Raw genomic sequence first — 72,089 nt, forward strand, 5'->3', positions numbered from 1 at the left:
GCGTTTTGCCCGCATTCGCACCGAACGTGCGCGGCGTTGATGACTGTTGCCGGTGCCTCTGGGGCGCCTACCGTCGTGCCTCTAACCTAGGCTGCTTCGCATTATCGCGCGCGGAGCCGCAGGTGTTGCCATTCGTTGCGCAATCCGGAGAGGAGAGGAGCGTCGGAGAGGAGAGTAGGAATGCCGAGAGGAGAGGAGATGAGACAAGGAGAGGAGAGGGGGAGCAGGATGCGCATGCGCAGTAGGGATGTGGACGCAGCACGGCGGATGGATGGATGGAGGGAGGGAGTGACATATCCCCGACCATAAGCTGCTTCGCATCTTAAAGCGCTTTGTACACCTGACAAAGGCTTCTGCACCTGTGCTTCGCAACAAATACACATGTCTTACACGAAAAACATTTTCACGCATCATAGAGCAACATGAGCGATAACGAAGTGACATTTGGCACTTACAATAGCAGCTAACGACAGGAACTTTTCATACAGTATTAAAGAAAAAGCGAATAAAAAATCAACTATGCACTCGCGCTTACGTATGACGTATGACAAAAATATTGATTTCCAACTAAGTTCTGCGCAGTATTGTTGAGTGCCAATATATTATTCATTTTTGCAATAAAATTTATTTAAATTGTTGTTTTAAAAGCTTGCGGCCTAACGCCAAAATCTAAGCTATACTTGAATTCATTAACGAATCGCATTGCCTGTTATTGCTTCATTGGTTTTCCATAATTTGTCCTCATTCTTAGTAATCGTGTAAATTTTTTCTGCTGGGATAACGCTATTTTCCTTCCGTTTGTACAGCTTATTTTTATGTAGTTTACAATAGCGTATTTGCCTAGCCTTCATCACTTAGTATTTATAAAGGAGCGCTGATATGCGCAAACGGTCGACACTACCATGGCAGTTTTCGTAACAACGAAGTATGTTGTTTTGTAGCATAATGAGCTTGTAATTTTTTTTCTTGTCCTCCCCTATTCTAATACTCCATAATAGAGTCTCGAATAAAAGAGCGAATTGTACAAATTTTTCTTTAGCCACTGAGGAATACGGGGATCAATCCTGTATAGGCATCCGTCTGTTTGCCCAAGTTTTTGAACTAAATGATTAATGTGGACGTTCCCCGCTAAGTGTTTGCTGAACCATAAGCCAAGAAATTTCGCATGTTTTTCTCGCTTTTAATGTTCCTGTCAAGGGTTTTCTTTATGTTATGTTTTGCATGCTTATTTAGTGGGCGAAGTAAGATATGCGTTGCTTTCGTGGCATATAAATATAGCCTGTTTTGGTTGAGCCAGTTTGACAATTATGTCATATACTCATTTAAATTTTTATGTGTGTTTCTAAGTGCTGAGATGTAACGAATACGACCGTGTCGTCTGCATGCATAATAAGCTGTGGGAAGGCTGGTATACAGACAATATTGTTACAACGCTGGGAACAAGGTGGAAGAAGAAGGGCACGAGCTGGTGTCGGAAGACAACAACTAGGGACTTGCCTGCGCTGCCTGTCTCTGGGAAATCAGCTGTAAATAAATTTCACTGTTACTTTAATCCTTGTATCACAATTTGTGTCACATTCACGTAAAGCAGGAAGTGTATAAGACTGAATAAGGAACATTGTGGAACTCCTTAGGTCAACTGAAACTGACTTGATGTAAATCTTTTCATTTGTATTAGTTGATACCGGTTGCGCAAGTTATTTTATAAGAGCTCAACGGAAGCCCCGCCTATGCCGCACCGTGAGTTTCTGTAATAATATGTCATCGTCTATGAAATCAAAAGCTTTTTATTGCGAGAGCAGTTATATGGGCACTCCAGCCGAATTTTTGCCGTCGCCGTCGCCGTGATGTCCGTATAATGTACAAGCGCGATATCACAGTTGACGCGCGCCACATACTGTATGTGCCAGTGCAAACACGCGAGGGGAGCCGACGATGGGCCCTCCATCTGGCGCTCGCGAGAGCGGAAAGCGGTCCAAACGTCCCGTCTTCCGTCCCGCGAAAGGCCGTGGGAGGACGGGAAGGAGGGGCGGCGCGTTGTGCCCCGGCAACAACTGCGTATTTCGCGACCGGACGCAAGGACAACTGACAATCGCGGCTCAGTCTCGCGCGAAAAGGAAAAATTGGGAAGCCCGCGCGAGAGCGGGGGGCCAAATTTCACTCCGCAAACAGTTGCGTACATTGCGCGGCCGCGCGTGGTCGCGTGCGCCGCATCTTGAAAGCTATTTGCAGATGGCGAATACCTGTGTGCGTGCTAGGTTCTCGCCGCTCAGAGGTGCGATCCTGTAAACTGCTCGCTTCGCGATCGTTCGGTTTGGCTACTACGGCACAAACGTGGGTAATCCGCAAAATGTGTGAGATCGAGAGGGAGAGCACAGACAATAGACGAGCAAGCGCAGCCCCTGAAGCTGGCGTCGTCAATTTGGGCTTCGGTTGGGGACGAATCCGCAAGTGCAGAATGTTTGTGATGCTCTAATTATTACACGTAATATGAAAAAAAAAGTTCTCACTATTGCAACATATAATCGGCGCTGAAAATGTCATGATGTGTGCGATACCACTACGTGGTATCGCACACATCAGAAGCGCAGTTTAGCAGTTCAGTTGGCGATCGTAGCTTTGCTATGTCTCTCATCCACCGTAATGTCCTCCTACAAGAACGCGAGACAAGGCCCGCACGTTTCAACACACGAGCGCGAATTGTCGGTTGTCTTCATGGAGACATACCCATCCCTCGTGAGGGCATCATGTGTGCTGAGCCCAGAGATGAAGTTGGAGCGCAAGCGGCAGTTGTGGAACGAACTCGCCACCCTGTTGAACGCGGAGGGCCCGGCCAGAAAGACTGCCGAGCAATGGCAGCTATTTTGGCGGAAAGAGATCTCGCTCTCCGATCGAGATGCCGCCGCAGTTTCGGCAAGCCAAAGGTGAGTACGTGGAGTGGTTCTGATGCTCGCGATGTTTACAATGCTGTTCGCAATTGTCGCAGCACGGGTGGAGGCGGCCTTCCCGGCCTTCGTGGCCACATCCTACAACTGGTTGGCACATCCATGTTGACGGGCGTACGTGAGCCCTTTTTTTTTTTCAGGCGTTCGACGAGGTAAGCCATTCACAAACGCAGCAAAAACGGGGGGACGCGCCCGCATTTTTCTGTCAATCGCTTCACGCATCGCGTAGGCATGTACGATGGAATTTCTCGACAGCGATTGGCGATCGGTTTCCGGGGAAGGGAGGCAATCGCAATCGACAAATGTTATCCGGATCGGCCTCCATTGTGATCGAAAGTGCCTGTGTGACACTGGCATAACAGCTATAGTTTTTCTCCCTTTATGTGCAGGTGTATTCTGCTGGCACGCACAAGACGATTTACTACTAGAATTTCTATATTTGTTTTGTGCTGTCATAACACTGCGTTAGTTGCATATTGAGAGGATAACGTTAGGCGAACTTTTCAAAACTGTTTCTTCGTGTCTCCCGCCGTGGAGGTGACCGTGTCGACCGTGTCTCTGGGCACCACAGCCGGAAAGAGCAACCGTTCATGTAAAAGCAAGCTTTTATTGTTCCCGGTTGCCTCTCCTTTTGTGGAAACTGTTTTATTTATAAGGACCGCAGACTTCTACTTTAACCATTGAGTGAATGTGCTCTTTTCAACGAATATAGGAGCACTGCGGCAGCCAGGGGGCCCTCCAGAGCGACTGGCCCACAGCCTTCCAGCTGCACAAACCACAGCTTTAAAATGCTGTTGCATGACTTATTAGAATAAACCCTTGACCGCACACTTTCTAGCATAAGCTAAACAAATGATTTGAACATGCTGCGATTGCGCCACACCGATTTGATCGCATGTGATGATTGTGATAGTTCTCCCGATTCTCATAAAAAATCATTTGGGGAAACATTTCTCCCAAGGCCGCATGGTAAATTGTGTGGTTTTGTAAAACAAACCTACAATGCTGCAGACCCTTTGCATTCATAAATAATTGCAAAGGCTGTAGCTAACTCACATTTAAAATTTTGCCTTCATATCATCCATAGTTTCCTTTATATTATAAAGAGGAAACTGAAGAAAACATGAAGAAAGAAAAGGAGGGTTCATTGATGATTTGCAACACTTTTAATTAGGGCAGAGACAGAAAAGCTTCGCCACACAATACACTCATGAGTGTGCCCATTTCAACCGAAATTTAAGTTCGTACCTTGTTATAGGAGCCCGGGAAACATTACGCATATTGGCCATATGACAGCTTGCAGTGCTTGAATAACTATTTCTCTACATGGTCCACAACATGCTTCTTAGTCGCGACGAAATAGAAACAGTGGGCCTAGAATTTTCTTGTACGTTACTTGTGTTCGTCGCTTCCTCATTCACAATCCCAAACTCATTGCTATGATATTCGCGAACTGCCCAGCCATGTTATAGCCTAAATCTACACATTGTATAGATATTTGTTTGCGGAACTACATGAAAAACTACAACAAAAATTTGTGCCACGGTAAAGCCAGTTGAGAGTGCAGAAAAATACAACAATGCACAACGTGTTTCTCCTTTTCTGCATCTCTTTAAACTAACACTGACAGTGTTATTTTAAATAGATATTAGTTGATGTTAGTTGACAGCCCCTAAAGTAATTCGTTATAGTACTGGTCACTTCATCGTAAAACTCGCTCACTGCACAATTCACACTAGAACTGGAACAGAATTATTCCTTCATTATGCAGGTCACGTTGTTGTCGAAGTACTTGACTGTACAAAGTCCATTATCAATAGGTGCTTGTCCGATTATACGGGAATGGATGCTGATGTAATTATTGTTTTCAAGCTTGTTCGTAGCGTTCCCCACGGTGTAGACCGGCTGGCTGCAGCAACCGAGCGGGTGGTGGTTGCTGTTTAGCGGCAGGCAGAGCAAGTGGCCGAGGCACTGTGGCCGGTGGGCCCGCTTTCCCAACCGCTGGCCATGCTTATGCAGGAAGTGGTAGCTGGAAAACGGCAGCAGTAGATTTTATTTAACGCTCGTACGTTTTCTTACATGTTTATTTATTTTTCGACATGTAAATTTGTAGGTTTATTAGGTTAAATGTGCTTATTTCTTATACAATCATTTTTGCTGATCTCATTTTGTCTATTTGTGTTTTCTTACTTATCTCTAAATTTTGAGATGTTGCTCCAAGTTGCTATAAATAAAAAAAAACAGTTACCTTATTTCAATTGTGTGACATAAGATTACATGTTGTTGTAACCTTATAATGTGTTCTTAATGCAAGTTTCAATAATATGTTTAAGGTATTTGAGGAAAATGAGTCAGATGTCATTCATGCGAGTTTGTGCTGTTTCTCTACTTGTTGCGGATTAGGTCTCACTTTTTTTTTCGAATGGTTCCACATCTAGCGTGTACTTCAAGTCACTAGATGGGTGCTTTCCAAGTGTGCTCGACCGAACGTCACTCTTGAATGCAAATCAATATTTGGTGCCCGAAGGGGCTTCATCAACTAGCAGTTGATGTCTCGTGCACGACAAAAAAAAAACATTGTCTTAGTCATATTGTATTCAAATATGTGATGTTAGTTCTCCTAGAAGTACAGAGTGCTAGTCAGGTTTGTGTGATGTTTTTTGATTGCATGCTTACTACTTCCGTAATGAGACGGCCATAAGTAATGAGACGGCTTATATCGGAGAACTTGATTACCTTTGTTTATGCTTGTGCCGAATGACGAACCTACTGTTGCTGTCTGAGCCGGCGATGTAGCACACGCAGTTGAGTTGTACGCTAGGTTTCACTTCCAATGATATGGCCTAAAACATGCATTATTGACATTCATTTTTGTCTGTTTCTGGACTGCGTCGGGTTAGCTTTTGGGAAACGAATAATTGGAACGGCAATCGATTTCGGGGCCTATCGTTACGGTCGCTCCGGGAAAAGCGATGGTCTCGGCGCATTTATGCAGAGCCAGTATGACTTAGTTATTTAATAACCACCCTGATGAAATCTGCAACATAGTGGCGCACATTACTAATCAAAATAAACAAATTTGCGCAGGATGTCCAAGCTATCATAACACCAAGCTTTAGAAGAAAGACGGATCATGGCACGCCAATAAGGCTTAGTGCGTGTTGCTCGTAGTGTGCTTGAAAAACCTCCAGTAGTTTGTTATTTATTCCCTGGCACCAAATTATTTAGCTCATTATCCAATTTTTAATTGTAATTTTGTTGGACAAGATATCAACTGCGTCAATTGTAGATAATCGCAATATATGTAAAAACTACACGTCTCCAGCGAAGTACACGTCGTGTATCTTCTTTCCAGGGAAGTAAGAAAGTCCAGCGAAATGTGAAATGTATCACGTGACTACGCAGCTGCGCGCACGAGATAGCAGCACCATCAGACAGTCTTTGTGCGATAGCAGACTGCTCATCTGTTACTGGGTTGAGCGGCGACGGTAACAGCACGCGTGATCTTTCCACCATGCATTACCAGGTCCCTGCACTTAATACACAGTAACATCAAAGAAACGAGCTGCCTTGAGTGGGGATCTTGCGATGAACCACAGAGTTTCATAGAATTACAAGAACAAGAGGCAGCTGTGGTGTTAGTTGCTGCGGGAGTTGCAAGTAGGCTGGTTCGGCCAGCAAGGATCACGTATACTAGAAGGGGGTAGTGTGTTCAGGAGTGGCGCGCCCCATGCTTGTACGTTTGGTGACAGCATACCTGAGCAACTCAAGCAAGCTGACGATTTCTCCCCAGCCCGTTTCAAAGGGCATGTCAATATATCATCATCGTGATAATCTTATGGCGCAGCCATTGGTGAAAAAATAATGCAGAAACTCCAGTGGGGTTGTCTAAGTAACCCTAATTTCAGTTGGCCCATCCCAAAGTATAAGTTGGCCCGGCCCCAAATTTCAAGTTTGGCCACACCCAAACTTATTTTTGCCCACCCTCAAATTTGAAGTTTGCCATACTCAAACTTCAAGTTGGCACACACCCGAATTTATATTTGCCCACGCCCAAATTTCAATATGGCCATACCCAAATTACAAGTTGGCCCACCCACAGAATGAAAGTTGGTCAACCCTCTGTCGTATTTTGCGGAATACACTTTGTTGACGGAAGCTCGTCAGGAAGTCACACGAGAAACCTTTTGTAACAAAGGCAACATTCAACTATATTCACAGCATCAATACAAAAACGTCTTCTTTTCACTGTTCCTTGGTCCGCTCTAGCCGTCAATCCGAGCCGCCGTCGCTCCGTTCGAGTTGGGGAGAGGGTTTCCTCTTCGCTTGCAGTTTTCTTTCTTCGGACCCCTTTTCGTTCCCGGGGTGGTTCTCGCGCCTCTTGCCGAAGACGGTCGCCGCTTCTTTTCTTTTCTGTATTTTTCTGTACCCTCATATTTATGTTTGACCAGCCCCACATTTCATGTTATTCCAACCCCCCCCCCATTTACATTAGGTTACCGTCAATGTCAAGTTGGCCCACACCCAAGCTTAAGTTGGTGCACCCCCAAATTTCAATTGGCACACCCCTACTATAAGCTTCTGCAGGCATTTTCTATAGAGCCCTATGTATCCCTACGGGTATTCTCTGTGATAATTTTTATGTTTAAATTGTTCATTATCGCTTATAAAGCTACCAGGCATGTACAGTTACACCATTGTAACGATTAATTGTCCTAACTTTGCAAATTACGAATTTTTGTGGCGCTACAAGGCATTACACATTTTGCCTGGCGGGGCTAGCGTACTCGCCAAAGAATGCTTACACATTAATAATTTCACAGCCAGTTTATGCGTCAAACATTCGATAGCCGCGGCAAAGCCAACAGGTTTAAAGACGGTCAATTTTATCAGCTGCGGCGTTAGACTGGTATAACCGCTGCATGGTTTCAATCGTAAGTGATGTGCCGCGTGTGGCCGCGTAATGACGTGATGCTGAAAAAAAAGTGTGCTAGCTAGCGCGAAATTCATCGCTAGAACCGAGCACAGTCTGCTTGGAGACTACCCCCCAAAGCGGATTAACCTTGCAGCCTATAGGCGTGTGCGCCGGTGAGTAAAAATGCAGCGCTTTGCATTTTCAACTTGGAATTTCCTCGCGCGCGAGGTGGAATAAAACAGACAGATTGCTGTAGTCATTTCTTAAAACTGGAAAATAATAATTATAATGTTATTGCTGTTCAAGGGCAATTCAAACGAGCCTCTTGGTATTTTCGCCACATTGCTAATGGAGTACAGCATAAATAATCAATAATTTGGCTGTTTATGCATAAATGATACGCAGCGATAAATTCACTGCACATTAGTGGCAAAAGTACTTCCGATGATACAGTTAGGGTAACTGCATTTGAGATATTACAAGGGATCTGTGTTTCTCACTAGTAACTGGCAGAAACAATTGTCATCTAGAAACAATTGACAATCGAGGCTTGACCAAGCACAGCCCACACAAGGACACCATTGAAAGAAATGCACAAGCAAAACAGTGTTGTGTGTCTGTGCTTTTCTATTATGGAGCGTTTTGTGCACTGTTCTTAGTCAGACATGGATCACAAGCTCATCCATACTTCCACCATAGTAATTGAGGCTGCTTTTTCTTTCAACTTCAGCCTCCAAGACGCTTCTCATATTTCTTCACTCCCTTTAGATTCTGTTGTCTCTAGAAGTACAAGTCAACAGTGAACGTGTCACCACTGGAAGGATCATAATCAAGTCGTCACTGTCATCAAGACCCTGAATCGTCGCAAGGTTTGTTTCTGAACACTTCACCTAAAACATCGACTTGTTCATTTTTTGGGGCTAACCCTTGTTTTACCACTTTTTGCTTGCATGTTTGTCATGGCTTCACCATTTCTCTTTTCAGGAAAGCCGACAAAAGATAGATAAATGGTCTGCAGGCTGTCCACGCTGAGCCATAAGACACTCAATGGTTACCATGCATAATGACAACAAGTCCTCTTGAACTATGTGCCTCCCCATCAAATGTTTGGAAGTTTACCAGATTAGAGGGATGTGAGCCCTATCACGAAAGCAGCAGTCTACAGTTTTGTGTCATACCGAGCGGGTGTGCTAAAACTTGACATACAAGCTTACTTGCTTTTAACGCCGTTTCACGACAAACGGAGAATTAACATGTTGAGTGCCAACTTGTTTTATTTCTAGTCATTATAGCCATGACGGCCAGAACAGAAACAATGTATTGTGGTCCTAATTGCCAATGCACCAACTCTGTCATCTGCTCTTTGCGAATAGGCTTGGTGGGCATTACCACCAAGTCTCACATGCTCCCTCACAAAGATAATTTGTTACATGAAAATGAGAACAAATTTAAAACGATCAAAATGCTCAGTACAATTTGGAGGAAATGATACTTCCTGTTAACTGAATCTCTGCCGGTCACTGTTATATGGTTCATGCACATTTAGCATAAAATCAATAACTAGGCGAGCGCTGCAGCAAAACATGAGAAATAGCTAGAAAAGGCAAGCTCACACAACCGGCCTACTCCACACTTAACAAACATGTTAACACTCAAAACCAACCAAGCAATGGTGGCACTAGGTCATACACGTCAACATTGTACAGCGCAAGGAAAACCTCAGGCCTATTTGAGGCAAAATAAACGTACATACATAAAGTGGTGGCGTGGAGCAGAGGTAGAACACTCGGCTTCTAATCTGAAGGTCGTAAGTTCGAATCCGCCTCCAGTCCACTACATTTTCAGTCATGGAGTGGCGCCTGACACCAGCAAAAAATAATATATATATATATATATATATATATATATATATATGGAAATCAGAAGCACAACTTCGCGGTTATCTAGGGTTTATTATTTTCCCAACAGTTTCGGTCGGTGGACCGACCTTTTTCAAGGGTCCACCGACCGAAACTGTTTCGGTCGGTCCACCGACCGAAACTGTTGGGAAAATAATAAACCCTAGATAACCGCGAAGTTGTGCTTCTGATTTCCCTAAATACGCTTGGCCCATTGAAAAATCCAGTTACTACTATATATATATATATATATATACTACCGAGGGCTAGTGGGGCTCTACAGGTCCAAGTGCAACCAAATTAGGAAGGCCCACTAAGCTTCAACAAAATCACTCCCTCACCAGAACAGGCATTGGCTTTCCTTGTGCAGTATTCGGCCACTATCTCCCTCATGACTCCTACACATGGCCCTCAGTCCCCAGCGGCTGCGGCGCACCTGACCAAGGCGGCGGTCAGACCTGCGACGTGGCAGAGGGTACTAGAATCTCTGAGTCCGGACAGGCCGCCACTGGAAAGTGAACCTGGCAGCGTTCAACACGAGCACCCTCTCGAGTGAGGCTAGCTTAGCAGGGCTATTTAAGGAATTATCAGGCATTGCGTGGGATATTATTGGCCTTATAGAGGTGAGAAGAACGGGTGAGGCTGGTGACGAGGCCGAGTGAGAGAGGAGGAGAATAGCTTGAGGGGGGAGAAGAGAGGGGGCTACGTATCAGGGGTGGCAGAAGAATCGTCTTTCGACGTCATTTGCAGCGAAGTAAGCAGATATGCGGCCCATGTTTTTCTTTCGGTTCAAATGGCAGATGGGAAACATGAGCGCCAGTGTGATCCCTCAAATATCTTGAAATACACTCGCAGAATAAGTCCAGATTTACATTCAGCGATCCACAGTGGACAAGCAAGCGAAGCCTCGGAATGGGAACGTGTCTTGGTCTCAGCTGTCACAAATATGTTTGCTTGTTGAAACGTTGGCTCCAGGCTGAGGCTTCCCTTGCTCGCCTTTGTTACTCAATTGAACTGTTATATCTCCTTGTGACCTCTTTGCTCGGTTTGAATGCATAAACCGAGCTATTTTTTTCAACATGGCATCATAAATTGCATTTTCTAACGATCTGTGAGCATTAACTGCGATTGCTTATGTGTTTATTTACTGCCTTTGTTCATTCACATATTATGTGCAGAAATTCTATAGGAACTGTTGTCTCTATAACGTTCCTTGCTTTTCTATGAATGCTCCGACTTTTGTCACATCCTTTATTGTCGCACTTGATGGCTAAATGTGCCGCAGAAATATCAAGAGCAGACAATATATGCTGAAAAATTTAGCACGCCGTTTTTTTTCTCCTGTACTAGCTGTGTGCCTCTCGCCAATGTGTTATGAAAGGAATGGACGTAGCAGCTCGAGCTTACCTTGCTGACACTACGTCCTTGGCGAACACTTTTTGTTTCTTTTTTGATGTAGCTAGAATCGTCGAACGCAGACAATATACTATAGTATGAAATAACGTCAAACGGTACTGTACGCAACTTCAGTACGAGGGTAGCCCAGCATATGTATAGTTGTCTGAAGCTTCGTTCCCGCTGCATTAGCAGCACACCGAACACGATGAAAAAACTTTGCTCGATTTCAGCCTTGATTCGCATTAAATAGATGGCTATCTGTTTTTATGTGTGTTGTAAGCTCAGTGACAGACAGCATCAAGTTCACCTGACTTCTGCGAAATTTGTAGACATGTATTGCTTCAGTGGCAGAAAGGATGCTCCGCATCCATCGTCAAGGCCATTAGTGATGGTGTTTGCTAACATACCCAGGTTTAATCCTAGTAAATAAATATAAATACCCAAGAAAGCGGATGGGAAAAGGGTGCCGCGAAAGCTCATTGGTAAGAGCATCGCACGCGTAAGGCGAAGACGGGGATTCGTGCCAGTTGTTTTAGGGGCGAAGCACCTTAGGGCCAAGACTTGTCGCTCATTGTCCGTTGTCCGTAGCTCTGGTTTGCATGGAGACCGCTAGGGGTGCTGCGGTGAACAGGGGCTATAGAAGCGCTGTATATAGTGGACAGATGTACAGTCCCCCGACCCATATATATATATATATCTATATATATATATATGGGTCGGGAACAAAGGCCCTTGTGCACCGCAGCGCCCCTAGCGGTCTCCATGCAAACCAGAGCTACGGTATATGTGCATATATATATATATATATATATATACACCGCAGCGCCCCTAGCGGTCTCCATGCAAACCAGAGCTACGGTATATGTGCATATATATATATATATATATTCTGTGTCTGTGTCTGTGTCTGTGTCTGCGTCTGTGTCCTTCCACACGTAACAATATATATAGAGAGAGATATATATATATATACAGGGTGTTTCAGCGAACACTTTCAAAGTTTATTTAATGTTGCCTGTGGCGGATAGCCCAATTCTAATTAATGAGCTGGTCTACTCGAAGAGGCGGACATTACTTGCACAAAAAAATTTAAATGCATAATCGACTAATCAACAAAACTTCACTAATTAAGTTTTTAACTAATTGCCTGATGGCCCATATTTCAATTTACAAATTGTAGCCGTGGAGTTCGCAAGACGGATCCACTTGGAATTAATTATCAGGATGACACCCGTTTCGAAATATTAATTCCCCAACTTTGCGGAGAACTGCATTGGCGTTCCAGTTAATTTTGTGCTTCAATGCATCAAGCGACGTTTTGTTATGAAACTAACTGGAACGCCAATGCATTTCTCCGCAAAGTTCGGGAATTATTATCTCGAAACTGGTGTCATCCCGAGAATTCGTTCCAAGTGGATCTGCCTTGCGAACTCCACGGCTACAATTTGTAGATTGCAATATGGACCATCAGTTAATTAGTTAAAAACTTAATTAGTGAATTTTTGTTGATTAGTCGATTGTGCATTTTTTTTGTGCAAGTAGTGTCCGCCTCTTCGAGTAGACCAGCTCATTAACTAGAATTGTGCTATCTGCCACAGGCAACCTTTAGGAATTTTTGCAAGTGTTCGCTGAAACAGCCTATATATATATATATATATATATATATATATATATATATATATATGTGTGTGTGTGTGTGTGTGAGTGTGTGTGTATGTGTGTCGGTAACGAACGCCTATGTGCACCGCAGCGCCCCTAGCGGTCACATCTACATTATATATCTATATATATACTCTCTCGTCCGTAGTTAGGGGCGCTGCGGTGCACAAGGGCGCTCGTTCCCGACGCGCGCTCTCTTTCTCTCTCGTCCGTAGCTCTGGTTTACCCGAATGATCCCCCGGTGCTTCGCCCACTCATCATCATTCACTTCGTGGATATGCGGTGATTTTTTTGATCCACTTTATTTACAATTAGTTATCATTTCTTTAATTCAGTTAATAAGTACAGGAAATTTCCCCTAGGCTGTCCTTTTTGTCATTGTCTGTTGGCTTCTTATTATGTTGACAGTTATCGTGAGACGAGTTCTGTAATCTTTTCGACTGCACCATATTCGGGATCGCCATGAGCGTGGCTAGAAACATGCATACCCACTAAGGAAATTGTGGATAAATCGAGAAAAAAAGACATTATCCTTAGAAATTAAAATAAGCCTGTTGTATCGTACCTAATGCCTTTATAGCGAGCAAGAGACGCCGATTAAGCCATCCGATGTCACCCCTATCATCTCTGCTGTGCTCTGAAAAAATTGTGGCGCTCCAGCCGATAGAGATAGAAGACATTCCCAGCAGTGCAGAGATGTAGTGTCGCTCACAGCACGTGGAATATTTGTCTTTTCTTATTTTTTCAAACATTAAGGTGATGTTAACTGTGAAAAAATATAAATAAAGAACCGTTAAAGAGGGATGTGCTCGCTAAAATTGTACAAAGTTGTATTCAAATCATTCCTAATGAAACAGCTGCTTTTTTGTCTTTTTTTCTTTTGTCCCACTCCGTCGAAACCAAAAATACCGTTTCTTCACATGCAGACATCAAACTGGTCTGCACCTTCGGCATGACTGGAGTGCTGGAGAGTCAGATTCCCCCCGACAAAATGTGCGACTTCATCTTCTACACGCACATGTACTACGACACCAAGAGGAAGGCGATCATCTTTGAGTACGGAGACACCGCCGGCTCACAGTTTACGAACGCTGCAAAGTCTTACACGTCTACGACATTCGGCGCTTCATTGGCCGTTAGGTAAGTTAGGCTACAGTGAACCAAAGGAAAGAAAGGCGTGAGCCGGTTTTGTTGTGATAGCAACGAGACGGACACTCCCGGCCTGATTGCGGTATCATATATACCGGGTGTTTCACTTACCGTGGACAAAACATTTGGAATTGAGCGGTACAGCTATCAAATATTGTATTACTTTCACCGCAGCCTGCACCACACGTCAGTCCGCACCGGAGACGGAGCGCATGTGCGAATGTAGCAGCCATACATTGCAAAATAATTCATCATCATCATCATCAGCCTATATTTTATGTCCAGTGCAGGACAAAGGCCTCTCCCTGCGATCTCCAATTACCCCTGTCTTGCGCTAGCGTATTCTAACTTGCGCCTGCAAATTTGCTAACTTTATCATCCCATCAGGTTTTCTGCCGACCTCGACTGCGCTTCCCTTCTCTTGGTATCCATTCTGTAACCCTAATGGTCCACCGGTTATCCATCCTACGCATTACATGGCCTAACCAGCTCCATTTCATCCGCTTAATGTCAACTAGAATATCGGCTATCCCCGTTTAGTCTCTCATCGTCAGCGCTGTCTTCCTGTCTCTTAACGTTAGTGATAAGATTTTTCGTTCCATCGCTCTTTTGTGCGGTCCTTAACTTGTTCTCGAGCTTCTTTGTTAACCTCCAAGTTTCTGCCCCATATGTTAGCACTGGTAAAATGCAATGATGGTACACTTTTCTTTTCAACGACAGTGGTAAGCTCCCAGTCAGGATTTGGCAATGCCTCCCGTATGAACTCCAACCCAATTTTATTCTTCTGTAAATTTCTTTCTCGTGATCAGGGTTCCCTGTGAGTAATTGACCTAGATAAACGTACTCCTTTACAGACTCTAGAGGCTGACTGGCGATCCTGAATTCATGCTCCCTTGCCAGGCTATTGAGCATTATCTTTGTCTTCTGCATATTCATCTTCAACCCAATTCTTACACTTTCTCGATTAAGGTCCTCAATAATTTGCTGTAATTCGTCTCCATTGTTGCTGAACAGGACAATGCCATCTGCAACCAAAGGTTGCTGAGATATTCACTGTTGATGCTCACTCCTAAGCCTTCCCAGTCTAAGAGCTTGAATACTTCTTCTAAGCATGCAGTGAATAGCATTAGAGAGAGAGCAGTTACTTAGGTGGCATTTCCTAGGTGGCGAGCATTTGCGAAGACGTTGTTGTTTTCGCCAACGTGACGTAGCGTACTGGTGCTACGTAGGACTGCATACGTGCCTTCTCACTCAGTGAAAACCAAAGCAGACATGCCAGACCCAAAGGGAATGGGCAATATCGCTTCTATCGAATGGAGAAATTATGCGCCTAGATTCGTGTACTTATTGAAGTAATGATATTTATTATCATTTGTCGTTTCATTACAACTTCTCTGGAGAACAGTGTCGGTACCGGCACAACTGTAGGGATATACTATGTACGGCTATATAGGGTGGTCTTTTTGCTGCACAAAAATTTTAAAAATTGCCTGTGGCAGGCAACACAATTCCAACTCTTGATATAAATTACTCAATGAGGCGGTCATTACTTCCAGAAAAAATCAAAATGCTTAAGTGAATATTTGAAATATAGTTACGGTAATTGCCTTTTTAATTAATTACTTTAACGCACATATTTTAATCTGCGAATTATGGCCGCTGAGTTCGCAAGGCGTATGCACATGGAACGAATTATCTGTACTGCGCTAGTTTTGAGACATTACTTTTTAAAGCGTTCGACGGTATGCATTGGAGTTTCAGTTACCTAGTTAAAGAAAACACTGTTTTATGCACAAAAGAAGCGACAACAACAATGCACAATTGCAGTGCTGAGAATTTGTTCCAAGCGTATACGACTTCGGCCTCACTAGCTACAATTCGTAGAATAAAATATGGGCGGTTAACTACTTAAAACGTTAATTACCGTATTTATGTAAAAACTTCAATTGGACATTCTGATTTCTTGCGTAATTAAGGCCACTTCATCGAGTAATTTAGATCGATGGTTAGCATTGTGCTCTCAGCCGCATGCAAGTTTTAAAATTTTATTCAGCAAAAAAATAGAACAACCTGTGTAAGCTAATACACATGAGCGGCCCTGTGTTGATGTATTCGGCAACACTCGGCCTGCAACGTCCAAGAGGATTCACTAAGAAATCTTCGCTTTAAGATGCGCATAACGGAGGTTTTCGTGCTATATGTGGCCTGTTAATTTTTTTTCTTTTTTCACACAGTACATCACGTCCTATGTGATAGTCCTAGGATTTTTCTTTTTGATTTTGCGCAGCCTCAGACCCGCTTATCCACCTGCTGAGAAAGATAACATCAAGAAGGCCATGGAAAATCTCATGAATGATAAAATTATGCACTTCGGCACACTGAACGTGGATGTTCGCGACTACAACGCCGCTAAGTCGGGTGGCCTGCAGTACCTCAAGGCGAGTACTTCGCAGCAGCTGCTTTAGGAGTCATAGAAATTAGATTCTGACAATTTGCGTTTTGACAATTCTGACAATAAACGTGCACTCATTTCAAACGCGTTCAAACAATTTGCGCGGTTTCTGTGCATCGAAAGGCGTTGTTAGGTGGATGCACGTGCAAGGCATGTATTACTCTCAATGTCAAAGAGAATTCCAATTGCTTCTGGGCCCGCCTTACCCAGTCAATAGACGACAGCCGACGTAGTGCACTCCTTATTCTTGAAGCATGTAAAGTGGTATTTACAGAGTCGCATGCTTATAATTAAGACATTCTTTAGGCAATATATTGCAACTTAACAAAATAAATGTACTGCTTTAGAAGGATATGAACCTGTCCTTATTGCTATTTAATACATAACTTGTACACCTCTAGAAAACGAATACAGCGGAATCAGACATGCAGAACAACACGTTTGTGTACTCTATTCATGCTAGTATTCATGATTGTCTTTATTCGTGTTCATGTAACATCGACAGGTTCATGTATTGTTTGACTGGTTGACTGTAACATCCCAAAATGTAATACAGGCATTATGAGCGAAGATGTAGTCTAAGGCCGCGAACGTTTTAACAGCGGAGATTTTAAGCCGGAGGCTGGCCCCTCATAGCGTAGACCAGAAACTGCGCCTGGCGATGACGTCACCGCGCGTTGCATAGCAACCACTTGGTACAGCTGGGCCTCGCTTCGCCGCCACTCGGCACCGCCGCGCCGAGCTGCTACGACGGCGCACCTGTTATGTCTAGCCATGACGTCACTTCACGTCGTCTAGCAACCACATGTGCCTCGCTTTGCCAGGCCGCGTCGTCACTTCGCCAAGATTTGATACCGCCTAGTTACACGCTTTGCCCCGCCGCGTTGACAGTTGGATGATCGTGTGGAGGCGGAGCTTAGTCGTGACGTCAGTATAAAGCTCGGAGCCGCCGCGACGGCAGCAGAACTCTCGTCGACTCTGTGCCGAGTTCATGTAACCTTGACAATGGGACGACCAAAGACGACCAACGAACTAAAACTCCGCAAGATCTTGCCTTGCTTTTCATATGTTTCATGCTCCGTCAAACATTGTGGAGATGAGGGTGTTCTCCCCAGATAATAGAGCTTCAGAGTGTTCGGCACTTCGGTGCGACCACCAGGGCAGACCAGCCAGAATCTGCTTCAGTGCCGCCAACCACGATTGTGTTATCCCTCAATCGAGACCCTGGAAAGTTCAACGGGGCCGATGAGATCGACTTTAAGGAGTGGCTCAGGCAATATGAACGGGTGAGCGATCACAATGACAGGGACCTGAAAGTCATGCTGGTCAATGCAGCCGTTTATCTTAGTAGAACGATGAAGTTGTGGTATGATAATCATGATTCCGTACTTGGAAGCTGGGATACCATTAAGCAAACACTCCGTCACCTGTTCGGCAAGGCCTTCAGTCGAAAAATTGTTGCGAAAAAAACAACTGTCAACCCCAACCCAAACGTCCACGGAGTCGTACCTGTCGTACCTATGGTTGTGCTGGCACTGTGGCGTAACGCTGACAGCGACATGCCAGAGTCGGACAAGGTTGGGCACGTCCTGAAGGGGATAGCGGACGACGCATTCAATCTCCTCATGTGCAGAAATTGTGCTACGGTTGATGTAATGATCGAGGAATACCAGCGCTTCGAGCAGGATAACAGTCGTCGTATTGAACGGCTCGGTTTACCAACAATGCAGCGACGTCTTCATGTCAAGAGCGCCCGCTACCTCACCTTTCACGGCCTTCGGCGGAACTGACGAGGACTGTCCGTCACGAAATTGAAGTGATGGTTCCAGCTAGCCTCTCTGCCAAACTCGACACCGGCGACTCGCTAAAACACTCCACTGTTTCACTCGTCCACGCCATCGTACAAAATCAACTCGCTAATCTCAGGGTTCACGCTACTTGCGCCATGGTCAGTCCTACGTCCACTTATGAGGCTCTGATGTCGTTCCCTCGCTATCAACTGTTTGCTCCACGGTCTCGGAAGCTAGCTGAATCGAGATCCGATGATGATCGGCCTAGGCGCTCTAATTGCTGCCATGTCAGTCGCGTTCGTCGCTGCTGTTATATACCGCTGGCCGTTCCCGGAACGTGCTCTAACTTTTGTTCATGCTCACCGCTTTGAGCGCAGTCCTTTTGAGCCACTATCTGCGACACCCATACAACCCTGCCGCGGCCACCACATGGTTCAGCCGCTCATCGTCACCGATAGGTCACCAGTTGTGTTCGCCACCCTCCCACTGTCCGTCCTCCCGTTCCCCGCCACCTTGCCCTGCGATGAAAGGCCGCGAGATCGAAGATTGCGCGAGGAGAAATGTGGAGGAGGAGGGTGCAGCGGAATCAGGAGGCGGAAAGCGGAGAAAGAGGATATGGCGAAAATGTGAAAAGAAAAGCATAGTGCCACTCACGATCGGCTATGGCGACGAAGGGCACAAGATGGCGCCAGAGAAGCTCGCATATTTAGTGTGCCTCGATGGGCTCACTCGCCTCCACTCCGTTTGCGGGGGCGCGCGCATCGCGGCGCTATACTACGCGTCGTCTGTTCACCAAAGCGCTGCATGTGCGGAGGTCTGTCTGCGGCGGCTGCTCTGGATGGCGCCCACACGTCAGCCACGGGTTGCGTCTCGCGATATCCGTACTATCCAGGCAGTCGCGACACACTTCGCTCCGTTGGGAACGTGCCCCACACGACAGATTATCCGTGCCAGCCAATATATTGCGAAATAAAAACAAGTACAGTGCTCAGCTTAAATTTCGCATTACGGAGTATCGTGTTTGTCGGTGAACTTTTATTCTACTTTAGAATACTTTCCGACGTCATAATTTTGAATATCGCTTACTTTATTCATTGTTTATCAGTTTCGAGAGTGCACCAATGTTTATGCTATTTCTGGAGTTAAACACTTGGATGCTTTGTGGTTTCATTCTTAGGCTCTATGTTCATTGGAAGAGCTTATCTACTGGTTGCTTTGGTGCCTTACCTCCTACTCCAAATGCTGCTTATTAGGTTACCCTCGTTACGGTTTCATTGATTACCTGAATGTTAACTTTATATTTCTGTTCTAAAGCTGCATAATTGTTTTCGAGAAGCAGCCTGAATTCGCCGTATTTTACCCTTACGTAGTCTAAGTTCGCCAGTTTCTTCTTGACAGTCACTTTCGCTCTTTCTCTCTTCAATTTGAGAGCAATCATAGTCCTCAAAAACCTATGATCACCACCTTTTACAATACCCAACACCTCTACATTCTGAACTATAGGATCAGCAGATAGTAAGTTCTAATAAAATCAAGGCAGCAGTTGACTTCACTGAACCAATAGAACAGGCTGGTTTCAGGAAGAAATATTCTACAATGGATCACGTCCATGTCATCAATCAGGTAATTGAGAACCTGCAGAATACAATAAACCTCGCTATATGGCTTTCATAGATTACGAGGACGGATTTGATTCAGTATATGTACCATAAGTCATGAAGGCATTGCGTAATCAAGGAGTACATAAGGCATACCTTAATATCTCAGGAAATATCTACAAAGATTCCACAGCTATATTATTTCTCCGCAAGAAAAGTAGAAAATAACCTATCAACTGAGGGGTCAGGCAAGGAGACACAATCTCCATATTATTATTATTATTCACTGCATTCTTCAAAGTATTCATGCCTTTAGACTGGCCAGGCTTAGGAGTGAATGTCAAAGGTGAATATCTCAACAACCTTAGGTTTGCAGATGACATTGTCCTATTCAGCAACACTGGGGACGAGTTACAACAAATGATGGAGGGCCTAAACCGACAAAGTGTAAAAGTGGGGTTGAAGACAAAGCTAATGCTCAATAGCCTGGCAAGGAAACAAGAATTCAGGATCCGCAGTCAACCTCTAGAGACTGTAAAGGAGTACGTTTATCTAGGCAACTACTCACAGGGCACCCTGATCATGCGAAGGAAATTTACAGAAGAATAAAATTGGGTTGAAAACTTGGCATAGGACAAGGCAAAATGTATGTACTGAAAGATAAGCATAGTAATATCATCAGCAATTACGATGACATAGTAAAAGCAGCGCAAGAATTCTATACTGACCTGTATCGTGACCCAGAGCAGCCAAGCTACTTTCATTCGAAGTAGTGATGAACAGGATAACGAGGCTCCTTCTATACCTAGCAATAAAGTTAGAAGGGCCTTGAAAAACATGACAAGGGGGAAATCTCCTGGAGAAGATGGAATAACAGTCGATTGAATTAAATATGGTGGAGATATCATGCTTGAAAAGCTTGCGGCCCTTTATACGCAATGCCTCACGACTGCAAGTGTACCAGAAAGCTGGAAGAACGGCAACATTATACTCATCCACAAGAAGGGAGACTTTAAAGAATTGAAGAAATATAAACCCATTAGCTTGCTTTAAGTATTGTATAAAATATTCACCAAGATAATTTTCAATAGAATCAGGGCAACACTTGACTTCAGCCAACCAAGAGAAACAGGCTGAGTTCAGGAAGGGATATTCTGCCATGGATCATATCCATGTCATCAATCAGGTAATAGAGAAATCTGCGGAGTACAATCAACCTTTATTTATGGCTTTCATAGATTATGAAAAAGCGTTTGATTCAGTAGAGATACCAGCAGTTCTAGAGGCATTGCGTAATCAAGGACTACACGAGGCATATTTGAATATCTTGGCAAATATCTACAAGGATTACACAGCAACCTTGGTTCTCCACAGGAAAAGTATAACATTACCTATCCAGAAAGGGGTCATGCAAGGAGACACAATCTCTTCAATGCTAGTCACTGCATGCTTAGTAGAAGTATTCATGCTCATAGGCTGGGAAGGCTTAGGAGTGAGGATCGACGGCGATTATCTCAGCGGCCTTCAGTTTCCAGATGACATTGTCCTATTCAGTAACAATGGGGACGAATTACAGAGAATGATAGAGGGCCTTAAGCGAGAAAGTGTAAGAGTGGGGTTGAAGATTATTATGCAGAAGACAAAGATAATTTTCAATAGCCTGGCAACGGAAAAAGAATTCAGGATCGCTGTCAGCCTCTAGAGTCTGTAAAGGAGTACGTTTATCTAGGTCAATTATTCACAGGGCACCCTGATCAAGATAAGGAAATTTACAGAAGAATAAAATTGGGTTGGAGTGCACACGACTGGCAACACCAAATCCTGACTGGGAGCTTACCACTGTCACTGAAAGGAAAAGTGTACAATCATTGCATCCTACCGGTGCTAACATATGGGGCAGAAACTTGAAGGTTAACAAAGGAGCTCGAGAACAAGTTAAGGACCGCAGGATAGGCGATGGAACGAAAAATGTTCGGCTTAACCTTAAGAGACAGGAAGAGAGCGGTGTGTATCAGAGAGCTAACTGGGATAGCCGATATTCTAGTTGACATTAAGAGGGGAAAATGGAGCTGGGCAGGCCATGTAATTCGTAGGATGGATAACCGGTGGACCATTAGGGTTACTGGATTGATACCAAGAGAAGGGAAGCGGAGTAGAGGACGGCAGAAAACTAGGTGGAGTGATGAAGTTAGGAAATTTGCAGGCGCAAATTGGAATGAGCTAGGGCGAGATAGGGGTAATTGAGATCACTTCCTTCGGCCTTCCTTCAGGCCTTCGTCCTGCAGTAGACATAAAATTTAGCTGGTGTTGATAATGATATATCCTGGATAAATATCTTACGAAATCGCGTCCAAATTGAATCCGAAAAGATTTGAAAGCACTGTTCTTTTTTTCTACGATGGACCGCACCAGGACACGGGCTAGGGCAGGGACACGCACACGTGAGGTTATAGCACGCTCATGTCAAGCAGAGCGAACTTTGCAGGTTGTGGGAGAAGTGCTCCAAGGAAAAACGTCGGATCACCATTGCGCCTTGGGAATCTTCAACGCCAGTGATGGAGCCTCCCTGGTGTCCATCGCCAAGTCGGCTGCTTCGTAAGTAGTGGCACTAGCTGTGAATTCCATGTGTTTATTTCAATGTGAGCGTGTCTGGATGCGTGTTTCAAATACAAGGGAGAGGTTCACAGCTAGACAGAGAGTTGAAATTGTTCAGCAGGGGTCGAACAAAATATATCTGGGGTTCGAGACAACGTTTCGACCAGTGGATGTGACTTAGACAATGGCGGATACATATCTCGATTGACCACTGTTCACCATTCATCTGCATATGGACAGAAGCGAGGGATAGAGGAGGGGAGGGGTAAGTACACTCGTAGTCTGGATATAGCCCAGCGTTCAATCATTACAGTCGTGCGGCAACCTGTTTATGAAACATCCTTAGAAACATCAGAAATTCCACAAGACTGGCGGCATGCAAAATTATTGCCATACAAAAGTCTGGCTCTAAACTAGCAATTAACTACTATCGACCCGTCTTATTGATAGGTACGCCTTGTAAATTATTCGAACATGCCATCTTTAAAGCTATTATAACTCACCTAGAAACTAACAATCTCTTTTTCAGCCAACAACATCGCTTTCGATGAGGTCTCGCAAGCACAACACAACTTGCGGAGATAACCCATGATTTCTTTGATGCAATTAACAAAGGGGCTCAGATTGACCCAGTATTCCTTGAATTGTCGAAAGCTTGCGAAAACACCCGCGTACTTTGATTTAGGTGCACGTTAAGAACCCCCAGGTGGTCCAAATCTCCGGAGTCCCCCACTACGGTGTGCCTGATAATCGGATAGTGGTTTTGGCGCGTAAAACGCCATAATCTAATTTAAATTTTTTAACTTAGTTCCGCATCATGACTAAATTGCAAAACTTCCGGCCTTCGGAATCGACGGCAAAATTATATCATGGATCTCCTCCCTCTTGCAACACCGAAAACAGCGCGTTGTCATAAACAACAGTGTTTCAGAATATTTAGACGTCTACTCAAGTGTACCGCAAGACTCGGTTTTAGCACCCATCTAATTCCTTCTTTACATCAATGATATACAATTTTGCATTCAATAACCCATAAAAATGCCTCTTTTTGCCAACGACTGTGTAGTGTACACAACTGTAAACAATCCGGAGAATCAAACCACTCTTAAAAATTCTCTAACAAACATGCAAGCGTGGAGCTTGAAAGGCGGCTGGAGGTGTAGAAGAGAACCGCCGCGTTCGCGCCCTCTCCGTTTGCGCTACGACGCCGCAGTGCTCGCTGTGCATGTTCGCGGCGCCCATGCGCTTCCTCGTTAGCGGGGTTCACGAAGTGAAACGTCCCTAACATTTATAGCGATGGCAATCACTAGGACACCATAAGCACATTTCTGCCGTCGCCGTCGCCGTGAGGTTCCGCCGTGAGGTTGCGTAGTCCAAAAGCGATAAAATCGTCGCCACGTGGTGTATGCTGCATACGCGAGTGAATGCGTCCGAGGGTGAGCCGGCGATTGCGGCTCATCTTGCGAATGCGAGAGAGCGAAGCGGGAAGGATGCGCGCCGTCTTTCGTCGCACGCAACGCTCCGGGGGAGGATGGAGAGGGGGGGGGGGGAGGTGAGGGAGTTCTACTCCTGGCAGTCCCGGCGGCCGCGCGCGCCCACCTTGGCCCGCTTTATCTTGAAAGCCATCTGCGACGGGTGACAGAGTCCGCCTTGCGTTGCGTTTTCGGGTAGGACGCTGCCTCCCGAAGTCACAGAGACTGCGCGTTGAGATAGCCGAATTTCGCGCACAGCTAAAGGAGGAACGAAGCCGAAACAAGCCACCAGCGCAAGAAAGTTCGCCCGAACCCCGAACACCGCCACTGCCGCCGCAGCGCGCATCCACTGCCTCGGTAGTGCAGGCGACCGTCGAGGAAATGAACACCGAGGCGCCGCCCGAGCCGAATCCGATAGCCCGACCGATGGATGCGCGAGTAACCGCCTGCGAGAAAAGGTATTCAGGAAAACCGCAAAGCCATCTAAGAGCTACATATGCAAATGGAGAAGGGCTTCGACGAGATGCGACAGATGATAACGTAAGTGCACGAGGTTTTCACCCCTCTGTTAAACGATCAACGCCACAAGAAGCCACGAGTCTATCCACACAGAGAGGCAGCCCTCCAGAAAATGCTACAAGAGGAGCGAAATCGCCAGAAAACCGAATGATCATAATGGAGGCATCACCGTTTGACAGTGGGAGTGTTGTGGCTTCACTCGCAAGAGGGAGACGCTGCTGCAGTACATTGCCAAACAAGACACACCACCGGATGTAATAGCCTTACAGAAAACAGGAAAATCACCGAGAATCACCGGGTATCACACTCATGCGACAGCAGAAGCACGTATGGCCACACTCACGAGTAAACACCTCACTGCAATAGACCACACTTATGCAGACATGGGAATTGATCACGTTTTCACGGAAATAGTGCCGCAGCGCAGAGGAAACAGAAGTGTTTTTAATATATACAGTTCGCCGAAGGAAACGCTGGGATACCTAGACAACTTGGTGCAGCAAGCGAGGCAGCTAGCTAGAGAAAACGGCCTCCTCATATTAGGCGACGTCAACGCGGCGCATGAGGCGTGGGGGTACGTAAGACATTCCAAAAAACACATCATCTCCCCCTACGGGCAACCATGGTGGGATACGAAAGCATCGCAGGGGGTGCGCATCGAGTTTCCGTTTCGTTTCACTTGGCAACACAACCCAATGAAAGTTAGAGTGAGAGAATGTATTGAGAAGAGAGGAGACGTTTGTACGGGGTTGTTGCGTCTGTATTTAGAGATCGTACGTGAATCCTAGCGTCGGTGCGCGCGGTATCTTAAGACCCTGTACGCTCTGGTTCTGGACGCTCCCGACCTTGCTCAGGTTGTTTTCGAACCAAAGCCGGCCGCACACGTTGCAGATGTGCTCTAAGCTCCGATCGAGGAAGTCGCGCTTGAACCGCGCATCAGCACCGTCGAAGCCCAGCCGTTGTAATGGCCTCGAACGTGTTGTTGCTCTGGCCGCAGACTCGCGTTGCCTCGTCGCTTCGGGATCAGGAGCTGCCGCTGGACGCTGCCGTTGCGCTTCGACTTTCCGAGCCCGGAGTTCGGGGTCGGCTTGATAACGCTGACGTTCCACTTCGGCGTGCCGAGCCCGTGTTGCTTCCGTAGAAGTTTCCTGCCTACGTTGACGTTTACGTTCGGCTTCCCTGGCCCGAAGTTCGGGGTCCGCTTGCCGACGCTGACGTTTACGTTCGGCTTCCCGAGCCTCCTTCTGCTCCGCGGTGGTGGCGCTGCCACTGCAACTAGCGCCTACGTTGACGTTGTTCATGTCATTTCACCGATCGTTGCACAGAGAGAGAATGACGGAAGCACAGCGAACGCGCGCTTTATACTGCGCCGCGACACTTGCGCCGCCTACCGGCGTACCCTTAGAGAGACAGGGAGAGAGTGAGAGAGAGAGTTATATGCAATGATTTACTGCACCGCACCTGTGGTGGAGAGGGGGAGAGGGTAGGAGGAGAGCGCACCCCTGCGTATGAGAGGAGTACGAGGGAGAGTTGCGCATGCGTAACTGCGCAACTGCGCATAACGGACACTTCCCCGAATATAAGATGCTCTCGCATCTAAAAGGGAACAACCTTGTACAACGTCACACAACACCACCGACTTACGATAGTGAGCAATCCGACATATCCAACGAGAGTAGGCAACAGCACGGCCCGCGACACCTGTCCCGACCTTGCGCTCGCGTTCAGACTTCGGAACGTCCAGTGGGAAAACACTAACGAGACGCTAGGGAGCGACCACTTCATACTCGACATCTCGGTACACGGGCGAACTTCCCAAGAAGAAACATAACTCCACCAAAATCACGGACTGGCCAAAGTTCCGGAGGGAAAGAGAAACTCAAGAAGCCCAAGCGATAACCGATCTGGAGGGCTGGGTTAGAGAAGTGCAGGAATCGGTAGCCAAACACTCCAAGGAGGTTGCACTCACCACGGACAATCCGGCAGTGGATCCGTGCCTGTTACACATGTGGGGTGTGCGCCACAGTCTGCTTAGAAGATGGCGAAGGCAGCGGCACAACGGTAAGCTAAAAATACGCACCGCGAAACTAACGGACGAGGCAGAGCGCGATGCAGAGCAACTGGCACGACAGAAGTGGGGCCAGTTCTGTAAATACCTCCAAGGAACGCTGGGCACTGCGAAGACGTGGGCCATACTTAGACATCTCCTAGACCCCAGCCAGAACATGAGAGAAAGCAAGCACACGATGAGCCGAGTACTACACAACTTCGGGGGCACAGACGGTCAGCTATTGTGTACCTTAAAAAGTAGCTACATTGGCCACCGGATACTCGGTGCAAAGCCAGCGGCTGACTACGCCGGACTGTAAAACAGTGAGCTCGACCGGGACATAACGCGTTCCGAGCTGACACGAGCGATCGCAAGACTCACTCAAAACACCACTCCTGGCAAGGACGGAATCACGAACAAGTTGCTACGTAACCTGGACGATGCAACCATGCAGGCAATACTGGAACTCCTAAATGCGCACTGGAATAGAGACCTTACCCCCGGAATTCAAGCGTGCGGAGATTACGCTGACACCAAAGCCAGGAAAAACGCCCTGCCTGGAGAACCTAAGACCCATATCGTATACGTCTTGCCTCGGTAAATTGATGGAACGTGTTGTCTTAGACAGGCTACACACGCATCTCAAAGAACGTCAACTGATGCCGAACACGATGTTTGGTTTTGGGCCCAACTTGTCAACGCCATACGTGCTTCTGCAGTTCAAATAGGAAGTACTGACTGCAGCAACGCCGTGCTGCCCAAAAGCAATTCTCGCATTAGACCTAAATGGAGCCTTTGACAACGTGGGGCACGAAGCCATACTAGCCAATTTCAGCGACACGAATTGCGGCCGACGAACGTACAGCTGCGTGAGGGCTGTTCTCACAGATCGCTCAGCCACAATAGGGCTAGGAAATGTGAGGTCACAGCGAATAGACACACCTAACAGAGGAACGCCACACGGAGCAGTGCTGTCGCTGACACTTTTCAATGTGGCCATGATGAAACTCGCAGCCCCACTCGAGAAAATACCGGGGATCAGACATGCCTTGTACGAGGACGACATCACGATATGGACGGTCGGAGGGTCCATAGGAGAACAACAACAGGCAATACAGGAGGCAATAGACGTCGTAGCAAGCTACGTGGAGACATGCAGACTGCAATGCGCTCCGGAGAAGTCGGAGCTCCTCATAATCGAGAAGCGCTCACGACGACGATCAACAGCACCAGCACCAACCATCCACCTGCGAATAGATCCTAGAGACATTACCAAGGTAGACAGACTTAGCATCCTCGCATCCTCGGCTTACACTTACCAAAGGACGGGGGCGGAGGATACGCCATACAGAAGCTACAACACACGACCACGCAGTTCTTGCGCATGATGCAAAAACAACGAATTACGAGCAGGAAGAGGGGACTCAAGGAACAGGACCTGCATGATTCAACGAATTACCAGCAGGAAGAGGGGACTCAAGGAACAGGACCCTATCCGACTAGTGCAGGTTATGATTGTGAGCCGCATTGCATACTCGGCGACATATTTAAATTTCAGTAACGCGGAAGTGGAGGTACTCGACCAGCTGATACGCAAGGCGTATAAGCAAGCGCTCGAACTCCCACCCGGAACGGTGACTTTTCGCCTTGAGTAGACAGGGGTGTACAACAACGCACGGGAAATCAGAGAGGCCCACCTGGTAAGCCAGAAGGAAAGACGACTACGCATAATAGCGGGACGCTGTGTCTTGCAACGTCTTGGATATTCCGTACTGAAGACCAGCGCACTGACCAAAATCCCAACACGAATACGAGAAACTATGCACGTCTCAACCATTCCCAGGAACATGCAACCAAACTTCCACATCGGACAGAGACATGCCCGAGCGCAGGCGCTCGCGAGAGAGTATGGAAACCTCCCCGATGTCTTGTACGTAGACGCGGCCAGCACCTCATTCGTCACCAGCGTAGTCGGCAATCACAGGACCAAAATAAATGCGTCGTCGGTTTCCAGAGTGAGCGCTGCGGAGGCGGAGGAACTAGTGATAGCGTTAGCCATCATGACGAGACCGTACTGAGATTGCGTCATAGTTCTGACGGACTCTCAGGGGGCATGCAGAAATTATTCCTGGGCCAAAACTTCCAGGGCGGCACATCGCATTCTGAATGGAGCGCACCAGCTCCCACCATACATACAAATCGCGTGGACTCCAGGACATGAGTCTTTACGCGGCAATCTCGAAGATCTCGAAATCTCGAAGAACGAACTTCTTCCGGAAATGCAGACGCCCGATGAACTCGTCGACTAGCTTGCCGGGGAATCCCCTTTTCCGGAAACGGTCAGTCTTCACGTTACATCTCTTCACCGGCGCGCCCTGGTCCCCCTTCGGAATCTCGCATATAGCTGTCACAGGCGTTCTCGAACCTTCCTATCGGAGTCGTGCTCTCGTATCATGGCCAAAGCCTGGGAATCTTCTAGCCCATTCTCGCACCTTCGACCGCCGCCGTCGGAGCGTCGTCGAGGGAGGGGGGGGGGGGTGATGAATCTGTAGTAATCTCTCTCTCGACTCGCCGGGTGAGAAGGTGTTCCGGCGCGCGCACGCTCTCTCTCTCTTGTTGAAGTTGCCTTGGCGCTGCTTCTAGATTGTCGGTCGCGTCACTGTTTGAGGCGTATGCGCTCTCCCCTCTGTTGAAGCTGGTGCGGGGCGGGGGTGCTTCTTTCGCTGGCTTGCGTGACACGCGGCGCGCGCTTTGGCTATACGCGGTCTTTCGTGACAGCTCATGCTTGCTTGTACGCGCTTGACATCATGCTTGCTCATTTAGTTAGTACGCCTATGTTTACAAGTTTACACGGCCGATAAATCTACTACCCTTTCTTCGTATAGCTGTGCACTGATCTGCTATCGCCATCGATGCCGGGCCTTTAGGGCGAAACTGCGATTTTCTTTAGATAAGCGCCGGGAAAACGTAAAATTCAGTTTTGTTGCACACAGGTTTTTCGCGGAGCATATTCTTAAGCGGTCCATGCCAAATTTTGATGGGGCACTGATTTACGTATCTGAGTGATTCGCACGCGGTACTCGGACCGCATGACGGCCGGCTTTTTTCTCATCTTGGGCGAGCGCTGATTGCTGGAGAGCCAAATGCAGTCACAAAGCATCCCAAAGGCTCACGCTCTCATAGTGTATAATTATGCACTAACTCAGTGCCACGAGCACTCAGCGATGGCGCAAAAAGCTCCGACAGCAACCCGCTCCGAGTATCGCATCTTAATTGCTGAGTATGTACTTTTTCGCATAACTTAGGCAATGTCGTCTTCCTGAGGGTTCCTTCTTGGAAGAGAGGATCTGTGGGCTCACCAGCCCCAGTTCGTGAATTGCGATAAGTGAGCTAAACTAAATAGTTAGAAAGTTAACTAGCGATATCTCGGTAATAATTCGAATTCGCATTTCGAGCTCTTCTAAGCGTAACGTCCGCTTACTTTGAAGAAATGCGCTGCAGTAGAAGAAAGTTGCGGTTTTTCTGGCAGGAGACTGAAAAAAATTCCTTACCATTAAAATGAAGCAACCTGAAATACACGTTGATACAAAGTGCGACACAAAACCGGACTCATGGTAAGAAAGGAGAACGGACGAGCGCAGTTTGTGCCACTGCGTAGGTGCCAATTCGCGAAGCTATGAACGTTATCAGCCTACGAGTTTCGGGTTTCAGAGGACACTAAAAACAAAAACAATTACAGCCCTCTCACTAAGTAACACTTCTATAATGCCACCAAAAGAACCAATTTTACCCTCCAAGGAAGCTTGATAAGCCAGAAAAATGAAAGTATGTGATTATGCCTTCAACTTTTCTCACTGGCTCACTGACATACACGCCTTCTGCTTGGGCATAGTTGCTGTATGATAGGTAAAAGTGGACCTCACAGCAATATAGAGGCACACAATCAACTTACCAGTTAAGCTTCAAATACCATTATTGAGCCACCAAAGTATACGAGAGTGTACTTGGAAATGTATGACACTGATGCAATTCCATGCAAAATTCAGCTTACCACTCTGAAATAATGAAAAAAAAACCAGTACTTCAAGTGTACTTTATCATTATGAGTTGATTTAGTATTGCTCTAATTGTTTTGTTTTGGTGTACCTTTAATCTAACCACCAGTTTACCAATTATAAAGTTTGCACTCAGCGCAAGCGCCTGCGCAGCCTTCTGCGGGGAATCCAGTCGAGTTCTTTCGGCAACCTGCTGAGTTAAACGTACGAACAAAAAATTGTATAAACACACTTCACGTATTTTTTTTTACCTCAGCACTACTGTTGCAGTAAAACGGTGTTATTAGGTGCGAATAACCGACACAGAAATTGCATGAGCTAGTCACTGATGCGGAAATCCGCAAGAATTGCAATATCGGAAACCCATCCACGTTGCTGGTAAAGAACGTTTCACTGTTGAAGAAAAACAAATAATTTAGCCTTGAAGCAGCACCGCTTTTCCAAGTACAGGAGTTTCCGATTTCTTTTGCAACTTCGTGCTACTTTCATTTCGACGACGTTTGATTTAAAATTCATGATTTCGCAATGGTTCGCTTTTCATACATCGTTGAACAGCGCCAAACAGTCGGAATGTGAAGTAAATGCGCGCGTAGAAGCACGCACAATGAAGAAATTTGTAATTTTTTTCCAACAGCGATTTCCCAGAAATCACGATGCTCATCCTCAAAGTTCACAGCGAGATGGCATCCCAAAAAAGCAAGCTCTATACAATGCCGCCTAACCCCGACAACGAAGACGTCAGTCAATACGACATGATCCCGCTGGTGAGTCTGCGTATGCTTTACAGCAAATCGCCACAATATCGTGAATGCTATTGCAGAGTCGTTTAATACTTTTCTGCTGGTCACGAAACTTTAGGCCAGAAGCTGCTAGAAAGACAGAAGCTGCTACTGGGGGCGCCGCTGCAGATGCGGTGGCTACGGTTGCTGGTGTCGTCTGCATGTTTGGCGATTTAGGTCGGTTTCGATGCGCATACATGGGTTTAGGGCAGGTCACACAAGGCCGACACAACACCGAATTCGGTCTTCGACTTCCTGCGACAACTGTGTTGGACCGATGGTCGTGTCGGTGGTAATGAAGTCGTCGGCATGTCGGTCAGATGATTTCGTTGTAACAATACAACGCCACTAAGGTCCTCATCTCCGACGAGGCTGCCCTGGAAATTTCACCTCTGATTTCTCCAGGACCGTTTCGTCCGTCTCTTCGCAGCTGGAACGACACTGGGGCATATAACAGATATTCGGCACCACTCTTCAAGCCCCTCGGGACCATTCGAGCTTCTCTGCAGATAATAAAAGAGAGAAACACAGCGTAAAACGGCGACAAAAACCACATCAATACACCGGCCACCAGCTGTGCCGCTTCAGAACCGCTGCCTCCTCAGAACCGCTGTCAGTGTGTGAAGATCTGCCATAGCGTGACGGAGAAGTTTCGTTACTGCTACAAAAGTATTAAACGGTTCTGGTGGTAGCGTGAAATAAAGACGCAGTGAAAAAAAGGAGCAAACGTTGTTGCTGAATTGAAACAGGGAGTCTCGATTCATCCTCATCTTGATCATCGTTATTGTCATACTTCGGTTTCCTACGCGACGAAGATCCCAAGGATCTACACTTACCTCTGTCTTCTGCCAATTGACAAAATTTTATACCTACGAATTTCATTGCCCTACCTAATTCTCTGCCCTTCCCCTGATACCCCTGCTGGATCTATCACAGAACGTCGGTTATCGACCCTACGCGCTAAAGTCTAGTCCAACTTAGTTTCTTTTCTCTTAAGCTTAAAATGCTTTTAGCTCTCGTTTTCGGCGACCCTCAAGTAACCTTGAGCCAAAAGCCAGAGCCGTAGGACATCCGGGCATTCAAACGAGAACATCCGCGCAACCAGTCAAAACTTAAGAAAATGCGGTCTCTAGCCTCCATCCTTTTGTACGGGACGCACGCATATGCTAGTTATTGCCCGAACAAGTTACAAAAAATATTGCTTCCGATTTCTCCCTAATGTTTTCTCACAATATCACTCAAGCTGCAACTTCTAGTACACTGAAACTTTATTTGTCATTTCCAATAACCACGTTCAAAAGGCAGATGGAGGGCACCATACACTTGATTGTCCTAATTTTGCGCTTAGAGAGGTTTGCTCATGCTCTTTTCAACGCCAGCGGTCCGTGAGTTCGCCGCTCATTTGCAGCCGACAACTTTGACGCGATGGGAAGAGGAAGTAGCTACAGACGCGGAGCACGCTGCACAGTTGAAAGAAAAGCGGTTCAAGGCGGTGTCACCACAGGCAGCAAAAGACGCCATGTGGTAGACATTTCATGCTTACACCTACTCTCGATAACGGGCGAGCCAACAATTTTTTGTCCTGTTGTTGTCAACTGGAATATCGGCTACCCCTGCCTGATCTCTAATCCACACCGCTGCCTTCAGCTCCCTTAAAGAGTCACTAAGACATTCTGCATCGAAGTCAAGAAATGTACTTGAAGATAGTATAGACTATTTCAGAAGCATTCTCCAGCAAACAGTATTTCCTGCAAAGGCTATGGCGGAGTGAGGCGTCTCCACACCGCTTCGCCTAGTGGGCGTCACCGTCGCGCTCAGCTTACATTTAATTTCGGATGTTGACGTAGACTCCAGTATTGCCGATTTTGGCACCTACGATGCGCTAAACGCCAAACACGCTTGTCCTAAGCGAACCGCAGTGAGCTCAGTGAGCGGGCTTGTGACGTCACTCCATGGCGGACGTGGTATCTACGCCACGTAATAGACACAGCCACAGGCGTAGCGTTTGTTTTGTGCACGACAGGACTCGAGGGCACGCTTGCACTCATGCACTCCAGTGCCATATATCAGCACTACAAATGGTTGGCTAGTGGGCTTTTTTTATTACTAACCAAATAATGGCAACAATAATAGGTAATGATGGTTAACTCATTTGCGCTTCTGAAGTGTTCCTTGCAGTAAGCTGAGATTCGAGGTACGTTTCTTAATAGAAGGATGGTCGAAAGAGTGCAATATTATGAGTTCTCTTGAAATCAATAATTCCGCCATTGCACCTTTGCACTGCGCCTACAGAAGGACGTCAAGAGCCATCTAAGCAGCCTGACAGGCATTACCGATCGAGGCCGCTATGTGATGCTTTCGGTGGGGATGTTCGCACGTGCTTATCAGATCAATGGAGGCCAGTTGGGTATAGCCAACACCAGTGCCGTCCTCGACTACCATTCGGTGAGTGCAACGCCCCAATATTTATTCCACCTATCTGTACTTATACTATTATTTTATACTTATACCACCTATATGTGTTTCATAGAGAAAGAAAGTTCCGTGTGGAAACAGCTCCGTGCATGCGGAGGACAGATACCGAAGAGAAAGGGTAGGCACGCAGTTGCTACAATGGTTGACGGCATGGTCCACGTTCAAATTCTGTTCATTTCCATCATTACGATGCAGGCTTGCTCGCGCAAATGTCAGTGCATCTCACATGAGCGCGCCCGAGCCACTCTGTGCATGGCAAATAACAAGGATCGCGACAAAGGCACAACATGAAGGCAACAGGGGTACAACAAGATCAACCAACTGAAATTCCTGTATGCATCTTCACTTTTCAGTGCACATTGGTACATAACAAACAACCTTACTGCAATGTACAAAATTTTTAATAAAAAGTAGATAGCAGACGCAAGTAAAATTAATTTTATAAGAAATGTTTTCGAACATTACACGCGGTGTATTTTCGGCTCAGTAGATCTGAGAGTTTCTTTTTTCAGTAATATGACGTAAGCATCAGCCACCCGTTTTCAGCGCGACATAACGGATGCACCAAAATTATTTATTTCCACTTGGTGTCCGTGGGTTTGGCAAGGGAAGAAAGTTCCTATATTTAGATTGTCACTCCAGGGCGCGACCACTTCGGCTGCACACTCGGCTGGTCCTTGGCACCAGTACTCGTCCTGTGTAGTGGCGAGTGTATATGCTGCAGAAAACTGCTGCGTTTAAACACGGCCTCTGAGATCTGGTGCTGCTTATGAGCATCTCGTAGGCCATGCTATAAATGGAAGCGCTCCTATTTAGCGTTACAGGAAGTGCTACAGAAGTGAAGCGAGCTGCCTTCTGAGCGAAGAATGTATCATTGATTAAGCGAAGGTGCGAAGACTGTGCTTTGTGCGCTCAGTAAGTGACTTATGCAATAATTCTCGGGAATTTTCTGCAACAGAAAACATTTGTTCAGCTTTTCTTTTTTCGGAGACTGCAGTTATAGCAACTCGGCACAGTTATGTCGTTTTGCGTCCTCCGGTTCCGTTACGCTTGCACGATAGGCCTCCCTTTCATACTGAGCGTCACTTTGGCCGCATGGCGCAGCCCTGTAGCTTAAGTCGAGTCAAATCGGATGACGCAGCATCTGGTTGAGTCACCAGACGTCACAGACCAAAGCGGCCTCTCATTTGTGACCTCCTATGTCACGCTACTGTCCTACAACAGCATTTTATCGTAAATAAACATTGTTATTCACTGTAGCAGGACGCAGAAACTCCCTATACCGCATCTTGGACGTCGAAATTGCCCACGGGAGCATGCCGACGTGACGCACCAGTGCTGCTTCCACCTCTGGCGCATGCCGGGCATCCTACTCAAAACAAATCACAAACAAAACAGTACTCTTTCATGACGTCAGCATTGACGTGGAAAAATAGGAGGGGAGAGTTGTATGCATGTCAGCTGCCTTTCCTCAGGAGAAGCAAGCGTGGCTTGTTCATGTCGTAATGACAGGCGTGACTAGCTAGTCCACCGAGAACGCGCGATCAATACGCCATGTCTGGCGAATTTCGCTTAATGCGTAGCATTATGTAGTTATACGGTCTAAAAATGTCATGGGAAGGCAGAGAACCCCTTTCCCAATGCGCGGCGAGAATGTCAAGCCAGAAAACAGCTTTCCCAGTACAGGACGAGTATGCACAGTCTAAGTCCATTTTGTGCGCGGTTGATAGCTGCCATCTGGAGCACGGTGACAAATGACCCATTGCTCGTGATAACAATAGGCGGGCCGGTGCAAAGCATTCCGATTTCGCCTTTCCCCGTATGCCATAAGTAAATAAAGACTTTAAGCCTAGGCCAGAAATGCCTAAACGTGTACTCAAAGCAGTATGCCAAGCAGTGTGGGATGCCCTGGTAGAAACCCGATCAGGGAGGATAGGAAGTGTTTAAATGGGACCCAAAACGAGAGAATGCGTTAAACCAAGTCAAAGCTACGTTCAGCAATGTAAATATGTGCGTCCCTTTGTTCGTATTGTTGATGCATATATAAATAACGCATACTCTATCAGAACAACTCCTACGTACATCATTGCCACGCATAACGCATTCCGCACCGCGCCCTGGCCATATGATGCTACGCCTATCTTGGACAGCTCCCATTCAACGAGGTTCCGCATAATCTTTTTTATTAGTTCCTGATGTCGTATTTCTAATTTATTTCCGTTGTAATAAAAAGTCACAGTTTTGTCCGAAAGGCGTAGCATCGATTTCGACAGCAAATTAGTAGACAGCTATACGAAGCCAGTATAGCAGCTTAATGGGCCGCATAAAGCTGTAAACATTCGTTTACTAACTAAATAGACAGGCACGGTGTCACGCGCGCACAGGTAAACATGAACACATCTCGCTCGATGAGCGCCGTAACTCGCCGCGAAGACGCCGGAGTGAGAAAGCGCGCCAGCAGCAGCAGGCAAATTGACCTTCGCGCTGTCCCTCGTCTCGCTCCAGCGCGAACGTCGAAAGCACAGCGCCTACAAAGATACCGACACTCGGCGCATGCACTTTGTCCCCATCGCAGATCGATTTGAAGATGAGGCCCACGCGGGTGTGCGGGCCTCATTGTGCGCGGGCGCACTTCGCCCACATCGCAGATCGCTTTCGAGATACGGCGCCTGCGCGGCCAGCGCTGTAAGCAACAGCCGACGGAGCAGAATGCACCTCCTCCCTCTCCCTCTCCGTCGCCTCGCACCCGTGCCTCGCGCGCAAAAGAAGACCGCGTGCTTCCGGCCTGCCTTCCTCCCACGCGTGCGCTACATGAGCCGCCATTGCTGGCTCGAGTGCACCCTCGTACGCTTACACTCGCGCACACTGCGTATACGGCGCGCAGGGACGATTTTGTCGCCGTTGAACTTTTTACGGAACCTCACGGCGACGACGACGACGATGACGGTAAAAAGGCGCTTGGCGTGTTCACATAAAATAAAACAGTGGGAGTGCGCTCGTGCCCACAGGAAAAACACTCCGTAGCGCCTTCGTCCGTCTATCATCATGCAATTATCAGTGTAGTAATTAAACATGACCGATTTTGGAGTTAGTCAAAGCTGTACATAATTAAAAGCGGAACGTATTGATCCTTGTTCACATATTTTGTACTTTGACATGACTCAAACAAGGCGGAAATGTCAAAATACAGAGGCTATTCTTATTCAAAGCACTATATTCAAACATATAAAGCGGTCATATGGGCTAGCCAAAACAAATTTTCCTGACCGTTTTCTTGTCTCTGAAAAAAAAACTTGACAGCCAGGAGCTACCGCTAGGACTTGCTCAAGCTCCTTTTCTTCTGCGGAATCTCACAACTGTCGAGGTTAAGAAAACCGGCAATAAAGGAATTCCTTATATCTTCATCCTGTCACCGTAACGGCGCATGAAAACTGGGCTGAGAAATATATTTGCGCATGATTTCGTCATCACTGCTCATAAAACTCAATAAAAATAAAGCGATAGTGCTTTTTAACCTATTCTAGTCTTGGCATTATACGAAGACAAAGTAAATGGTGAACAGAAGGTGTAGCCTAACTAAAGCTAACTGACGCCCATCATGACATGTATTTCATCAACACCACGAGCACTAGTGACCGTATTGAGGAATAAACCGAGCGACACTGCTCTGATGTCACTCAAGCTTGCGCAGGAACTTAGTGCCCATGCAACACTGTTGCTCTCATGCAAAACGAATACCTGCTGAGAAGATGTTGAAAAGGTTTCTGCGTACCTGTCGTCATCCCAAAATCTGAAAAAACTTGGGAGAACTGGGAATCCTGTCGTGCCGTGTTCGGCTATTACATAGTTGGCTTGCTTTCCTGCGCCTTCGTTTCCTTGACGCCTACAGGCTTCTGACTCTTATATTGCCCATCTTCACAAATATATAGCTGCAAACGCGGTATTTCTGCCAGTATGGCAAATATGATAATTACACCAATTTGGCCTGTCTAAAACATTGTCCTTTATTAGGCGGCTTTATTAGCTCGTCATTTTAGCAAAGTACTGCTTGATAAATAAATAACCGCGATTGAAACTGTCCGATGGCAGGATTCGAACGCAGAACCTCTAGTAAAGGAAAGCCCGATGTCCAAACCATTACGCCACGGGCCATACATTGACAATCGCTATAGAACGCCCTTATTAATTTAGCGCGGGCAAGCGAGTGCGTTGTGACGTTTGGTCCATTTCGATTTAGCCTCACCGAGTGTAGTTAGAACGCAGGCAAGAGCTCACGCGGGAAAGCTAGCGTGGAAAACAAGAAACGAGAGAATTGCATCTGCAACAACACAGAGAAGCTTATGAAGAGGACGTGTTGGAACTTAGGCGATTTCGTCGGCGGGCAAATTATTAGGATAAAAATAAGAAAAAAGGTGGTCTCCAATGCGCGCTGTGAACGTGGTTGGACAGCGAAGCGTTAAACGACTAGAACGCGATTACCCATTCAGACGTAGCTAGATGCAATTCACATGACCCGCCGTGGTTGCATAGTGGCTATTGTGTTAGGCTGCTGAGCACGAGGTCGCGGTATCGAATCCTGGCCCCAGCAGCCACATTCGGATGGGGACGAAATGCGAAAACATCCCCGTACTTAGCTTTAAGTGCACCCCAGGTGGTGCAAATTATTCCGGAGTCCCCCACTAAGTTGTGCCACATAATCAGGTCGTGGATTTGGCACGTAAAATCCCATAATTAGATTATTGAAATGGCGACATACACATTCACTTTACCTAATTTTTAGGCTACGACATTTCAACGGCCTGTGACGTGGCATGCGCCTGCCATTTTTGTGAACCTACAAAGAGTGGAGCTAGAGAGAAGAAAAATGCACTTAACCACGCTTTCGCCACACCTCGTATGCACGCTTCCCTTCAAGACACCTCATTATACGTGGCCTTCTCATAGCACCGTCACAACACAAATCAGTTGCGAGGCGGGTTGTTCTTTTACATACGAAAGTGTGGTTACGTCATTCCCTGCTTTGTATGCTACAGTCGCCGCTTCCCGGCCACTGCAGCTTATGCAACAATAATCTTAACCGGGCAACGCTTCCGGCGAATGCTCTACGCGAAGGCGAACTTTCTGAGCTTTTTTTTTTCCTTCCGCCACGCGGCCGGCTTCGCCGCTGCCGCGGATGCATTTACGGATGCGCCGAGGCGAGCGCCATCTATTGGTGCTGCAAGGAACCCAGCGGCCCAGGTGGCGCCCGCCTCCCGAGTTTTTGCCCATGGAGACTACAGACCCATTGAGAGGTAGATCTACGCAGCTTCGCTGTAAAATAAGTCACAGTTTCGCCCTAAAGGCGAAGAATTAATTGCGATACCAAATTAGTAGAGTGCTATAAGGAGTAAGGATAGTGGCTTTTATCGGCCGCATAAACTCGGACACATTCACTTACTAAATGAATTAATAAGCCTGGTCTCAGCGCGCGCAAGCAAACATGAATACATCGCACTCGCTGACCGCAGACAACCACAGTCTAAACACTGGCGTGAGCAAGCGCGGTGTAGCAGCGAACGAAGGTTCGTGCGGCCTATCGCTTCAACGGAAACTGAGCGGCGAAAGCACAGCGCATACAAAGGTAAGAGACGTGTGGAGATCGCTTTCAAGATACGATGCGCGCGACAGTCCATAGCCGCGCAAAGTACAAGTACGCAGTTGCTGGCAGAGTAGAAGCCGCGCCCCCTCCATCCCGCGCTGCCTTCACGCTTTCCTCCTTTTGCGTGGGAGATGGAGTCGCCAGTTCCCCTTGCGCCCGGTCGCAAGATATACATTTAGTGCCGCAGCTAAACGTCGCCTCTCTTCCCTCCCATCCCCCCCACGGCCTTCCGCAAGACGGGCGTTCGCTCTCCGCCGCGCGTTCGCTCTACGTGAAAGCGTGCGTCCCTGGCGCTTTCACTCGCACATACAGCATACGGCGCGCAGCGACAATTTATCGCCGTTGGAATTAATACGCAACCTCACGGCGAGGGCGACGGTGACGACAAAGGCAGGAATTCGCTTGGAGTGTCCATATAATTGCTATCTCAATAACACCGCAAGCGGGAGACCGTAGTATATGTGTTAAGATGCCTATTTATCATTTTCTCGCGATAGTCAATTATATGAACACTGCAAGCGTATTTCTATCGCCGCCGTCGCTGTGATGGTTCCGTATAATTCCAACGGCGATAAAGTCGTCGCCGCGCGCCGTATGCTGCATGTGCGAATGAAAGCGCGCGAGGGGAGCCGATGATCGCGGCTAAATTGGGCGCGCTCGAGAGAGGAAGGCGGTGAGCAAACGGGAAGTCTTCCGTCGCGCGAAAAGCTATGGCGTGACGGCATTGAGGCAGGTGGGCGGCGTTGTGTTCCGGCACCAATTGCGTATGTCGCGACCTTGCGCAAGGGCAACTGGCAAACGCGGCTCTGTCACGCGCGCGAAGGTATAGAAAAGCGGGGAGGCAGCGCGAAGGGGAGGGGGTGCGGCTTCTACTCCCCCAGCAACTGCGTACTTTTCGCAACCGCGTGGTCGCGCGCGCCGCAACCTGAAAGCGATCTGCAGACGGCACATACCCTTGTGTGCGCTGTGTTTTCCCAGCTCTGTTTCCCTTAAAGCGATAGACTGCACGATGGGCACTTCACTCGCTGCTCTTGCAGCCGCGCTTGCTCACGCAAGCGTTTTCACAGCGAGTGTCTGCGGACATTGAGTGTGATGTTTGCTTGGGCGCGCTGACACCACGCTTGTTCATTCAGTTAGTAAGCGAATGTTTCCAAGTATAAACAGCTGATAAAACTAATAGCCTTACTTCATATAGCTGTCTACTGATTTGCTATCGCAATCGATGCGTTTCCTACTCTTTTCATGCACGCAATTCATGTGTGCCATAAAGCAGACGTAGACTAAGACTTCGCGCTTATGGTAATTCATTTAGAGAACGTGCAGTTTGCTTGCGGAAACGCCAATGCCAATACCGACACCGTTGGCAGCTGAACAAAGCTGTTTTTATGCTATCTAAGGGGTCTGCGCTGGTTGCTAATTTGGGTTAGGGGCAAACAATGACGCGCGGAAGCTAAATAATGAATTAGCCTAACAACACGTAAAAATTGCACCCCCGGGCGCAGTCACATTTTATTTAGGGAAGGGCCGGTGAGCGGTACTGGCCACCTTCGAGAAAGGCACCGAGCCAATGTGGACAGTGCGCCGTGTAGTGGCTTCTCGCTTTTTGTGCGTGCACAGTCCGAAATGAAGGATAGTTCATCTCAATACCGTGTGATCAAAACTGAACAACAAATGCAGTTTTTATTGCGATAGCAATTATATGGACACTCCCGGAGCATTTTTTGCCATCGCCGTCACCGTGACGTTCCGCATGAAGTCCAAGAGGATATCATCGTAGCCACGCGTGCCGTATATGCTGTATGTGTGAGTGAAAGGCGCGAGGGTGAGCCGACGATCGCGGCTCAATCTCGCTCGCCCAAGAGAGGAAAGCGGGGAGGATGCGCGCCGTCTTCCATCGCGCGCCAGCCATCGGTGGAGGGAGGGGGGTGGTACTTCGGCTGCACGTGGTCGCGCGGTCTTTATCTTGGATACGATCTGCTTTGGGGGCAGTCTAGGCTGGCAGACGGCTCGTAGCTTTGCGTGCGCTGTGTTCTCACCGCTCAGTTTGCGTTGAAGCGATATACAGCACGAATGTCACTTCGCTCGCTGCCGCGGCCAGTGCTGCCTTACGCCAGCCTGTTGACCGCGATCATCGAGTGCGATATTGTTACGAGGCATTGAGTTTGAGCATACCGTTAAAGGACCGTTTTGCTACTCGAAGACAAAGAAGACGGGACGTGCCGCGTGAGATGCTGTCAGCCATTCTGTGGTAGCAGCGGCCTGTAAATATTGTAGTATACGATTCGGTCTCTAAAGGGTAATCGTGAACCACCGTGACAATATTGTGGAGCTGCGGGGTACAAGAAGAAGCGCTGTACACGGAGCTCCACAGTGGTCGTCGAGTCGGGGTCATCATGATGACAGACGAGACCACGACCATGCCGCCAGCGCCAGCCAGTACAACGCCTGCACCAGCCCCTACAACAACGTCAACGATCGTCCTTACGCATCCTAAAGACACAGGGCGTTCTTCGGTACCGATAAGTTGAAGTCGAAGATTGTATTGCCAATTATGAACGTAACAGTGAGATCATTCGTTGGGACCCGACGCTGATGCTGGAGAACGTGCTGGTCTATCTCAAAGAACGGCAAAGGTATGGTTCAATAAACATGAGGTGGAGATTGGAAGTTGGGACACTTTCAAAGAAAAACTTAGTGCTTTGTTTGGGAAGCCCATGGGTCGAAAGGCCGCCGCTACGAAAGAGCTATCCATCCGCGCTCAGACGTCCACTGAACCTCGTACACATCCTGCATTCAGGACGTCTTGGCTCTTCGCCGTAAAGTCGACGTTGACATGACGGAGTCGGACAAGGTTGGTAATGTGATGAAGGAAGTTGCAGACGATGCGTTCAACCTATTAGTGTGCCGAAATTGTGCGACCGTCCACGCAGTTTTTGAAGAATGTCCGCGTTTTGAGCAAGCGAAAAGTCTGCGTATTGCGAGGTCATTGGCTCGTCTACCGAACTCCGCTCCGACGTCATCATACAAAGACGGACAGGCCTCTCGTCTGCAGTGGTCACCGCCATCGGAACTTCCCGAATGTTCCGTCGGGATATCAAAGCAATTGTTCCAGCTCTTGCCAACAAGGGCCACGGCGATTTTCACGTGCCGGCCGTTTCGCTGGTTCATTCCACTATGCGGGAGGAACTCGGCAACTTGGGTTTCGCCGTCTGCACCGTTGCTCAGTCTCGGACAACTGACTTTCGCGCTAGGTCGCCGCCCCAGCAGCAAGGGTTCTATCCGCGCTCTCGTAATTGGGCTGAATGACAGATGGCAGATGATCGGCTGATTTGTTTCTACTGTCGCGGTATCGGTCACGTCCCGCGCCATCGTTCGATGTCGTCGTTAACCCGGGATGATACTGCTAGCCGCACCGACAACTGCTGCCGTTTTCAACCCACTCAGCCATACCAGCCATACAGCAGAATTGCTACCGCCGGTTTCAGCCTTTTGAGCCCTACACCTTTGATGCGACCCCGACGCCACACAGCCGTTCCCCGTCACTCCGAGGTAACCAGTCCCGTTCGCCGCCAGCGCGTTGTCTTTCGCCTGCATCGCCTCTACGACGACGTCCGATATCGCCGCTCAACCACCGACGGGTAAACTAAGGAATGCATCTGTTAGAGGTGACGCTCATCTTCGACTTCCTCCTCAAATCCTCTCCTCGTATTGCCGACACGACGAAACTTGACCGTTGACGGCTTAACTATTCCCGCACTAGTCGATACTGGGGCACTAAATTCCGTGATGAGTAATCAACTCCGTAGCCGCTTCAAGAAAGTACTTACCCCCACCGCTACTGGTATTATTCGCGTCGCTGATAGAACGCCCGTAGTCCTTGGAATGTGCACATCTGGCATCACTATCGCCGGTCACCACAGATAAGTTTTGTTTACTGTTCTCGAGCTATGCCCCAACGACGTCATTCTCGGACTTGATTTCTTGTCGGCCCATGCCGCTCTCATTGACTGTGCAGCCGGCGTCCTTCAACTTGAGCTTCCTCAACTTGCTGATGTTCCAGATTTACCGTCCCACCGCTTATGCTTCTGTCGATTATGTTAAGTTGTCACCGCAAGCCGCCACGTGTGTTGCCTTGACGGCGGCATCACCAGTTCCATACGGGGACTACATAGTATCTCCACTAGTTGACTTGCTGTTGACCAGAAATATTGCTGTGCCGCACACCCTCGGGATTGTTGTCAACAACCACGTCCAGCTCCAGCTCCTCAACTTCAGCAACTTGACCCAAGCTCTCCCGCAAGGCATCTCAGTGGCGAACGTGTCAGCATTTGATGAATGCGACGTCGTGGCATTAGACGACGACACTTGTTAGTACTTTGTCGCAAACGGCCCGGCAATTCCACTTCCCGACGTAATTACCAAAATGATTGCCCCTGACCTTCCCACCTGTCAAGCCGCGGAACTCCACCACCTCTTAACGACCTATAGGGATACCTTCGACTTAGATGACCACCCCCTAGGTTAAACGTCTCTCGTCAGTCATCGAATACGTACCGGAGATGCTATTCCTGTCAGATGGCGACCATATCGCGTGTCCCATTCCGAACGCCAGGTCATACAAAGAGAAGTCGACAAGATGCTCTCCAAAGGCGTCATAGAGGCTTGCTCAAGTCCGTGGGCGTCACCTACCGTCTTAGTCAAAAATAAGGTTGGCAGGTGGAGATTGTGCGTTGACTATCATGCCTTAAACAAAATAACGCGCAAAGACGTATATCCGCTCCCACGGATCAATGACGCCCTTGACTGTCTTCACGGTTCGCGATACTTCTCATCCATAGACCTGCGCTCGGGTTACTGGCAGGTTTGTGTTGATGACTTGGACCAAGATAGAACTGCCTTTATCACACCGGACGATCTCTGTCACGTCTAAGTTATGCCCTTTGGTCTGTGCAACGCCCCCTTAATGGTCCATCGGCCTCTGCTACCTGGACGACGTCATTGTGTTTTCCCAACGTTTGAAAGTCACCTTACTCGTTTGGCCACCATTATAGCTGTCTTTAGTCGAACGGGACTCCAGCTTAACTCCAAAAAAGTGTAATTTCGGCAGAAAACAAATCGTTGTGCTTGGTCATCGTGTAAGTGCTCCAGGTGTCCAACTTGACACTGACAAGATTAGCGCTGTCAACAACTTCACTGTGCCCTCGACTAATAAAGCTGTTTGGACTCTTGTTTGATTATGCTCGTACTGTCGCCATCTTATAAGCAATTTCGCCATCATAGCCCGACCCCTAACCGACCTTCTAAAAAAGGACGTGCCCTTCCCTTCGGGCCAAGACCAAGCGGCTGCATTCTCGGCGCTGACCAACTTGCTCACTTCCCCACCTATTTTGGCTCACTTTGACCCATTGGCGTTTATTGAAGCTCGCACAGATGCTAGTAGGCATGGAATCGGCTCCTGCCTCATTCAACACCAGCACGGCCAAACACGTGTTACTGCATACGCCAGCCGCCTGCTCTCTACATCTGAACGGAACTATTCGATCACAGAGCGTGAGTGCCTTGCGTTGATCTGGGCTGTCCCAACGGTCTCGTATTCTCGGTTCCTACTGACCACTATGCTCCTTGTTGGCTGTCACCGCTCAAGGACCCAACTGGTCGCCTTGGTCGCTGGCCGCTAAGACTACAGGAATGCACCTTTGAGGTAATTTATAAATCTGGCAGGCCACGGCATGATGCCGATTGTCTTTCGCGCCATCCAGTGGACCCTGCGATCCTCGCTGACGATGACAATGATTCCTGCGTGCTTGCCATATCTGATTTGCGCGACGTCGGCACCGAACAGCGTCGAGATGAAACCCTAAAGCTCACCACTGAGCAACTCTCTTCTGCATGTTCCGACCCATCTCTTCCACAGTATGTCCTACGCAATGAAGTTGTACACCGTCGCAGCATGAAACCTGACGGGCCAGAATTCTTGCTAGTGATTCTCCGACACCTGCGTACCAGTATACTTCAGCATCTACATATGCTCCAACTGCGGGACACCTGGGCGTTCCCACACCTACGATGGCGTGCGACAGCGTTTTTTTTTTTTTTTTTGGCCTGGCTTGTATCGTTCTGTAAGCCGATACGTTGCGGTCTGCAAGTACTGTCACAGCTGGAAATGTCCTGCTCTTCCACAGGCTGGCCTGCTTCAAGCTGTCGACATTTCAACGGAGTCCTTCTTTCGCATTGGCCTTGACTTGCTCGGACCTTTCCCTACATCCGTGTCAGGCAACAAATGGATTGCTGTCGCAATTGACTATACGAACAGATATGTCATAACACGTGCCATGCCCAGTAGCTGCGCTACAGACGTTGCAAACTTTCTGCTCAATGACGTCATTCTTCGACATGGGGCTCCGAACCAGGGGCCGAATTCACAAAGCCTTTTGTTCGTAAGTGCTGCTTGCCATTGGCCAGCCGCTTTCGCTAATGGTATGTCCAACACCATGATTGGCTGACACCTGATTCTGCCAACAGTTTTAGCCTAAGAATGTTTTTGTGTACCCGGCTCCAGCTTCTTACGCATCGTGGCCGCTCTTTGCTTGCAAAGGTCATTCACAAAATTATTCGTAGCTGCTCTACTGGGCATCGGCTTACGGCAGCCTACCATCCACAGACCAACGGTCTTACCGAGTGGCTCAACCGAACACTCACGGATATGCTGTCCATGTACGTCTCTACTGATCACCGCGATTGGGACGCCACCCTCCCTTACGTCACTTTTGCCTACAACTCGTCCTGGCATGACCCCGCCGGCGATTCGCCGTTCTTTCTCCTGTACGACCGCAACCCTGCGTTGCCCTTCGAGACGCTCCTTCCTGCTGATCCCTCCGTACCAACCGCATATACTCAGGACGTCCTCTCTCGAGCCAGCATGGCTCGCCAGGTTGCTGACAATAGGCTATGTGCATCGCAGGCCTCCCAAAAAGAGCGCTATGAGAACCGGCACGGTGAAGTAGAGTACCCTCCTGAATCTCTGGTCCTACTTGGGACGCCGTCTCGACGCCAAGGCCAGTGCGAGAAGCTCCTCCCTCGCTACATCATCATCAGCCTATATTTATGTCCATTGCAGGATGAAGGCCTCTCCCTGCACTCGCTACACAGGACCCTACAAAGTTCTCCGCAAAGTCAGCGATGTTGACTACCTCATCACTCCGCTCCAACATCGCCAGTCTTCTGCTTTTACGTCTGCTACTGATGTTGTCCATGTGTCGTGGGTAAAACCCTACTACACCAGTAGTGCTGACTGATTTTAGAAGGCGCCGTTAGGGCGCTCAGTGCGCCGGGGGTGATGTTACTATAGGCATTGCCTTTGAGTATGCCGTTAAAGACCGCTTTGCTACGCGAAGAGAAAGAAGACTGGACATACCGCGTGAGATCCTTTCAGCCATTCCGTGGTAGCAGAAGCCTGTAAATATTGTAATATACGATTCCATCTCGCCCGTGTACTCGTGAATGCCCGTGATATTATGTTCATGTTTGCCTGTGCACGATGATAAGATGCTTGCTAATTTAGTTAGTAAGTGAATGTTTACAAGTTTATACGGCCCGTAAAACTACTATCCTTACTTCGTATGGCTGTTTACTAATTTGCTATCGCAATCGACGGTTCGCCATTGGGGCGAAAGTGCGACTTGGTGTGATGTTCACTGCTTACGTAACTGCACCATAATAACCCGATTACCTTGCGACAACCTTTTGACTACATGTCTTATCAATGTAACTGCATTAGACGCTATGGTGTAACAACGTGCTAGGGAAATAGAGAGGTTTTAATGTGTGTTAATTCGCGGGTTCAACTGTACGTGCGCGGACACAAATCTGCCAGGTTGCGCATGGACCACTGCATTGACGCTACAGAGCAAGCATACGTGCTCCTTCAGCGACGCTTTATATGTGCACACGGCTGCAATTACACGGTAAACACATTTTCTTGACTTGCACACAGCTGTGCATGCAATTGTCCCTGCCACAATCGCGTGCCCGCAGCTGTAGCCGTGCTCACGATTAGCCCCCGACGACCGACCAAGCACGATGCTCACGTTGTGTGCCCTTAGTCTGCGGTTACGTAAGTGTAATACGAAAGCGCCTGGTACACCGCAAAACCATGTGCAGGAAACGTAATTATGTGCACTGCGTTATGACAGTCTCATGTATTTATGAACATAGGCAAAGCAATACTGCAATCAGCTTACATTCGAGCCTGCGTGACTTACCAATCCGGCCTACCTGTATTCCATTGACCGCGATAGGTGAATGTGATAGATGCCGCGATAGGTGCATATGAAGGGGACAACCCACCGTGCTGGCGCAGTAGCTAAGGTGTCGCGCTGCTGAACACGAGGTCACGGGATCGAATCCCGGCCGCGGCAGCCGCATTTTGATGAAGGCGAAATGCAAAACGCTCGTGTGCTTCCGTTGTAGTGCATGTTAAAGAACCCCAGGTGGTCAAAATTAATCCGGTGCCCTCCACAACGGCGTGCCTCATAATCGGAACTGGTTTTGGCACCGAAAACCCCCCAAAGAAGAAGAAAAGCGGAAGTGTGAATTCTGCGCTTGCTAAAATCGTGGCTGCGTAATGTGGAGTGCGAAATTCCAGTATGTGAAACAGGCATAACTTGTGACATTACACTCTGAACAATTGTATTTTAATTTGTCATGCGTAATTTAATGGCACGGCAGTCTAGCAACACTAAGTTGTTACAAATTGAAACTGCATCCCGCCCCCTCCCCAGTAATAACTGCTCCAGTTAATGACAGTCTTTCTCAAAGGCGATGTTTTTATGTAATGCAAGCAGCAGAAGTGATTACAGGAGCTCGAAAACGTCACGGCCCCCATAATGCGTTAATTTTTCGCACATGCGTCCCGGCAACCTGCAGCTACTGCTGCTGTTTATCATGCCAGTACATACGATAGCGGGTCCAATTTTACGGCGACCTGCTCTCTTCGCCACTGGGGGCGTGGCATTCAACAGTTTCGGAGCAGACAACACAACAGTGGCCTCGTATTTCTTGACGTGCACAGGTCATCTCGAAAGGGCCGTCACTGCACTTCGCTTTTAGGAGTAGAACGCGATAGTGTTATCGGGCCCTGTTCGCATCGCATTTTTGTTTCAGTGAGCTTCACCGCAACACAACGTGGGAATGCCAGCTTACAAAGACCAAGCTTACACCGATCCCCTTAAAGTCGGCTTCCTTTTTAAGCAGAAATGCATTGTTGGGAACACGTTTTTTCAGGTGCAATATAAGTCGTCTTATATTATAATGTGAAGGCCCTAGCACCTTTTTTATTACTTTAATAATTGTTTGCTATTGCCTCGACGCGCGCGCGTGTACATAACGCATAAGACAGGCCAAGTCCCAATTTGACCTGCCGAGGGTGCGAGCGCCATCTGGATAGAGCTTTCGCAGGTATATTACCTGAGCGCACCGGTTTGGGATGGTAGGAATGCTGGAAAACGGGTTTGTGCTTGAGTTTCCTCGTAACAGAATTACATTTCCTCGTACATTCAAATAACAGTCCGACGCCACCATATATGTAGGTTGTGGTTAAGTCGTACTTTACCATTTTTCTGACGTATTCACTGTGAGAAATTCAATTTTTGTTCACTAAAACCTTGCACCACGTGGAGAGCATCACGGGGTCGGGGCTGTTCAGGATTATTCAGGTTCAGGTTCAGGACACCTTACGCCACGCGGAGGGCCTGCGCGGTCGGGGTGTTTGCGGATTATTTTTGGGGCGAAACTACTTAGGGTCGAGCCTTGTCCCTCGTCGCGCCGTCGTAGTAACGCTAGTACTCGCCGCTCCCGCTAGAGGCGCAGCTGTGCTCTCTTTCTGGTTCCCGATCCGCTCTCTCTCTCTCTCGTCCGTAGTTAGGGACGCTGCGGTGCTCAAGGGCTTAGGGAGCCTACATGCAACGCCGTTTAGCTTGCATGTAGGCTCCCTACAAGGGCTATATAAGCGCTGTATATATTGTACACATGTACAGTATATATATATATATATATATATGTATAGTATATGTACGCCACACTCCGTCTGCCGGAACCGTTCCAGCTTCCGGTTCCACTTCCGGTTCCGGAAGCCGGAACCAGAAGCCAGCTTCCTGTCTCGGAGAACGCTTCCGGCGTTTTGCCCGAGTGATCGCCCGGCCGGTGCTTCGCCCACTCATCATCATTCACTTCGTGGATATGCGGTGTTTTTTTTTTTTTTTTTCCGCCACGGATGTCGACATCCACGCCGACACCGGATTGTCTGCGACACGGGGCCATTAACGCTGTCGAATTAAAACACGAGATGGACGACGCTGTGAATTCGGCCCGTAAGCGAACGCAACCGCGCTTGCGCTCTGCTTGCGAATGCGTACCGTGCTGCAGTGCCAGCAAGTAACGAAAGAGATTAGGTTCCTGCTCAAGCAATTAAGGCGCTCATGTACCCTAATCAGCTTATCTTCCATTACTCCAAAGTCAACTGGACTTCGCTCTATATACTTTTGTTTTGCTTGTATTTTCAGGCATGCGTCTGCGAGTCTGGAATTTGTGAACGGCGTACGGGATCACCATACGACTCAATGGATGTTACAGTATCAGTTTGGAGCCAAAACACGATAGTCTTTTTTGACAACATCGACCAGATAAAGACAAAGGTGAATGCCCATATACTGTCGCCGCCTTCTAATGACGCTTGGTACCCTACCATGGACCCAGTATCCAACGACCTTAAAGGGGGCCTGAAGTAGTTTTCTATCGATGTCGAGAAATGCTTTTCAAGTTGAAACAGACAATTTCAGAATTCCAATCACAATGATCTCGACGTGTCCGCGAATCGACCACGCAACATCATGCTCAACACCAGAACGCCATAGTCTTTAGGCAACCGTGGCGTGTCAACTAACCTATCGTAACGCCATGAATTTCACTATCACCTTTTAAAGATGTGTTCTGTAGTGCAGCTTGAGTCCAGTGTAGCTCGAGTAAGTGCTCTTCAAAATAACCTTATCCGGAGGTCCTGGACCACTCTTTTTCGAAGTAGAGAATGAAGTGCATTAGAGGTTAAAACGCAATATTTAAGAAATGATTTTGCAGCAAACAGTATTCCACTGCGTGCAGCAAAAAACGTAGTTATAGACAATCAAAGATCGCGTGCGATCCTCTTGGTGGTGCTCTTCAATGCCTCGCACTGCGAAGCCTACGGCGAAACGGGGTGGTGCTCTAATGTTCCGCGTACTGAAGGTCGCCATGGCGCTCAGTTCACATTTGATTTTCGATGTTCACACAGACACCACCGCTTGGCGCTCAAGACGCGCCAAAATCAGACGCTATCCCTCGGCTTGCGGTTGAGTTCATGTGTGCCATCCCTTTGCTGTGCTACAGTGTACATATAACTACGCGCGGCTGCTATCGCAGGGAATGGCATGACTAGCACATTTCCTTTCGCAGTTACCTCTACGACAATAACACGATATCCAAGGGTCGAACAAACTTCATGTCCGTTAGTGCAAGTACGTCGGCAGCCAATACATCGGCTTAACAATGAATGGCGCGCTACGGACTCGCGTTGAAAGGATTCCTAACGTGACGAGCTTCCACCATGATGGGGAGAGCCTGTGGGATTCGGCAAGCAGACGATCTGTTCGGCAGATGTTGGCACTCGGACCTTGAGTCACGTCACTCAGAGATATCCATCAGATCACGCGGTTGCCCTGAACAAGCCGCACCGAGTCAGCTAGCGCATTCGTCACAGCACAACGCGGAGGGGCCGCGGCGGCACCGTATACGTACCCGGCGATGCCAGCGTCGGGCGGTGACCCACAGCGTTGTTTGAAGAACCCATTCAAACGCCATCCTTGTTTATAGGAGATATCTATTGTTTGCTTTTACAACTAATAGCACTGCTTACCTTAACTGTTTTTGCTCATCTAATTTGCCTTACAACAGGCGAGAAGCGTGGAGAAGTGGGGAGGGTTTTTGTAAGGCCAAGCTAGCGTAGGGAAATTAGATAACCGGATGAGGAGAGTGGTGCAGGCGTCAGCGATTGGTTCGCTTCCCCTTGTTTAGCTTGCGGTGGGTGGTAAAAAAGCTCGGCGGCGTGCAACAGAAGAATAAAAATGTCACTAAAACAGATCCTCAGTAAAGATGTGTAGATAGAGCAATGTCGAATACGACATTGCTCTATCTACATGTATATATATGAGGCCGAAAGGGCTCGACAACGTTATTGTGCTACGAAAAAAAAAACTATTCGTGATGAAGCGTAGAAAGCACATAGCAGAAATGGAATAGAAATGATTTCGAACAGCTTTATGGGATAACGCCCCTGATGTACAACGAATTAACCCAAGCTTGTTTGGATCTTAGTTTACTACTGTGAGATAAACGTCGATTTCGTTCGTCGATTTCGAGCACCCAGAGCGGTATCTTCGAGTACGTTACATTTCCCTGGTCAAATTGAGCGCTCGTAATACATTGAGCGGATTCTATCAGCGCACCGGAGCTCCGGCTCCGAGGCACTAGATCTCTCCTTCAACACGGTAGTGCAGCCACAATCCGGCCAAGTTCTGGTCTATATTGCGAAAGGCTGCGGAAAAAGCCATTGACAGACAACGACCACACTTTTCCGTGTCCTCTCGCGCTATTTTTTACATGATGGATGCACAACTTAGTAGCCCAGCTCTGAGTCTACAGATGATTTCTAGTCACGTGGCTGCTCCAACTTCCTTTGCTGTTGCGCTGCCTACCATGGCGAGTGCGCGATTGGTTTATCGGCTGTATTTGTTTAAAATGAAACAAGTGCCTACGTGTTTCGGCTTCCGGCCTCTGATTGCCCTGGCAAGCTGCTTAAGCGTGCAGCTTTACATGCCTTCTCTGGCACCAATATAGACCACGCTCCGTATCATTGCGATCCGAGTCGGAGAGCGTTATGAACCAGCCGAGTGGTCAACCAGCACTGACTATTCAGCGAGCATTCGTCAAATGGGCGTATTTCTCTCCCAATAATCACAGCCACGTTGCGCTCTACGCAGGCTCAGTCAAGACTCGACGCACTACCCAAGAACTACAGCGGCATTGCGGCGTACAACGTCGAGATGGATGACTTCGGCGCCAAATGCGGGAGTTCAAAGTTCGGACGGCTAAATGCCATCAGAGAACGAGTCGATCATGCCTTAACCCCGTAGTGAAGCCGTTCTGGAGGCCATTCACGCCAATTTTGTGCACGTGCCAAAGCTGAACTGCAATGCATGCGAGAAGCACGAGCAGAAAAAAGTGTGTGGGGTGGTGGGTTGCGGTGTATGGGACTAAGGGTAACTCATGCAGCCTGGAACAGTAGCCGTAGTGCGGTGTGAAAAACAAAAAAAAAACTTTGTGGAGCCAGGTTAGCTCAAGAACTATTTTACATGGTGACATGTGTCAGGGACCGAGATCAAAAAGCACATACACTTGCGTGCTTCATTTTTTTTCTTGCTTTTTTTTCTCTCTCGCTCTCACTCTGCAATGTAATCTGCTCTTTTTCTTTCTTGCCTCATTCACATTGACTTTTTCTGCAATGCGCAAAGCCCTTGTCCTAGGCATGTGTCTTCTTAAACTGTGTGGCTGTGGTGGCCGTCCATACACTGTTAGTCTTGTTTCATTAAATGCCAGCATATGCGAAACATCTTCCCAAATATTTTTCACCTAAATAAGTGGAATGGTGTGTCGCATGAAGATTTGTAAAAAGAAGAATCAATGAATAGTGCTCATCTTACTGTTTAGAGCCACATATGAAATGTGTGAATCTATGTTACACTGAAACAGTCAGCCTCGTCAGGAACAGGGTTCCTTGTACTTGGACTTCAGATGTAATTTGAGCTTGTCCACAAACATCTTACCATTTATGGAATACCGAGTTACCAGAGCCACGGAAAGCAGTAACAAGGCTGGTAGCAACATCTCGTGACGCCTTGTCCATCTAGAATGTGTTAGAAACTTGTGTTGGGTGATTGTTGTCGTCGAAACAAGATCGTATAGTGAGTGCATGTTAACGATTATGTCCCTACAAACACTTCACACAGCCAGTTATGTTGAATATAGTAGGTCAGCGCAGTATTAGGTTTGAGTCGGCACAAGGTGTTGGCATCAGCCATCATTTTGTCATACTCATCTCCGGCAGCCCGATATCCCGCAAACGCTAATAAAGAGTTCTGGCGTGTGAGGTATCATCTGATGTATAATGGCGTTGGCAGGTTACCGGGTAACCAGTGGCATAATTGTGAGTGCCTCGGTCATTGGCGCCAAGCTCATCGAGACAGAAAACTTTGGTTGTGGGTTTGCCACACAAATTTTTGTCAGTGGCGTAATCTTGCCTTGTTATTGCAAGATTACGTTTCCTTATTAAATGTTGGTTCGTTTTTTTTTCTGAGAAGAACAGTCATGAAACACGAAAGCGTCTCTGTAGGCATTGTTGTTAGCCGAAGCGTCACAAGCTAAGAGAGTCCGGCAAAACTGCATTGTATACACGGGAATACTGGACGCTAAAACTGTCTACCATGTCTGTGCATAAGTTTAAACTCCATTATCTGTAACATTGTTCGATGTATCTGGAACGTGGAACCATGTTTAATTATATAGGAGGACGTTTGCATGTTTGTACAGATGGTTTCACTTACAAGTGCGTCAAACTGTCTATAGAGTTTTAGATTGTGCGTACACGTATGGACTTTTATGGAATACCTAGTCACCGCGGATTAGGGAACAGTGGTAGCAACGCTCATAGCAACGTCTTGCGACATTTTCCCAGTTGCAGTCAATTAAAAGCATTTTTTTATTACATGGTGTTCGTATCGAAGCCATTCGTATTACATCCCTACCGACGCTTTGTACCAGCCTCGAAGTAGAATGCCCTTGCTTACCGCAGTAACAGCTGTCCTTTCCGGCTATACGCCGCCAGATGACGCCCCAAACACGGCGCGATTAAATGCACAAGGGAACGTAGGGTGAATAACATTTGCAAGAGAGACAAAGACGCAGCAAGAAGATTCTGGAACCATGTAAGAGCACTCGGAGCTCCAACTAAAAATTTGCAGACGGCTATAAAGGATGAAGAGTTAGGTAACATCTTCGAAGTAGACGATGCCATCGCGCTACAAAACAGACACTGTTAGGGCTAACTTAAGCACAAAACAAAGGATAGTTCAGACCCAAATAGATACAGTATCAACCCACAAGCCTGAGAGATCAAAGTAAAAAAAAAACTATGCTGAAAACGAAGAAGAAAATGTCCTTAACACCGCCGCAGGACCCGATGAAATCCCGATACAGCTAATCAAAAACCTCGGTCCAAGGAGTAAGACACTCCTGCCTAATGCCATTGAACAAGTGATCAAAATGAAGAAAATTATAGTTTGATGGTGTGAAAGCAAGATGGATCTCGTATTCAAAGATAATGTGATAAGAATAGGACAAGCTCGTACGGACCAGTTACAGTGACGTCGCTCCTATGTATAATGACAATGCAAGCCATTAAATTAGAACTGTCGAAATGGGCGGAATCAAATGATGTACTCGATGAAATACAGAATGGGTTCCGACAGGCAGACACTTAGAAGATTGTGCATAGAAATTTTAGTAGCGCTGAATAGACATTTATCGATAGCATTTCTAGATATCGAGGGAGCCTACGACAACGTAGACAGGGAGTTTCTATGGGATATTGTCAAGCATGAAGGCATAGATGACAATTTCGTGCAGGAGCTGAGGGAGACTTATAGAAACAACCGAGTGGAAATTGCATCGCAAGGGCGAAATTGTAATGAAGAGCTGGAAATTCCCCAAGGACTGAAACAAGGATGCCCTCTGTCTCCATTGTTGTTCACGCTTTGTGTTAACGACATAGAAAGACGAATAGAAAACAGCGAATTAGGGTTAGATTCATCATACACGCGTAATGAAGTAATGGTGCAACAGAAGGTCCCTGCACTGACTTATACGGACGACATAGTGCTACTAGCGGACAATGCAACTGATTGACACACGCTGACGAATATGTGGGGCAACACAACGACAAATCTATGCCTTAGCACAGAGAAATCGAGAAGTATGATTTTTAAAGGGACACTAAAGGCAAATACTAAGTCAAGCTAAAGTGATGCATTAGTGCACGAGTATCTCTAAAGCGTCAATATTATCGCGAGCAGAGCCTTAGTAATAGAGAAATTAAGGTAAATGCAGGACATGATTAGCGACTCCCCCGGGACATTCAAGTACTCGCCCGATGACGAAGGCACTCCTCATTTAAATTCTGTCACTAGTACTGAACCACTCGTTATGAAAACATCATTGTACTGTATTATAAGAAGAAAGAAAATACTACTTCACCAGTTGTATTACATTTTTACAAAAAAGAACTAACTGACATTACACCGTTGACAACAACGCGGGCGGTCAAAATGTTTCGTGTTCGCTCGACTCTGCGCCGCCCGCACTTTCGCGTTTCAGTTTTTCTGTTAACGTGTAGTGTTGCACTTGTTTTTCTGGCTCGCGAACCTCGCACTAACTGCAAGTAGCAGAGAATTCCACTTCCACGCGACGTCGCGGAATGCCCGAACGGTCTACGCCACTTTACCAAAATCAGCTGCAGCGGCGCACCGTACCGCCATCTGTCGCGCGCCGTTACACTCACCAACGGCTGAAAATGGCGTATGCAACGTCACCACTCCTCAATTGGCGTGGCGGGTGATTTGAATTGCAATAAAATTATTTGGACCCTTCAGATCCAATTTTTTCGTAAACTAAGTCTTTTCTTTGCATGAGACAAGCGTTTTGAGGTTTCTGGAAGGGTATTTAAACAGTCCACGTCGACTTAGTATTTGCCTTTAGTGTCCCTTTAATGAAGAGTCGAGCAGCTGCGTGGTGTCGATACAACAGCAAGTCATACTCGCAGTCGAGCGATTAAATATATCGGCTTGTAAATAATCAAAGGAAAGACTTACTCAAGCACCCACCAAGGTCATCTGAAAAATCAGCAATACTGAAACATAGGACGCTTTGGGGCCACAATAAATATGAGGTGGTGCTTGGAATCTGCAAAAAATTCGTGGAGCCAGTGATGACATTCGCGAATGCCATTCTGTGCACCGTTACTAGAAGGTCCCTGCACTGACGTATACGGACGACATAGTGCGACTAGCGGACAATGATGTTGATTCTGTGCTTAACATCGGATATATTGTAGGTGTTGGAAGTTCACTAAAGATCGGTGGGCCGGTTGGCTTTGGGAGCGCACGGCAAAACCACAAATGAGGCGGCGCAAGGGGACAAGGGTTGGGCCTCGTTTGAGGTCGGAGAAGCGCAGATCAAAATTAGTTTTGAAGAAACACTCAGGAACATGAACGGCGGCCAAACATGGCTGCTAAACAAGGCGGCTAAAAAACACAAGTAACTTTACTTGGGGGCCGAACGTACGTGGGGGCCAGGAGTAATAGAAAACCAGGAGTAATCAGAAAGAGAGAGAAACGGAGACCACGAATCGAATTCAAAGAATGAAATCGAAGAAGACCATTTAGATTTACTGGAATGAGAAAATGAAATTAGAAAGGAAATCTGTTCGATAACACAAAAGGAAGGACCTTGCTATTTGAGGCTTAAGCTAGTTGCTTAAGGACAAAAACATATTGGATCAAATATCCGCAATTAGATGAGACATGTGTATGCTGCAGCAAAAATCCGGAGACCACTCGGCACATCCTACTCGAATGCGAAGGCACTCACCGAGCAAAACCAGTACGTAACGTATAACCTCCAGAAGCACTTTGATTAAAAGTAGAGTGAAGTATCAGCCGGCCAGCAGTCGAGAGAGGCAAGAGACGTTGGGAGTATTGGTAGAAAAAGCAGCAGGGAAGAGACTGATACTACCGGATCCATCGCAGGCATAGGTAGTGGTACAATGTAGATAGAGATGGTTAACTAGATATATACAAGAACTCCAGAAAGAAACGCATTGAGAGCTTATCTGAGTAACTTAAGCAGGCTAGATGACAATTTTCCCCGCACCGTTTCAAAGGAGATGTCGTTAAATCATCATCATCATCCAGAGTCACTGTAAAGACAACGTTTCAGAGTGTCGCAAAGGTACCCCCTCAGATAGCAGTGCCTTCCATTGGGCTTCCAAACCGTCGCTGCTGTAGCTCTCAAGGCGTTAAAGATTGTGTGTGCAGTTTAGCGTTCGTTTAAGAGTGTGATATGGTCCACGGCCACTTAATTCTCGCTCGTTTAAAGCATTATTTTATTGCAATAGCAAGCCCGGTTAACCACTACTTTCAAATTATTGTCACAAATTTGTCGGTGCGAGCGGCTCATAGTTTTCGAAGATTCCCATCGCGCCAAGTGAAAACGATCGGTAGGACAATGTAACGCAGCTGCATGGCACAAGTAATCAGGCGAGCAGTTGCGAGTTCATACCACCTCATTGTCCGAACTTCGCCATATTATGTCTTGGTGACTCTTCGTCTGACGTTGTAAGTACCAAGAGCCTGCCAAAGAACGCTCTAGCAAAAACAAAACGAATACAAGTACGTTAAATTTCCGCTGCGTCTTAATTTGCTTATAACGGCGTCAATACATCACTGTTTCATCTGCATCCGAGGCCAGGCATAATCGAGCAGTACTGATAAATTTGTTGCCTAAGTTTTATTACAGCGTAAGCTGTTATGGGCTCATTCCAATAGCCATTTCTGGTCGCGATGATGGTCGCGACGTGCCTGCAACCGCCGCGTGCGACGAGATGCGATTCAGACGCGATGCGATTCAGACGAGGCGCGCAATCAACGCTATCCCGATGTATTAGATCTGCGCCAAGTATTCTGGGTACCTCTTCGGTACACGTTATGGCGTCTCCTCTCAAGATACGAACCGTTGCTGAAGAAGCGAATTGTAGAGCTACGTGCGCGGCTACAACCATGCATCATCGGGCACAGCAGACGGCTGTGCAGAGAGAATTACAAGCCGCAGCTCGCTGTCGACGCCGACGCCGGGTGGACAATTGAGATCGTTGTCGTCAAAATCGAGGCGAAGACACTGCCGCGAAGACCTTGTTGTGCGCGGTGCCGAAATTGGAGCTACTCTTGCGCTACTCAACCAGCTTACGTTGTGACTGTGCTGCGTGGGCCGCGCAGGCCTGTGACTTTTTTTATACTGAACCAGTGCGATGTCACTAGTTTGAGTTTAAGCACTCGCGGTTGCCGCATTAGAATCCGAGCCGACCTTATGGGATAACAGCCATGCGCTGCATAGTATATCGAAGCATACCCGCATTTGAACTTTATGAAGGGTAAATATTCCGTTGACATAGGATTTCGCATTGGGGAAGCAAGGCAGGAAGGGATAGCATGCATTTGCATACATTGTTGCATCGCCACCCTTTTGTAATGATAATTTACCTTAAGACGCTTCACAGAAGCAGCAAAAAAACTTGGAACAGCAGAAATTGGCAACGTCGTTTTTGGAATGCAGTGAGTTTCGGAGTGCTATTGCTGCTGTGAATTTTGCCTGTTAGCTTGCCGCCTGTTTCTAAATGGGACGGCACCCCAATCAATAATCAAAATTTTGGGCAATCAACTAGAAGTGCGCCACGCAATCATATGATGTCCGGCACACGAGGGACTGGCAGGGAACTCCAGGGAAGCCTGTATTGCTCGAGGATTACACGTCCGTGCAACAAAAGGGCCCAGCGACGACCTTGCACCGAATTCTCGTGACATCTCTTACAACAAAGAGAGGAGCGGAGTTGCTTTCGAGTTCCTCACTCGAATTCAAACAGTCAACAGGAGAGCGACTGGCATCGTCTTCAGACGAATACATACTCAAACCTGCACCACTTACACAGAAAGTGACACACCCGCAAAAAAGCACATCACATGGGAGTGTCCCAAGAGGCCTCCACACATAGACAGCCCAATAGTACTCAAACATCCACTAATGATGAATAGGCAGTGGGAGGCATGGCTTGAGGACGAGCACCGGGAGAGCCAATCGGCTCTTCTGGACCAAACCCAGCGAGAAGCTCGTGCCAGTGGGGCCTGGAATAGGGGCCCCAACCGTCGTGCCTTCTTTTATGTTCATTAAGGTTTTTACTAACTAAATAACTCAGGGACCTACTTGAATAAACTTGAAGGAAGCCAGTACCCTTCTGCTATGTGAGATGTTGCGCTTTACAAATATTTTCTTTTTCCAATCTAGCGCCGCCCCATTTTTCAGCATTTTGAAATTACATAGAGTACAGAATCGATTTTTCGTAAAACTTGATACAGCGTTCGCAATATTGTAGAATTAGCGCAAATTTGTGAAACTTGCGAAAAATTCGAATAATTACCACGTCAGTTAGTGCTTTGGAGCAGCATCACATAGTTAACGTGATTCATTTTAAGCCGTTAACTTGGTATTTCTTTGTCATTCTCGGCGACAGCTGTGACAGACGCCGGTGGCGTTGGCGGACACCACCGCGAACCAAAACGGCTGTTGGAATGAGCCCATAACAACTCACGCTGTAAAAAAACACCCATTTCCCGTCGGAATCAAAGCCGGACCTGTTGCTTGGACCCGTTACTTTCTTTCGGGGCCCAAGGTCCCCTATGGGAACCTCAAACTAGCATCACCGTCAATAACAGAAAAAGGAGGAGAAGAAGAAAGAAGGGAGCTCGCCGTGCAATAGGCTTGATAAACATGCAGGGTGGCATAAGAAAGCAAAAGTGGTTAGTTGGGGGAAGTTAAATAGAGAACAAATAGTTGTATGGGTGGTTCCAGAAACCCACCTTAGCGACTCGTAAGATCCCGCAGTGATTGAGAATTCATTTTGGGAAGGTTGAACGGAACTAAAACAGACAAAAAGGGAAGGTGGAGTTGCAATGCGCATACATCAGGGAGCGAAATGGGAAAGTGCAAATTCAAAGTGGCATTTGCACCCCGGGACTGATTTGAAGAAATCGAATAATGTTGTAGTCTGTTTGGAGGCCCCAAACGTGCGTTGAACCAAGGCATGCAAGAAAAGCAAATTTTTCCTGTGCCGTGTACAGCTGTTGTCGCCGCGCACTTGGAAAGTGACGGTACTCATTCGATTGATAACTAGCTGATTTTCCTATTTTCCAATCTCAAGGTCACCTCTCCTTAGTGCTCTCGTGTGTCTTAGACTGCGCGTTTCCCGGTTTGTCTAGTCACAGTAGCTGATCAGTCTAACGGCAGAAGTGGGAGATTCAACAGGAGCGGTGATTCTGTGGCACCACTGAAACAACGTTATACGGCCGCAGAAAACAACAAACGTGGCCGAGTTCAGAAGTGTGAGCGTCTCTGCCGAGGTGGCTGTTTAGTTATCAGCGCATGCGTATCGTCTATTCCCATTCTAGAAAATAGTGCAACTCTCGAGTCGTAACGATGTTTGCGTGGGGTGTGCTGGCTGAAGAGTAATTAGATCGAAGGATCGCTTATGTTTTTAGCACCCGTTTGCATCCCATATGGTTGAACCGTTTTGCGCCGAACCGGTAACCGTTATTACTATATATATTTTTTGGTTCAAGTTGGGTTCGGGTTCAGGCACGTTCCAAGGATATCAGTCCGGGTTCAATGCTTGCGAATTCCGGTTCGGGTTCAATGCCTGCGAATTCCGGTTCAGGTACAGTTCTTGGTTCGTATTCGGGTAAACTTCCACACTCTGGTTGATAGTGGGCGAGCTAACCAGAAAGAAGGGTTGCACTCGGGGTGGCGGAGCCGTGTACACGTTGTAAACGAGACATCTGGAGAACTCGCGTCGAGCCTTAGTGGGGCGCGAATGCAACTTAGCAAATAAATCGGAGAGCATAATTCAAAAGAGAGATAGAGATGTTTGTTCAGAAGAAATGCAGAGAGGTTGCCTGATGTATATTCCCTTAAGCAGCAGCTCTACGCAGTGTGACAGGGAAACATCTGGGGGAAGACGATGACAAAGGCTACGGCCATGAGTGCAATTTTTATACGTCACAATATCTCCTTGCGTGCACCGGCTGGCCACTATCGTGTCCCTTGAGCGGCTGGCACACACGACAATCGGTGCTCGCTCCATTTGCTGCTTAGAAGTGCAGCATGGCCTGCACAACGACCAGGACGTACTGCGTAAAAAAAAAAGAAGAAGACGATCAAGTCACTATATAGCCGCTTAAAAAGAAATGTCTTCCTCGTGTCGCTTGAGAAGCTCCCAATGTAAGGTAGTTTCTTTGATTCACTAAATTCAAGCACAGCCGCTCATTCGTGCGATTTGTGATCCCTAATATTTCTTTTCACTAGGCTGTGCAGCTCAGCTCTGATAATGCATTTTGCCTCCACCTCCCGATTCCTTGGCATGCCCGCTTAGTGGGTATGCGGCTATGGATTTGGGGAATCAGCAGCGGTAGCAGCAACGGTTCGCGCGTTGCACGTGCCCTGCATTTTAGGACCAACGACAGCAGCCACCATGGGTAAGCGATTCAGCCTCAAGTTTGACGTTTCCTCACTTCTTTCCAGACAATAGCTACAAGAACATAGGCGTTGATCCGTGAGCGCAACACCAGTGCCGACAAAAATAGTTTCGGGCGCGCTTGCATTCTCAGCCGCCAATGTAACTGTCGCATTGGCTCGGGTTTCACTTGGCGTTCTTCAGCCCAGAACCATTTAGAGCACTCGATGTCCGGTCGCGATCGCCGCGTTCGGCGAAATACGAAAATACTCTTGTACAGATATTTCCTCACCCGATAAAGAAACTCGCATGGTCAAAATAAACCTGAAGCCCACACCCCCGCTGGTGTCCAAGGCCTGCCTAATAGGCAAAGCTTGGCCTTGGCACATGACGCTGCATGAATTGTTCATCTCTTTTAACACAACGCCAACGGTTAAGAGGCCTGGTGGCACCTCTCACTTCGGCACGCGTTGTTCACTCGCGTAGAGTCAGACACGTTACCGCACCAACCAGAATGTCCCGTTGTATAATAATAAATGAAAGTCTTTACCATGTTTACATAATCAAAATGCGTGAAACATTAAGTTAGCTAAACACTAGAGCCCGCTGTGGGAGCGCACTTTGTTTTGCGGCAACAAGCTTTGTGCGATCTGGGTCGCATTTTTATTACGATAGCAATTATATGGACACTTCAACCGGATTTCTGCTGTCGGCGTCGCTGTGAGGTTCCGTATAAAGTCCAAAGGCGATAAAATCGTCGCCGCGCACCGTATGCGCGATTGAAAGTGCGCGGGGGACGCGCGCTATCACGGAGAGCGAACGCACGGCGGAAAGCAAACGCTACCCTCGCGCGAAAGGCCGTTGGGGTATGGGAGGGAGGGAGGCGGGGCGACGCTGTGCTGTGGCACCAAATGCGTATCTTGCAACCGGGCGCAAGGGGAACTGGGCACTCAATCTCCCACGCGAAAGCAAGAAAGCGGGAAGGCAGCGCGGAAGGAAGGGGGGGGGGGCAGCTTCTACTCTGTCAACAACTGCGCTTGTACTTTGCCCGGCTGTGGCAGTCGCCCGCACCGTCTCTTAAAAGCGATCTCCACACGGCTCTGACCTTTGTATGCGCTGTGCATTCGCCGCTCAGTTTCCGTTGAAGCGATAGACCGCACGAACCTTCGCACGCTGCGGCGGCTGCGCTTGCTCCAGTGTTTTGACAGTCGTTGTCGGTGGTCATTCAGTGTGATCTATTCCTGTTTGCTTGTGCACGCCGACACTACGCTTGTTAATTCAGTTAGTAAGCGAATGTGTCCAAGTTTATGCAGCCGATAAAACTTCTATCCCTACTCCGAATATCTCTCTACAAATTTGCTATCGCAATTGATGCTATTGCTTTCGGGTGAAACTGTGACATTTTTTTTTTCTGTTACGCCTGGACAATACCAAGTTCGTTGCATTATTCGTAGCTGGCACGTGGAAATTCTAAAGCTGGCCCACGTTATCTGAAACACTCTGTATAACAATAACATCGTCACTGCTGAATCCCAGTCCGTATTTACCGCTGTGCGGGAAACATTGTGTACCAACGTCAATAAAATAAATGACCACGGGGGTGTACCTTACCTAGTTACGCAGTAAATTATAGTTTGCATCTCTAGGGTAGCGCTGTGAGCAGTTCCTGCAGACATGTAGAACTTTTTTTTCTCGAAAATACCATGACGAAAAACACTTCTTACGTTACATCTTTGCCGTGATGGGGTTAGCTTGAAAAAAGTTTGTAGCTCAACATTTCGGACATTTGGGGAGGTGTAATTAGAACAGGAACTATATATCTTATCATAGGTCCACATCACTTTATGAGATGATTTGATTCTCATTGCGAAAATTTTCATTTCACGCTATCGCTTGCGTCTTCAGAATCATTGAAAGCGCATAGCAGTAGTACAAATTAGGAATTTGCACTTATTGGGTAACTTTTCCTAAAATAAGATAACCACACCATCCGCGAACTCTCTCAGTAACGTTAGGTATCCGAATAGCAATCACATTTCCAACATAGCTTTGGAAAGCACATATTCGGCCACTTGTATAGCAGGCCTGACGTAAATCAGTGCCAGAAACGGCGAAAGAAGTGAACCCGCTATGACGATGATACTGGACCGACAGAAAACACCCGGATGTCTACCTTGCCACTTATTTCCCTAAACTACTTGGCACCTTTTATTCAAATTCACAACAAAGTGACTCCAATGAGAAGTGTCTCAAGGCATGTGTGATACGCTTAAATATCACCGTTTTCACCAGGGCTCTTGCTTATGATGCGCTATCTTGGCGTGTACAACTCTACACACACCATCTAAATAGCGTATTGGATAAACAGTGCAAACGCACGAGCGTTCGCGTTTGTACTCGCTTCTACTTTGCGTTGTGGAGAAGTTTCTATACCGTGTGGAAAAGTTTCCATACCGTCTCTCATATACGGCTTATTCTCTTCTAGGGGACCAGTCAAGTATGTCCGAAATGTCAGGGATCGGTAAGTCACGGATCGCCTTATTAAAGCAAAGCTGGCGCACCATCCCGCATTTTCCTTTCCATAGCTAATACTTCTGCAGCTTTTTGCCGAATAGCTCACACAAAGGGCAAGACCTATATGCTTAATCGACTTACCGTACAGACTCGTGTAAGGGCCGCACCATTTTTTTTTTTTCACAATTGTGACGAGGTGCTGCCGTCACACGGAACTGAACCTTCTTGGTCAAAATGGCGCCGGCGCAGCTGGAAGATACTGAAAAACTGGATCCGCGGATGTACATCGAAAGTGCACGCGCAACTCTCGCCTTCTAGTAGCGGCACGGGAAAGTACGCAGCGCACGAAAATTCGCCAATACGCGCCCGCGGCACCGGGGTACCGAATATTATTGCTTCTCCAATACGGATAGGGATACGAATAACTTTATTCAAAGCATCCGAAGAAGTGCCGCCCTAAGAGAATCTTTTTCCCCAAATGTTTTGCTGGCAAGTAGGGGATGCGGACCTTACATGGGTACGGACCTTACCCGAGTCTATACGGTATATGTAGCCCCCTCTGTGCTACAACTAGAAATGTGTCGGTGGCCTGTCTATTCTCTGTAGAATTATGGAGCGAAACAATAAAAGGTGCTTAGACAACCTCAGAGCAAAAAAAGAAAAAAAAATACACATACATCTTTAAGTGCATCATTTCTTTCGTAAAGCGAAACTCTCTGTCTTGTTTCCTGTGGTTTTTCGCGTCTGCTCGCACGACTTCTTGCCGAGTAAATTCAGCCGGTCTTTGAGATAGTGCGATAGCAAACTGTGATGGTCCCTCATATGACGCAAGAAAAAGTGGGCCGATGCCGGAGGCTGTGTATTTCGTAGTCGCGAGAATCACGTGGGCCGCGTGGCGGGGCTTTCGCGCCTTGCTCATTTGCCGGACATGGGATGTAATCGTTCAAAATTAGATGCCGAGGACTCTACGTGTTTTTAATTATCTGCTTCACGAAAGCTTAGCTTCGCGCAGATTAGCTTCACGGGAGCTTTTTTGAAATGCCCCTAAGCTAGAATACTACCGAGGCGACTGATGCGAGGGCCTCAGAAGCTCTGCAAGCACGATTTGGGGCGAACATCTAATGTTATGAGAACAAGGGTAAGCCTCATGCCGAACAAAGAAAAAAAGGGTACGGGTGCCTTAATGAAATTCCAGTGAACTTTAAAGGAGCTAACCCAGTGCGTGGTAATGGCTATGAATAATTGGAGCTTCTTTTTTTTTAGGTTGTTGAGTTCCTGCATTAATCTTCAGCATCTAGGTAGCGCGAAGGCTTTTTTTTTTTTACTTGGGTGCTAAATGCTTGACCTGTAGAGAGCGTTTCACACATATGATTACACTTTGCATGCATAACGTGACAAATTCGAAATCAGGATTTCACAACAGTTCTTCATAAAATATAGTACACGAATCATGTTTAGCAACGTGTTCACGTTTCACAAGGAACATATAAGCAAGGAAATATGATTAGCCTTTATTCGGCAATGCCAGCGCCAATGCACTTGAGTTGTGCTATCTCTCTCTCTCTCTCTCTCTCTCTCTCTCTCTATATATATATATATATATATATATATATATATATATATGTGTGTGTGTGTGTGTGTGTGTGTATGTATAGTATATATATATAATAACAGTTGTTCGCGCAGGGGCGCAATTATCAAATTAATTTCGTTCTTAGGAGAACGTCGTTGCGTTCAGTTCTTGGCGTCATCGCCTGTCAGATTCGCCCAGGAATAATAAAAGAAAGGACATTGTCCTAAGGCCTCCTTTCTGTCAGAGGAGAGCTGCGACGTTTACTGCTTACGCCATCTCTGGCCGACTAAATGCGTGCACACGCAACTACATAGGCGGCTGGCTTAAATGCCGTTGACATGCCATGCAAAAAAAAAAAACAGATTCCTGGTTTTTCAATGTTTCATAAACAGGGATAGATATACTGGCCAATTTTAGGCTTGCGTGATGTTTTCAGGCGCTGTGTTTATTCTCGTAGGAGCTGAAATAATCTGTGATTTCATGGAGCTTGCCGTACGGGGAAACGTATGCTATGGGAAATATTAGACAGTTTTAGTTGGGCGTCCTTAACCACCCACGTTCGCAGCGCGAGGTCGTGCGTACGAGGTAGAAGCACGCGCCCTCAAAACGCCAATAGTTGGCCGGACGCAATAGTTGTGAATTTCAGTGCTGACTTGCAAGGTAGTTTGCTACTTAGGGCCGCCATACATCGGCTTCTGAAACTGTGTAGCCAATATCAGCCACCACGAAGTCAACCCACAAGGAATTCATGCCACGATTGCCTATATCCGCCACGAAAATCAAGCAGAGTCGCGCGTTATCAGAATTTTAATGCAATCAAGGCCGGAGCCATGTCGAAAGCCGTGCTCTCGTGGACACACGCGAACACGCGAGAGCGTCCCGCAAAGACCGCAGGGCCCGCAGCAGACGCTACGCCGCTTTTGAAAAGCTGCGGGCGCACGCAAGAAAGAGTTCGTGCTCCTTCCTACTGCGCATGCGCACTGTCGCCTCCGCAGGTTTTCTGCGTACGCCGAGCTGTTGCGGACGTCGAACTAAAACTGTCTTGTGTCACTGCAAATGAAATCACGATGGTGAATATCAGCAAAAAGCGTTAGATTTCTACAAGAGGTTCTCGCTGTGGGAAAAAATTATGACTTTACGTGCCTTCTTCTTTGGGTGGTTTTACGTGGCAAAACCAGTCATGATTATGACACACGCCGTAGTGGAGGGCTCCGGAATTACTTCGACCACCTGGGGTTCTTTATCGTGCACCTAAATCTAAGTACGCGGGTGTTTTCGCATTTCGCCCCATCGAAATTCGGCCGCCGTGGCCGGGATTCGATCCCGCGACCTCGTTCTGAGCAGCCCAACACCATGGAGATTGAGCAACCACGGCGGGTCCTCGCTGTGTCAATGAATCTGATACCGAACGGCCTTCCGTATACTTCTCATGGCTGCGTCCCTAAATTTCTCTAAAGCTTTAACGTTATACCAATCGCCGATAGCCATAAGAACTATCGAACAAAATGTTCGGAACCTGTCTGCTTTAGCGATATGGCTTTAATGGAGCATCAGGACGGAAGCGCGTCTCGTGTAGATATCGCAAACAATGTTTGCATTGACAAAAAAAACACTGGTAATCACGGCATGACAAATTTATTTCTCTCCGATGGTATGCATTACCTCTGATAATTTTATTTCAACCTTCTTCATATCAGTGTCCTGCCTGTTTTCATTTTTCCTTTTTTTTCAGAGGCGTCGAGTGTGGCCAGTAAGTCTACGATCCTTCTGTATATATGCTTTGGTATACAGGGTGTCCCAACTATCATGCACCAAGACTTCAAAATATGCAAATACCCCGTTGCTGGACAGAACCGAGGTAATGTTGTTTGCCGTTGCTTGAAGATACTAAGAAAGTTTTTGGCATTCCGCCTAATTACATAATTAGTCTTTATTATATATTCAACTTCTCCAATATTATCATTAGATGAAAAGTTTCATTCAGAAATTTGTAGAGCAAGATGACAAACTCCCGATACAGCTTTCTGTTGCTCAATACGTGCTACATAAAGTGTTTTTCCGAGCGTGAAAGAAGCCCGCGAATACACGCAATTTGCTTCGAGCGGCCAGTCGCACGGCAATTTTGGTGTTTCGCAAGCTTGTTTTACGCTCAGAACACTTATGCAGCACGTATTGAACAACAGAAAGCTGTATCGGGAGTTTTTAGAGCGAAGCTGTGTATGTCTCGGGTCCCGTGAAATTTTCATGTGCGCGAGCAAAAACTCCGGTCTTAAGGGCCGATCCCGGAGATAGTGCAGAAAGGGTCCAATCGCAGAGGCACATACCCCTGTGGACAACGCTTGGTGGGCTCCGGGTCCTGTAACACGCCCTTCATCCTTGAACTACCCCTATCACATCTGGGACCCAAAGAGGTCCCAGGCCACAAGGGTCATAACAGATAAACTACTTTCGCATCTTACCCCAAAAGGCCGAGCCGCGTTGGTCATGTCGACGTTAACACTGCCCTCTCTTTGTCGGCGTTCCAAGCCCTTGCATATCTAGTTTCATTTTCCTTCCGCTCTCCCGTGGGGGTGGTGCCGTCGAAACGTCACGCTTAATTGTCGAGTTTCCTCCGGGTCCTTGGCGTGGCGCTACCGTCGTCCACCCTAATGTATATAAACAACCAGAAATACAAGTTGCCGTTCACTTGGCGTTTTGTGCACGATCTTCATCGGTGCTGTTTGCCGCGCGCCGGCGACGACTGCATTCTCGTCTCTGTTCCTGACGTCGCTCTTCGTAGGCGCATTGCTCCTCAGTAGCCAGGACTGTGCGCGAATATGATGAAATTAATATAATAATGACAGAGGTGATACGAGACTTTGTGTGCATATCTATCGTAACGATGACAACCGATCAAGACAATGAATGTGTTCGTATACCTTTGTTCAAATTTCAGTACCGTGCACCTATCTGTCACGTGCTAAACAGCTTCGCTGTTTACCCACCTTCACAGACTGGAATGTCTCATGATTTGCTGTTTGCTCTACAATTTTTTTCATTGCGACTTTTCATCTCATTGTAATATTTGCGAAGTTGCCTAATTAAGCAAGACTGATATGTAAATAGGTAAAATGCAAAATAGTTTGAGTATCTCCATGCGATGGCAAACAACATTACCTTGGTTCTGTGGAGCTACGTGGCGTGTGCATATTTCTAAATCTTGGGGCATGATAGAGTTCGGACAACCTGTATATAGGCATTCTTTAAACCTAACTAAATATGCGCAATGTACTAAGCAGAGCCTTCTAACCCCACAAGTGTCACTACCGAATTACTAAGACATGCTCACAAATCAGTCTTGTCCCCTTTAATATCTGATATTGATTTCCCAGATAATTGAATACTTTCATTATAAGGTTTCCGCTGTTATGAAAATCGAAGTTTGTGCTCAGCGGATGCTTAAGTTAGAACAAAATAGATGCATGCGTCCCCATGACATCTAAAGAACCGCTGTTCTGCTATACGCAGATAGCCATAGCCCCCTTCTGGTGCCGCTGAAATCAACTCTGATTTTATTGTCAATAAATTGTGAATCTATACCCGCAATTCTTATGGGGATGACTCAAAATGACAGGTGGAGCAGCGTGACCGTGTCCATAATGTAACCAGTGCCATGGAACACTTTATAGTTACAACACAGTTACCACATAGTTAGTCGACCGACTTTTTACCAAGATAACTGAACTCGAGGCGTCCGTAATACTTCGAGTAAACGATTCAAATTTTTATGTTTCCTGAGACAACCTTTAGGCGTACTATATGCTTCCTTCACGACTGTCATTAGTGCATGAATGCTACGCGAAGTATTTCTATGTTTGTTTAAATATTAGGCACGCAAAATCTTTATGAAAGCTTTTTTATCGCGTCGTGCACCGGCAATGGATCGACTGCGACGCAGCAAAGGCGTACTTCGAGCCGCTTCTACAAGGCTCATCTCGTCCGCCACTGAAGCACTGAAAGCCGAAAATCCTTCGCCGTCCTACGTTCAAGTGATATTGGATGACCTGCAGGACCAGGACTCGCTGCTTGCCGCGCTCAACGAGAAAATTGCTGACCTCATGAACGACGGAGACGAGTATGACGGGGAAGCCACCGTAGCAGTGGCATACCACGACAGGTGCCCTAACACCGTGAGCCTGGTCCGCTTCCTTTTCAATTGCGCTTCAAGGCCCGCAGACAGCGCCACCCAGAGCGTTGTGGGCGAACCCGCCACCCAAGGCCTCGCCACTCAAGCAAGCTCCCGAGCACCGATATCAGTCGCCCTACAGAAACTACATTTACCCGTCTTCTCCGGTGAACATTCGCGAGGGGCACGGTTTCTTGTAACATTTCGAGGCCACAATTCATAACAACTGCAAGCTGTCCGACATAAGGAAGTTTTCGTATTTAAGAACATACTTAACCGGAACAGCGAAGTCAGTCTACTGCGCTCGTGGATGACCACATTGGCAGTTTGCTTGCCATCGCGCCCGTTGATCGCTATTCTCAGATATCGTAGCTGCGTGAACTCAACGAAGAGGTGCACTTGCGTACAAGCTGCCTCTACAGCCTCGAGGTTACGCAGTCATACTTCATCGTGTCCATATGCGATCACTCCCCGAAAATTTCGCCATTCTCTACCGTCAACGCATGAAGGAGACTGAAGCCGACGACGGGGCTACTCTAAGGTCGCGGGGAGATGAGCTGCGAAAGGTGATCAATTTCTTGCAGGTGCAAGTCGAAAGCAGAGAAGAGAGTCAGGCCTCCCGTTCAAAGTGCCTACCAAAAAATACCTCCGCGGGACACGGGCCATTCCAACCTTGCCTACCACCGCCGGCACCGTCAGCATTAGCGTTGGTAGCAGGAACAGCATCGAACTACCATCCTTCAAATGTACTGTGCGATCAACGTGACCATGCCATAAAGAACTGCCATGTCGGATTGTCAGCCGACGAGATTAGACGCCGACTAACTGGAAGAAAATTGTTCTTTGAAATGTGGCATAGAGGGACACATAGCACGGAAGTGCTGCGACGCAGTGTGGCTAAAGTGCAAGTACGGCTCGAAACGTCATCTTTCAGCACTTTGCGCCTTATGGAAACAAGACAGCAACCGCCCGTCTACCAAGATCAGTGATACACTTGTCGGCCGTGACACAATGAAAAGGGACAAGTTGCCTGTCACAAGTGCTCCTTCGAGCTGTTCGTCGAACACCATCAAGTCTGCCCTATTCCTTGTGTGTGAACAGAAGAGACAAGATGCATACGAAATTGACTCGACGGAGAGTGGTGGCGACTTGGTGCAATAGGCATCACCGACACTGAGAAGACGCCAATGACACTGGTCAAACCACCAAGGGAGTCGCCTAGCTTTATCTGCACTCCATTCCTGACTCAATTTATATCGACACTCAGAAAGTCGCAACAGAAGCCTGCCTCCTACCGCGGAGACGAGAACGTCTATAGCCCCAGTAAGTCTCGTTCCAGCCCATGCACGAAACTGAAGTCCAGCCTGTTCATCTACCACGATGACACGCGACATCTGAACGAGTCGCCAACGTAGTACACAAAGGTGAACCATTCGTTCAGAGTTCTAGAGAGCAACTCTGGCCCGCGCTGAAATCCACCACTGTTGGAAACTGAGCTCCCACTAAGCAAGAGAGTGAATATTACAAAAACCACCGAGTGACGAATGATTATGACAGAGAAGTCAAGAAACAGCCTTCGAAAAGCACAAGGTCACCTGAGTCACGACTGATACAGGGGTCACAGTCCAAGAGGATGTCCGAAAGGGAAGTTGCTGAACCACTCGTGTACCCCTACATGCAGTCTTCCGCGTGGTCAAATCAGTTAACGCGCAACGCGAGTAGATCTGGCATCAGAGACCAGTCACTGAGTACAAGCTGACCCCTGCGGTGAGCCCTACATTCCTCCCAGTTGCATCAGAGTGTGGGAGACGCCGATTTGGCGTGGCACACTCATCACCAGTCCTCCTACCACCACCGCAGTGAGGAGACCGAACATTACCAGGGAAGCACTGCTCGGAACCGCAGTCCCAAGTTCGTGAGCTCGACGGTTTCGACACCAAGGATGGCCATTTTACCATTGAGAAGTACCAATACCT

At 47.4% G+C, this 72,089-nt stretch overlaps 1 protein-coding gene across 1 annotated transcript; it reads left to right on the top strand.

Moving 5' to 3' along the window:
• Nucleotides 1–2,896: 2,896 nt before the first annotated feature.
• LOC125947101 (uncharacterized) lies at nt 2,897–52,991 on the top strand. The gene is made up of 9 exons (XM_049671449.1): nt 2,897–2,924; nt 13,742–13,955; nt 16,252–16,402; nt 17,532–17,702; nt 22,290–22,399; nt 31,130–31,259; nt 33,567–33,719; nt 49,947–50,078; nt 52,455–52,991. Exons 1-9 carry the CDS (start codon nt 2,897–2,899, stop codon nt 52,605–52,607), a joined length of 1,242 nt encoding a protein of 413 aa, XP_049527406.1. The 3' UTR covers nt 52,608–52,991.
• Nucleotides 52,992–72,089: the final 19,098 nt, after the last annotated feature.

Source organism: Dermacentor silvarum, chromosome 7 (genome assembly GCF_013339745.2).
Source record: "Dermacentor silvarum isolate Dsil-2018 chromosome 7, BIME_Dsil_1.4, whole genome shotgun sequence".
NCBI lineage: Eukaryota > Metazoa > Arthropoda > Arachnida > Ixodida > Ixodidae > Dermacentor > Dermacentor silvarum.

What these genes read in the sequence shown, in the direction of transcription:
- LOC125947101 (XM_049671449.1), top strand. Translation starts at nt 2,897, where the DNA reads ATGCCGCCGCAGTTTCGGCAAGCCAAAG. An exon ending in GGCGCTTCATTGGCCGTTAG is followed by an intron (nt 13,956 to 16,251) that starts GTAAGTTAGGCT and finishes GATTTTGCGCAG; the next exon opens with CCTCAGACCCGCTTATCCAC. An exon ending in AATACGACATGATCCCGCTG is followed by an intron (nt 31,260 to 33,566) that starts GTGAGTCTGCGT and finishes CTGCGCCTACAG; the next exon opens with AAGGACGTCAAGAGCCATCT.